Raw genomic sequence first — 61,163 nt, 5'->3', positions numbered from 1 at the left:
GTCAGGCTCTGAGCCATCAGCCCAGAGCCCGACGCGGGGCTCGAACTCACGGACCGCGAGATCGTGAGCTGGCTGAAGTTGGACGCTTAACCGACTGCGCCACCCAGGCGCCCCACATGTGTCCATTTTTAATATAAACGGCATCACACATTCACATTTTGTAAAATTACTGAAAATCTCTCCACGTTGCCCCCCCCGCCCCCGGATGAGCCTGACTCTGCTCAATGGTGGGCACTTCCCTGTGGTATGAATCCATCAATGTTCACTTGACCAGCGCCCTTTTGATAGGCATGAGATTATTCCAGCATTAGATTATTCCAGTGTTTAGGTTTACAAACACTGTTGTGCTGAACAACTGGAGGACACATCCTTTTGTACCCGTGTCAACGTGTCGCTGATGGCATTTGCTGGTCAGAATCACACAGCAAGATTACAAGGAAGTTGATGTTTATCCAAAGATTCTGAAGTACCAGGCACCGACACAGGCATCTGCAAAACAAACTTGGGCTACGTATGATCCTTCCCATTTCATAGATGGGAAACTGAGGTTTCAAGAGGTAAAGTGAGTCCAAATTTGAAATCCCGCTAATGTTCTCCCTCCCACCCGCCCCTCGTGTTGAGTATTTTCCCTTCAACTCTGCTGTGCGTTTTGTGGCCGCAGGAATTAGCCACACATTTCCTTTCATTCTCCAATATGTCCTGAGTGCCCAGGAAATCTCAGGAAAACCTGATTGAGTATTTGGAAGACAAATTAGCACTATCATCTTAACTAGTAGGATATTTTATTTAGGTGTTTTAGCAACAATAAGAAGACGCTAGCATCATAGAGGAGCTGGTTAAAATATTATTAGAAGTTAATTCATATTTTAGCAGATAATTCCTAATTAATTTGCTGTAGTTATCTTGTTAAACGTCAATTAAATCTCTCCACATCCCTTACAGGTTTCTGCTGTTCATAAAATGTAATTATACAGCTATTGCCCATGTATTCTTTATTGCTTATATAATCTACCAGTTAAATGCAAGTCAAAAAGATTTATCTTCCAAGTTCTTAATAACATCGCTAAGTGTTCTAATTAATAATCAATAGCCCATTTGCATAATTAATTGGAGAAAGGATCCTAATGAGACGGGGCCTGGCAGCTAGCCACTCTGAGGCCAAAACTTCATCTCCTGTAGCAAATCGTCGCTCGGAGTGCAAGAGATTGGTGAGCAACTCAGCTCCTTGAGTGCTCCAGGAGCACTGTGCTCAGCACTCATGAGCGGGGGCTCACGTGATTCTACCGGCAAGTCCTTATTTACATCGTTCCTCAACAATATGGAATAGAAACCGTTGGATACGAATTTTCACGGGCACAGGCTCAGGCGAACAAAAATAAATTTCTTCATTTTCCTAAAAACCAATTTAATTCTCTGAATCCGAGCCCTTATTCCACTGGATGCACAAACGCAATCTAGTCACTTTCAAGCAAACTCAGTCCTACGAGGTATCTTCGCAGGCACATACGGTTATAATTCCTTCACATTCTAGATCTGAAAAAAAACAACAAACAACCAAAACCTTCTCCCTTTCAGCTTTTTGCTTCTCCCTCTTCCTTGGCCCTGATGTTTGAGCGGGAGGAGGGCGGTTCTACCACGGTCCACTGTCAAGCGTCATCTGGGCGGGGGATGTCCACGTCCCGGCTTCCACCCATTTGGGTCCTGGCTGACGTCCTTCGAAACATGATGTGAATGATCGGTCCTCGGGGGAACCCCTTTGCAACGGGTCCCACTGCCAGGTAGGTGTTCGGCCATCTATCTCTCATTCACCAAAGTAGTTTTGGTTTTACCATAGCCTTCAGCTCCCCAGCTCCATAAGGATTCCCTGCATTTCCTTGTTCCCATCTCCTGGTTCCTGTGCATCCATCCGCCTGCTTCCCAGCCCTTCTCATGAGCTTGGGGACCACTTGTAAGTCACTTTTTGATGACGGGAACACTAAAGGGGTGTAGGAGTCTTCACTCTGCCCTACTGACTCCCTTACAGCCCGGCTGCCTTATTTTTCACACACCCCAAGGCACAAGGGTTCCTGGAAGGATGCCAAAGACTGTAACTCCAGGTGGGACCAGTAAGACGTTGATCTTTCTTTGACCCCAGAAAATCAGGTTTTTGTGCTACTCCCCTCTTCCAAATTATCGGGGGGTGGTGGGCAGGATTCAGAGATTCAAACTCATCTCTGCTTTCTAGAAGTTCTCTAGTCCTTTTCTCTCTCTCCCATACATGCAATGGAGGGCGAGGCAGAAACAGTTCTACCCACGAGCACTTTGTTTCTTTTTTTTTTTAATTTTTAAAAATTTATTTATTTTGAGAGACAGAGAGAACGGAGGAGGGTCAGAGGGAGAGGGAGAGAGAGAATCTCAGGCAGGCTCCCCGCCATCAGCGCGGAGCCCGATGCGGGGCTTGAACTCATGAACTGTGAGATCGTGACCTGAGCTGAAACCAAGAGTCGGATGCTCAATCGACTGAGCCACCCAGGCACCCCATAAGCACTTCGTTTCTTACACTTTCTGCTTACGCCAGAAAGCTCAGCATTTTGGGGCGCCTGCGTGGCTCAGTCACTTCAGGGTCTGACTTCAGCTCAGGTCATGATCTCACGGTCTGTGGATTCGAGCCCCGCATCAGGCTCTGGGCCGACAGCTCAGAGCCTGGAGCCTGCTTCGGATTCTGTGTCTCCCTCTCTGTGTGCCCTTCCCCTGCTCTCTCTCGCTCTCTCACACTGTCCCCCCAAAAATAAATACACATTAAAAAAAAAAGAAAAATCTCAGCATTTTATGTTGGAGGCTGACAATGTGGCATCTTTGTTCTCGGCGGTAAAAGCAGCCCCTTGTCATCCGCAGGAATAGGAGTGGTCACAAGGGAGTAGAGAAAGTAACTTGGCAGCAACATGGCAACATGTGACTCTGCCACCCGTTTATCGTGTCGGAGACAAGGACGGGAACGCTGGAATGTAGAGCCTCACGAGCGTTCCCAAAGAGGACCGGCTTGAACCCACAACATAGAGGCAAGGAAGCAGTGCAAAGTTTCTGAGGGCTCTATGGTGGGATTCAGTTAGTTCGTCTTGCCTAAAGTCAGAGGGATGGATGTGGGGACCCCTCAAAGGGACTTTCAGTCTCAGGCAAGTTTCCTATAAAGCAGAGACAAAATGTTCCTCTGATTTTTTTTTTTTTTTAAATCCCAAATCTCTGGCTTCACTTTATTTATTATTTTTTTTTCAACGTTTATTTATTTTTGGGACAGAGAGAGACAGAACATGAACGGGGGAGGGGCAGAGAGAGAGGGAGACACAGAATCGGAAATAGGCTCCAGGCTCCGAGCCATCAGCCCAGAGCCTGACGCGGGGCTCGAACTCCCGGACCGCGAGATCGTGACCTGGCTGAAGTCGGACGCTTAACCGACTGCGCCACCCAGGCGCCCCTCTGGCTTCACTTTAAAAATAAGGCTGAGAGTTGCACATTCTAAGAGTTTTCAGAGAACCAAACCCCCCCCCAAAAAAAAAGATTTAAAATAAAATGCCGTCACTGTTCATCGAACTACAAATTGCGATTGGTGAAAGAGAATACTATTTTGACTTGGACGGAGAAAACCCCTTCACCCGAGCGTGTCGTGAACCTCGTGATGCAGTTGCCCCTCTTCAGACAACACTGCCAGAGCAGCCACACATCAGATCAGCCACAAGTATTATCACCTTATTGAAAAGACTCTTGCTTGTCATTTTTTTATGAAGCGTCTGCCCCTTTCAGTTATCAACAACAAAGAGCCTCACCCCTTCCTTCCTGCTTATCCTTCCTCCCGGCTCTTATCACAAAGGAATTGCATTTTCACACTGGCCCTTCTCACAGCGAAGAGCTGCTTCCTCTGTCCATAATAACAGAAATAAGAGGAAACAGAATGAGTCTATCTCACAAGGCTCCAAATGGGCTGTCAATCAGCTTAGCGCCAGAGCAGAGGAGGCCAGCATGGGAAGCGCCATCTGAAGGTCATCTCGTCCCTCTTCTGTCTTCTGGCAAGATGGCTTTCAACTCAACCAAAAGAAGTCTCACCTTGAAAAGCTCCAAGGAAGGACCCTCCTTGGCTTCTTGCTATCACACCCATGTCTCCCGTCTAGGAGTGCGCTGAGTCTGATGAAAATCTTTCTCGCCATTTTTCGTTTTCCTTCCTCCTCATGAGATTTACCCCTGAAAAACGGATGAAGTCGGTAATGGCTGTTTTGGGTGCCTTCTTTTCCCTCCTCCCCCATTGCCATGCGTCTTTTGCTCTCTCCATCTCCTGGGTTTTTCCGGGTCTTAATTGTCATAGAGGAAAGTAGATGGATGCACTTTTTTTAAAAAAAAAAAAAAAGAAAAAGATATTGCAAAATGAGTCCAGCAAGAAAAGAGCAATGCTTAATACAAAGTGTTGAATTATTAATGATGACATTTCGGGCACTTCCGAAAGGGAGACTGGGGTCAGGGCGAACTTTGCTCACATCCTTCAAATAATGTCATGCTTGTAAGATCAATCATGACTATTGAGTCAAGGCAGCCGGCTATGAACTTCAGGGCACTTGCACCTGGCTCTCCTTCGTAGGCTTGGTCACTTCAACCAACTTATCAAATGTCGCTCAGCTTTATTTTCCCTACCTGTAAAATGGGGGTAATCAGCCTACAACATGGGTTATTGTGAGACTCAAATGAGATGATGGGGGGAATGCCCTTTCTGCCATGCCTACCAGGCACGTTGTGTTCTCATACAGATTGGCCACCACCGTCATAATCCACGGTGAGTTTTAACGGATACAATCAAAAGATTTTTCAGACAGGCTAGTGGAGTACTAAGAAGCTGCCAGTGGGGAGTAGTTGCTCCTTCTACTGATATATTTGATAAATATTACTATCTAATCAACAAGTATCGTTCTCTGTCCCCAGGATAACATAGTCGTGGCAGGTAGTGAAGGAATAGAGGCACCGGGAAGTGAGAGGCCCTCCCGGATAGGAGTGGATGGTCAGGTGGGCTTGAGGAAGGATGCTCCTTCCTGTGTCCTCTGCCTGCCCGAAATATTTTGTGATTCTCATTAACCAGTGTGAATGTCAGCAAGGGCCGGGAGTTAGGTTGAGCCCAACATCTTCGTATTTTATATTTCCCAGGACTGACCCATATACAGCCTCTTTCACTGTAAGATAGAGGTCCGCCTGGCATACAGTCGAGCAGACAGACAAGTCGTGATTTGGCGAAACCTGAAAGAATTATGAACTGTAGCAAAAATAGCCAACTAAGGGATAGCTAAGGCATCTTTTCCCTTCCCCTAGACATCTGTGGAAATGTACATCTTCAAGCATCACGGAAATAATCACCTACTCTCTATATTCCCCCCCCCCACTTTTTATGGTTTTTATTGGTATACAACATTATTCAGACTAGGCTCTTCCGTCTCCCAAGCCAATTTCTTTTGCAACTGTGTTTATATTGATGGGATTCAAACAATGATCCTCTGCCTCCCCTGTCAGTTTCCATTGTGCATTTCACATATTAGGAACTTATTTAAACAAAAATCATCCTCTCCGGGTACATTTCTTTCCCATCTGTTTTCCCCCTGCCCCATACTACCAATTCTCATTTCAAAGCAACATTGTAATATCATTTATTGTTATTCTCTCTTGTTTTCCTGAGCTGCTCCTGTAACGTTCAGAGGGGGAGAGGTGGGGGAGAAATATACAGTTTTATTGATTTATACTCAAGAAGGTGTTTCTTACTCAAAATGTTTCTGAAGGCTTCATATCATTTTTTTAGAGCAATGAGACCTCAGTAATGACGACACTTTATATTGGTAGGGTGCTTACAGATAGTTTTTAATGTATTTTCACTAGTGTCATTTTAGAGAGTTGAGAGAAAGAAAAAAGGAAAAATACAGCTGGCTATCCAAGTCACTCAAAATATCCAGATTTTTGGCAACACTGTAGACTGGCATGCAGATGTTTGACTGAATGATTCACCCTTCTTCTAGATGCTCGGTGTTGTGGAAATACAGCTAGTTGTCTATTAGGATCAACGTGGGGTGGTGGTGTAGCGGGTGGGAGTTGTTTTTATTTTATGAAATCATGTAAACATGGAGAGGCAAATCTGTCTCTGAATACATTTTTAGCTTAATAATGATTTTTTTAGTTTCCGTTTGCTCAGTAGTGTTCCATTTCCCAGGCTCAGAAAGACCTGCTATAAATATCCTAATCCTTTCTAAGTCTTAGGTGTTTGTGTACCTACTCCCATGTAGACATGTTAGGGCCATGAGAGACGGTTTATTCTCATAATCTTCCAACCAAAGATGGATGTTCTCCCTGCCTTGTGCTAGCCTTGCCCAGAGCCTAGTGCAAGCTCCCGAGGCCAGCTGGGGGAGCTTGGGTCAAATTTTTTAAGAGAAGTAAGCCTTTTCCAGGTTTGAAGAAGTACCTGCAGAATCCACACTCAGAAGGACAATTTCTAGAGGTTACCGAATCCTGCGTGTGGTTTAATGATTCAGAGGCCTTTTTCAAGAGTTCCCGAGCTTTGTTAAGACTATCGCATGCAGGACAAACAGCAGTAAGGTGGTCATCTTTGGTCTGGCTCCATCCTTCCTGCTGTCTTGAAGCCCTGTGCTCCTGAGTTGGACCTCAAAGCCTAGTGTATATTGGAGACCATCTGCTTCACTTTCTCTGGGCTAAAGGAAACAAGAAAGCAAGGTGTTTCAACCGCTCTTTGTCTGTGATGGTTTTACAAGTGGGGAAGAGTCTATTCATCTCTTTTACAGTTCATTACACCTGAGGAACCTTATTTAGTTGGAGGAAATTGCCCTCGGGGGAATGGTTAGAATTAGCAAGGAGTCAAAGCTTTTGGGGTGGAACACACTCTCCACACATCACAGAAAACAAAACCCAACTCCCAAACCTGCTCCATGATATAATCTCCCAATGGTGAACAAAAGGTCTTTCCTTTTCCCGACTCTTGTGTGGGTTTTATAGCAATTTGGTTTCTGCTCCTCTGCTCTTGTTTTCTGTTTTCTTTGGGTGGGTGAGGTCTGGTTTCGGTTCCACACAAGGATGAGCTTTCTAGAAGTGGGAAGATCCAAACATAAGATGTGTCATCTTGAGTAGTCACATAGGCACTGGAAATTCCGATGGGGGCTGTCGGAAGAGTTGAGTGAGGGAAGTCACGCCTCAGAAGGGGCGTTGGACCACGTGTCTTTTTAAAACATTTTTTCCATGTTTGTTTATTTATTTTGAAAGAAAGAGAGATAGAGCACAAGCAGAGGAGGGGCAGAGAGAGAGAGAGAGAGAGAGAGAGAATCCCAAACAGGCTCTGTGCTGTCAGTGCAGAGCCAGACATGAGACTCGAGCTCACAAACTGTGAGATCATGACCTGAGCCAAAATCAAGAGGTGACACTTAACAGGCTGAGCAACCCAGGCACCTCTAGACCAGGTGTTTTTAAGTACGCCCTTCTCAACATGATAGACTAGCCTCCTGGTATTTATAAGTAGTTCGTTTTTCACAAAGTCATCATGACCATGGCCTTGGTCATGTCATCGCTGCCATGATCTTTGTTTCCAAAATCTCCTTCTACTTCTGTAGTTCTCCTTGGCCTCTTTGGGCTCGAAAAGGCTCCTTTCAGAGCCTTCGAGGTCTATAATCTTTACTTCTTTAGCTAGGCAGCTTACGTTGTTTCCTTTTCCAGTATTGATTATTTTCTGGCAGCCGCTTTCCACTGTCCTGACCAAATATGCTTATGCAGTTGAAGGTGAAGGAATTTCTGAATTCAAGAAGCTCAGAGATTTAGGTCCAATGTGACATACTGAACCACGGGCATAGGACCAGGAGATAGAAGGCTCCTGTCAAGTCTCCCAGCACTCAGTGGACAGTTACGCTTTCTGCCTGACATCTCCGTGTCAGGTCTAAGTAATATTTGACTGAGCATGTGGGCTTGTGATGAACTGTAACTTGAAGAATGTCTGAAAGATGTTGCTCTGCTTTTAGGCACCAGTTTCAACAGTTGCTTTGCGTAAGGGGACTCCTGATTTAGGTCCTTCTTTCCTAAACTCATTCGGAAGTGAAGGGGGCGTGTCCTCGTTTTAGAGTCAAGAAGCTTGTGTTAGAACGGACCCTCTTCTGCTGCCCAGGAGTGTGTGATGTTCAGTAAGCCATGCGGTGGCCCTGGGCTGATTCCACATCTGGGAAATGAAGGTGGACCTAGGTGATCACCAAGGAGGCTAATTGCTGGGCAGGTATAGCATTTCATGTGGATTGTCCCAAGATCAGAAGTTCGTACACTCTGCTGGGCTTCACAAGCATCAGGGCGATTTTTTTAAAGGATAGATTTCCGGACTCACTCCAACAGGTCTTTTTTTTTAGCGGCTTTTGAGGGGGCAGAAGCAGTCCCGCAGACTCCGTGCCTAATCAGTGCGCTAGGTGATTCTGACACTCAGGGTCTTCAGATCATGCTTTGAGAAGCACTACTTTGGGAGGTAGAACTGCAGAGTCACAGAGAACCTCTCCTCCCCAACTCCTCATTAACACTTGAAAGGTCCTTCTTGGGGTACCAAGGGAAGACTTCTCATGGAGCTTAAAGCCCACACGTCTTAGATAAAAATGCAATCATACCAGAGAATAAGTGACAAGCGAGTCCTTTCTAGAAGCAGGTTTTGATGGGCGAGAGGGGGAAGCTTGAAGGCACCAAAAGACTAAAGGGGACAAGAATGGGGAAATGGCCCAACTGATCGGCAGAACAACTGAAAGGCGAACCTCCCTGACTGTAAGATTTTGCTACAAGTGGTCCTCAGAGATATAGACAAGGAGTTGATGAGAGGTGGGGAAATGTAGAAAGGGGTTAGGAAGCATGGCTGGAATAATGCATCCAGAAAGTAAGTGCCCGAAGGTGTTTTCTGAGGGACGCACAGGTGAGAAGATGGCTCGTTTTGGCAGGGAGCCTGTGGTACCTGGCTGCATCCTAGAGACACAGGCAGAGCCATTTGACGATGTGACATCTGTGGGGGTGATGATAACCATTAGTTTGAAGTAGAGACAGAGCGTGTGTGCTGGGGCAGGTGCATCCGTGTGGGGAGGAGTCCCGTGTAAGAAGTCAGGACAGAGGGGAGCCAAGCAGTTCAATAACCCTGACTTAATTTCAGCTCCATTGGTGCAAGGGCAAGGCACCCAAATGAGCCTTCTACCCAGTTTATTTGTTGTTATCTAAATCCCAATTTATTTTATTTTATTTTATTTTTGTCAAGCTGGTCTATTTGCATGCGAGGTGCATAGCTCTAATCTACTCTGATAATGATTTGGGTAAGCAGGTTGGAAATTTCTTTCTCTTCCCTGGAGGCTCACCATGTGGGAAGGAAGAAGTATAAAGCAACCTTTTCGTGATTCAACAAGGAAGGAAATTATGTCTTGTTTTTATTCTTCTCATTTTCTTTTTCCATCTCTTACCACTTTGGATGCTGAACTAGGCTTGGCAGGGATACGGACTTGAGATTGGGTTACTTGTTTCTTGGAATTCAAACATCTCTTCATCATAAAATCTTAGTAATGCCATCCAGCCAATTTCTGCATTAAACAAATACAAAGTGAATGAGAGGGACATTATTTCATTTCTACGTGGCCAACACCCATTAATAACTTAGATTTTCCTGAACCTAAATGTTCCAGACAGATTATTCATCTTTTTTCTTTAAATGTTTGATTCTTCTCTCAGATTTATTCTTACATGGCTGAAATGCTGTATTCTCCAGGTAAAAATTCAACAACACCCCTTTCAATTCCAATCCATTTCATTTGGTTGTGTTCCATTTTGTCCCGTTCTCCTTTTATTTTAGTTTTTAGAAGTTCATATATTTATTTTGAGGGGAGGGGATAGAGTAAAAGAGAGAGAGAGAGAGAGAGCGAGTACTAGCAGGGGAGGGTCAGAGAAAGAGGGAGAGAGAGAGAGAGAGAGAGAACCTGTCAGTGCGGGACCGATATGGGGCTCAGACCCACGAACTGTGAGATCATGACCTGAGCTGAAACCAAGAGTCAGGCACTCACTGACTGAGCCACCCAGGCCCCATTTGGCATTCTTGTCCCATTCTCCCTCTTGTTCCATTCCAGAAATCACTGGAGTCAGACCTGGAACTCAACTCCCGTTTTGGATGCCTCGTTCGGTTACCAAGGCTCCATTGCAATGGTGGGGTTGAACCTTCGTAAAGGTTTAATTTCTCCATCCTGTCACCAACCCCTTCCCCCAGCCCTGCCAGACACTGAACACGGGAATGGAGCACAGAGTAAATGGAGATGCATTTACTTAAGAGGCTGGGATCTGGGTGAGTGGCCAGATAGCGCTGGGGCATCACTGAAAACCAATTAATAGGAAGGAGAGTCAGGGCACCCGGCTGTCTCAGTCGGTAGAGCATGGAATTCTTGATCCCGGGATTGTAAGTTCGAGCCCCACATTGGGTGTAGAAGTTACTTTAAAATACTTTTTTAAAGTGATATTGAAAAAAAAGAAAGAATGAAAGGGAGAATCCTTCCAAGGGAAGATTTGAACTAGGTGAAATTTATTTAAATGTATTCAATTTCTTTTTCTTTCTTTTTCTTCCCTTGTGGGGCCCCTATTCACTTCTCCCTTCTCTTTTCTAGCCCCAGAGCACTCATGCTACCCTTCTGCATCCTGGGCACTCCTCTCTGGCACCATATCGGATGCCTGATCCTTTCTTCCCATCCAAACCCCAGCTCTACTTTCCTAGGTGAATGCTAGTTAACTGATAGGCTAAATTATACTGAAGAATAAAAGGTTAATGTGTTATCCTCTCCTATGGAGTTTTGGATTTTGAAAGGAGGCTTTAGAAATTATTTAATCCAAATGACAAGGATGTGAGGAAATGGGAAACCTTGTGCACTGCTGATGTGAATGCAAATCGGTACAGCCCCCTTGGAAAACAGTACAGAGGTTCCTCAGAAGATCCTAGATAGAGCTACCATAGGGTCCGATAATTCCATGCCTGAGTCTTATCTGAAGAAAAGGAAAACACTAATTTGAAAAGATATATGCATCCCCATGTTTATGCATCATTACTTAAAATAGCCAAGATATGGAAACAGCCTAGGGATCCTTCAACAGATGAGTGAATAAAGATATGATGTATATGGACAATGGAATATTATTCAGCCATATAAAAGAAGGAAATCCTGCCTTTTGTGACATCATGGATGAACCTTCAGGGCGTTATGCTAAGTGAAATAAATCAAAGAAAGAAAATTACTGTATGTGTGGAATTCATGTATGTGTGGAATCTAAAAAGGCTAAATGCATGGAAACAGAGAGTAAAATGAGTGGTTGTCAGGAGCCTAGGGGTGGGGGAAATAGGGAGATGTGGTTAAAAGGTACAGATGTGCAGTCGTGAGACAAATGGGTTCTGGGGATCTAATGTATTGCACGGAGACTACATTAATAATACTGTACTATACACTTAAAAGCTGCCAAGGCAGTAGATCTTAAATGTTTTCAGTACAAAAAAGAAACGGTAATTATGTGATGTGAAGGAGATGTTAGCTAATGCTACAGTGGTAATCATTTTGCAATATATAAGTGTATCAAATCAGCACATTGCCCCCTTTACGCCCTAAACCTGCACAATGTTGCATGTCAATTACATCTCAATAACGCTGGAAAAAAATTAAAGTGCTGTTTGTTTGCTTTAGAAAATAGGTGATTTAACCCAAAGGAATGAATCTCTTTGGTGGAATTCTAGGCATTTTGGTAGAAAATTTTTGAGCTGAGTGTCTGGGCCTGTTCAAATGCCACCATATATGTAGCTTTCTACTTTCTCCCTTCTTTAAGTCAGTTCTACCGCCTGCGATCAAAGGGTAACTTTTAACTAAGAAGACTCACTGCGTAAATCACTCACTTCGTTCATTTGCACGGACACGTGACAATCTATTTATTCAACAGATATATTTTTAAAAAGTTTATTTATTTTAGAGAAAGAGAGAGAGAGAGAGACAACCGGAGAGGGAGGGGCGGGGGGTGTGTGTGCAGAGCATCTGAAGCGGGCTCTGTGCTGACAGCAGAGAGCTTGATGCAGGGCTCTAATTTACCAACCATGGGATCATGACCTGAACCAAAGTCAGAGGCTTAACCGATGGAGCCACCCAAGTGCCTCTCATTCAACACATACTTACTGAGCACTTACTATATTCCAGGCCCTGTGAAGTGCATTTGGTAGAAATGATGAACAAGGCAGTCGTCCAGGTAGTGAAATCTCAACAACCAGAGTTCACTTCCTGACATCCTCTAGGCTAGGGATACTTGCCATACCCATCCCATCCATCAAGAGAGAGAATGGGAAAAAAAGAAGGATGGAGAAGAGATAGCACACACTTGAACTTAATTCTCTCTGCTCTTGTATTATGGCTCAAGAAGAAAGGGTTTGGAAAAGCAAGATAAATACTTCAGTCAGAGCAAGCTGGCTGCTGAAGCATATTTAAAAATCAAATTACCATTTTAATAGTAGGCATCGTTTCCATATCAAATGATGACATTATTGGCAAAGCCTAGAAGGTGACACAATTTTGAGTGCTTAAACTGTACCAACAATAGATGAAGCTATCTTATAGGGACTACAAAGCCTTCTGCCATCTGGCACCCTCTCCCCATCCTGGTGGGAATGGAGGAAAGCACGCTTCTAAGTGGTAAAATGAAATTGGCTGCTGCTTCGAGAATACACGTTGAGGAGGGTCTGTTCGCCCATCTGACATTTTTCCTCACTGTGGCTGCACAAAGGGTTGACTTCCTAAACAGCAGCCATATAAACACACAGTTTCTTTTATTATTGCAAATATAGGGCATGTTTACCGTAGAAAACACAGCAGAGCACCAAGCAAAAAATAGAAACCATTCACAAAACCTGGAGATAGCTAATATTGATATTTCTGTGTGTATCTTTTGGATCTTTTAAACACGTCTGTGTATTCATGTGAGTGTATATGTGTGCGAGCACGCTTGCCTGTGTTTGGAAGTATGTGTGTGTGTGGGGGGGGGGTTGGTTTTCAAAGCAAAACTGAGATCAGACTGTAATTTTTCCACTTAGTGCTGGGCTAACTTCACGAGTGTGTGGCCTGTGGTTGGTTCCATGCTCTGCTGTTGCCATCGTGAAATTCTTAAGAAGTTTCTCTTTGAACTTGCTTTGTTTGTAAGTGAAGCTCCCCAGGACGTATTTGTGAGCACAGGACATCTGTGCAACAGAGATGACTTTTGTTCCTGCTGCCCCATTTGCAGGTAGCGGTCACAGTGCTCCATGAGCACAGGATTGTGGGTCCACGATGCATGGGTCTTTCTTGGTACTGAGGGCGAGTGCCAGGTAAGGGTGTTGCATTTTGACTGAGCGAGTGGGAATGCTGATAGTCGCGGGAAGCCATCCTTTCCATTTGGACCAGAACTTTTTTCTATGGGAGGAAGACCGCAGGTGCCCGAGAAACCTTGCCACATCCTTCCCCGCTCATACCCCTTCCCTCTAGGAGCCAGTCACTTGTGCCAAAAATGATAAAATGGAAGGAAAGGGAAAAAAATCGGGCACCCCTTCTTCTTTTTTATTTCAGTCCTTCCCTACTCATCAGCCAGCTAAAAGTAGAGAGTGTTGTAGATTATGCACATCTCAAGAAGTGAAATAAAAACAGTGGGTTCATTTCGTGCAGCGTTTCCACACTTTTGGCAAGAAAGAAGTATATGTGTGTACGAACTTCGAAATATGAATTGTATAATTTCGGTAATCCTGCTATCGAGCTGAGTGGTTTTATTATTTGCATTTTAAACTTGCATTGCACATTGGAAAGATGAATGGTAAAATTCATGTAATAATTTACATTTTTAATTTTTCTTTACTTAGAACCACATTAAACAGCAAAAAGATGCCACGTGAAGTCAATTGAGAGATCATTGAAGAAAGGCAAGTTACTTTTATTCTGATTATTGACCCCGCATTTTCATTTTCTACCGGCTATGCAAATCGTGTAGCCAGCGCTGACTACCCCTTATATTGTGACCATTTTTCAAGTCGTTAAATATGAGTTTAAAAGATTATTACTAACAGCTGCATAGTAAGTGGTTTTCATTGATGAATTTATTCAACTCAAGCCCTATTATTTTTTGAGACATTTAGATGGTTTTCAATATGCTCACAATGAGTTGATTATCATGGTATGATGAAAACTTTTATACATAAATATTTGCATACATTCATGGTTATTTCCTTACGTAAATTCCAAGAAGTAGGATTGCTAAATCAAATGATATGTACATTTTTAAGGGTTTTAAGATATCCGTGACACATTGCTCTTCAGAAAGTTTGTAGTAATATACAATTTTCACCTCAATAGGGCAACCTCAGTCAGTTCTTCAGTTATGGTTTTTACCTATGTGGTCTGTCTTTGGCATTTGCTCCTTAGTTTAATTCCTTCGTCAACAAAGCCAACCATGTGCCAGGCAGTGTATTAGGAACATACTGGGGCTAATGGTGAGCAAGACACGACTTACCTTCATGACACTTACTGGCCAAGGGGAAGGGTCAGGTGTTAAACAATCACACGAATACATACGTGTTTACAAACCGTGAAGAGCCTGTGAAGGAAAAGAAAGACGTTTCTAGAGCATTTAGCTGGCGACTTGACTTAGCTGGAAAGTCCAGAAGAGCCACCCTGAAGAAGTGATTTCTAGCTGAGGTTGGAAGGAAGAGGGTAAAGTTGGTAAAGAAGGAAGGGGAAAGAGATGAGCAGCATTGCAGATGGAGGAAGGGCCAAGTCCTGTGGGAGAAGAGGGCTCAGCCATGTTTTGGATCAGGTCAGTGCAGGCAACGGAGGGGAGAGTGGAGACAGATGAAGCTGGGGTGACCATTTTTTTTTTTTTTTCAAATTTAAAAATTAGTCATTTTTTTGCTTTAAAAAAAATTTTTTTTTATTTAAATCCAAGCTGGTTAACAGTGTGGTAATAGTTTCAGGAATAGAATTTAGTGATTCATCACTTACATGTAACACCCAGTGCTCATCCAAGAAGTGCCCTCCTTAATCCCATTTAGCCCATCCCCCCCCCACCTCCCCTCCAGCAACCCTCAGTTTGTTCTCTGTATTTAAGAGTCTCTTATGGCTTGCGTCCCTCTCTGTTTTTATCTTATTTTTCCTTCCCCTTTTTCATCTGTTTTGTTTCTTAAATTCCACATATAAGAAAAATCGTATGGTATTCAGCTTTCTATGACTGACTTATTTCACTTAGCATAATACATTCCAGTTCCATCTATCTTGTTGCAAATGGTAAGATGTCATTCTTTTTGATGGTCAAGTGATATTCCATTGTACACATGTATCACATCTTTTTTTTTTATTTTATTTTATTTATTTTGAGAGAGAGAGCAGGGGAAAGGTAGAGAGAGAGGGGTGAGAGAATCCCTAGCAGGTTCCACACTGTCAGTGCACAGCCCGACGTGGGGCTTGAACCCACAAACTGTGAGATCGTGACCTGAGCTGAAACCAAGAATTAGAGGCTTAACCGACTGAGCCACCCGGGCACCTTATAACACAGCTTCTTTATCCATTTGTCAGTCGATGGGCATTTGGGGTGATAGTGCTGCTATAAACATTGAGGTGCATGTACCTCTTTAAATCAACAGTTTTGTATCCTTTGGATAAATACCTAGTACTGGGGCGCCTGGGTGGCACAGTCAGTTAAGCGTCCGACTTCAGCCAGGTCACGATCTCGCGGTCCGTGAGTTCGAGCCCCGCGTCGGGCTCTGGGCTGATGGCTCAGAGCCTGGAGCCTGTTTCCGATTCTGTGTCTCCCTCTCTCTCTGCCCCTCCCCCGTTCATGCTCTGTCTCTCTCTGTCCCCAAAAAATAAATAAACGTTAAAAAAAAAATTTAAAAAAAAATACCTAGTACTACAATTGTTAGGTCGTAGGGTAGAGTGGTCATTTTGGACGAGGCCAGGGGTCAGCCAACTGTGGCCTGCCTGCCAAATCCAAATCCCACCAGATGTTTATGTTTGTAAATAAAATTTTTTTGAACGTTTATTTATTTTTGACACCGAGTGAGCACAAGTGAGGGAAGGGCAGAGAGAGAGACGGGGAGACACAGAATGTAAAGCAGGCGCCAGATTCTGAGCGCTCAGCACAGAGCCTGATGCGGGACTCGAACCCACGAATGGTGAGATCATGACCTGAGCCAACGTCGGACGCTTAACCCACTGAACCGCCCAGGCGCCCCTGTAGATAAAGTTTTTTTGAAACACAGATGTGCTTGTTTTGGCTTGTTTTTCCACATCGTCTATGGCTGCTTTCTTGTTACAACAGCAGAGTTGAGTCGTTTCCACAGATACTGCATGGTCTGCAAAGCCTCAAATATTTCGTATGACTGCTCTGTAGAAAAGAAAAGCTTGCAGAGTGCTGGATGAGGCCATTCGCGGCCTTGAAATCTGGAGATATTTCAGTCTTTACCTCAGGGCAATGGGAAATGGTTAAAAGGCAACGTGAGGAGCCTTGGACTTTGGGGTAGGTTGGAGGGGGCCGAGGGAGACCCAGGGAGCCCTGGGCAGGCTGTCACAGCATTCCAGGAGAGAAATAATGGCCCCTTGGAACAGGGTGGTGGCTCTACAGATGGAGAAGAAAAGACATTTGGGAAATAAAACCGAGGGACATAAAATGATGGACGTGGGAGAGAGGTATCCAAAGTTACCCCAGCTGTCTGTCTCACAGAATCCTATGGACCACAATACCCTTCACAGAAAGAGGGACAACTGGAAATTTGGAGTGCTCTGGGCGATATTAATGAGTTCAATGTGAGGTCCCTTTAGGATTATCCGAGAGGATTTTCAGCAGGCAGGCGGATAAAGATTTCTATAGCTCAGAAAAGTGGCCCATACTTCTCATTATCATTTGCCCAAAACCATGCTTCGTATCTCAATACGTACTTTTTGCCGGGTTTATATTTGCCACTGACTTTTCAAACACAAAGAGCATCTATGTAGTGTCTCTGATGTGCTAAGCATTTGTGACTTACTCCACAAGAATTGGGCCAAAAAAAAAAAAAAAAATGCTATGCCACCGAATAGCAAACACAAAAACGAAGGGAGATGGGGACGAGTAATTAGTTTTGTGAGGGGTGAGGAATCTACAAAGGAGACATCGGACCTTTAAAGGATTAATGGGGTCTCTGAGGGTAAAGAGGAGTGAAGTGCACGGACACACGAGCGAGAGGAAAAGCGTGAGCTGAGCAGTGGGGCTGAAACAAGAGAGCAGCTATCTGTAGGCAGTGGTTTCTTTTCTCGTTCTTACCATACCCAGCCCCCAGCCCCACCCTTGCCCTTGGGTTCAGAATAACGCTTGGCACCCTAATGCTGCTTTAGTTGACTCTAATCTCTATTTCCTGTGAGCATGTAGTGTTTCATCACCCATACTATAGATAAGAGATCTTATCTGACCGATCCCTTACTCCCACTGCAGAAATAGTTAATTGCTTTCTTTTCTGCACTGTTATATTGCTTTATCTTTTATGCTAAAATTGCCCTTGTCATGGGCCATTGGGGTTAAAGGCACAGACGTCCCCCTATGTGTTGGGACATGAACTTCTTAAGAATTTCTACTCTGTCTCCTATACCTCTTGGCCCCAGGTGCCCAGAACGGTGCATGGTAACAATAACAGCAACAACAACAGAGGGCAGCTGAATCGAATTGGACAGAGGCCAATAACTTCTGGCTCCAGTGCTGGCAGTTTGAGTGATCTGATGAAAAGTCCCAGACTGCGTGCTGGTGAGGACTGGGAGCAAGAGAAGAAATTGGATTTGAATAATTGAATTTTAAGAAGGAGGCATATGCTTCTGCTGTAACCTCCCCACACCAGACAGCAGAGCCCAGATGCAAGTCAAAATGCATTATGTATTTAATGTGTCTCATGGGGTTGGCGTTTGAGATAATAGGAGGAGAAGGCAAGGATTATAATCAAAGTGGCAACATCTGAAGACATTTAGCTGTGTGAAAGGTCAGGGCATATCTTTAGATATTTAGTCAACCTTGTGCCAGAGAAGAGTGGATATGATTGAGGGCTGGTGTGTGTGTGTGTGTGTGTGTGTGTGTGTGTGTGTGTGCATGTGTGTGCACGCGCGTGCGGACAGTTTAGAGACAGAAGACTCTAAGTAGCAGGTTCAAGATTCCTAGAACAATTGCTTTTGGGGCTGTAGGAGCTGGGTGCCAGTTTTTACAGTGGAGGTTGAAGTCAGCGTCGGTGCTGAGACTTGAACCTGGGGAAAACAGAAGTCTTTTGCATATAGGGGTGGGAGAGGCAGAGGGAAGGTGAGGTCTGGGGGAGGTAGGACGCCCAAGCCAGCACTCTGGAAATCCCACTGCACGGGTGGCTGCACAGCTCTTCGAGAGACCCAGGGCTGAGTGCTGTCCCCAGCATGGGCGCCCAACGGCATCGCGCATGTAGCATTATTCACGTCATTTGGCTGTCACTCAGACGTGAACCGTGTGATCGAATGGTGGCTGGATAAGCGTGATGTCTACTTCTGTTGTCTCCACTCAGGAAAAACTACTCAGAAAAGAGGAAGCATGAGACAGGGGGGGAAAAAAAGAAGTCACCCCAGAGAAACCAGACTCCTCTGGGAACACATCAATGCCATCTTGTCACTGGTCAAAGATGGAGCGATTGAGAGATCCGGAGATGAGTGGCTGGTCATCTGTTTTCTTGGTCCAGGAGGAAGAAAACGGGCTGAGGCATCACACCGGAACCCCTTAGGTGTCAGGGCTTGAAAGGAGCACGCTTCCCGGATCACACGGAGCGCCTCGGCATTTCTCGCCGTCTCCAATGTGTTGTTCCGTTGACAATTCTGAAGCCTTGCCACAGCAACCAGCTGTCTCTGTCAACCCCAGCATTTTTCTGTCTCTCATGCTCACTGGCTTTCCATTGCACAAAAGAGTTCTGTTAACTAGAAGCCTTTGCAGCAAGGCAGTGAGGTCGTGGGGGTTGGAACCCCCATTGGCCAAAGCTGCCGGTGGCTGTCTGGGGCTCCAGACATTTTTAAGATCAAAATCAGGGGAAAAATATCAAACCCTTTTTGAAGCCGCTGCTCCAGCTTCCTTTGGAGTGTCAGGTCTCCTCCCCCTCCCACAGCCCCAGGCACTGTCTGACCCAGCCTTTTATATACTTATGCTCTAGAACATTTCCAAAAATAGATGTGCACTTTCGCAAAAAGTCATCCTAGCTGCTGTTGCCCTGATGGCAAGAGTCTGTATGTGGGCTCCCAGCCCTCCTGCTTGGAGGAGAGGAATGTGGGAGAAGGCGCAGGTTGGGAGGGCAAGCAGCCGCCTCGTGCGTTTCGCTTCTCTCCCAATCCTCCCTCTGGCAAAACCCTTCCAGCCGCAGAGTGCAAAGAGGGCCCCGGGATTTGCAGGCAACGGACAGCTCCCAATCCTGGTGCCCTCCCTTCACTGCAGAGATGACTTTGGAAAAGTTACTTACCTTTTCTGAGCCTCAGCTTCCTCATCTGTCCACAGAGACTAATCACAGCCCTCTTACTGGCTATACGGGCGTGACGTTGGCAACATATGCTTAGAGTCTAATACAGCGAGCGCGAGGTTGATCTTCAAATGCACTAGCTGTGATGCCTGCTATTCCTATGACTGTGCCACGACTATGTCCTTTCATATCCAGAGCTTCCCCCTCGTTGGGGATGCTATGCCTCGCCCAGGTTTGCATGCAGTAAGCTATGAATGCACACATAAGAGCAATGAAAACATCTCGAGAGGTGCCGATCGCGGCTCCGGGAGTCGCCTGCTCCACGAGCCACAGACGTAACTGCTGCCAGGCTGGCAGGAAGGTGACCCAAGGCTTCGGGCCCTAGAAGGACTCGATGCCTCCTCAGTCTGCCTGGCGGATGCCTGAACTCCCACCATTACGGACTCCTTTCTTTGATGTATCAGCCACGAGCTCGGTCAGAAAATTCCCCAGACGGGGGATGTGGTTACGCGGCATTTGCCCCTGCATGTGACTCGGGATGAGGCTAAGACAATGCCATTTTTGTATGCACTTTAACCCTCTAGGATTGTGACAAACATCCAAATACCAACAGTATAAATGGAGGTTCAGCCTTTTGTTAGGAATATCCTTAGGTCACTTTGACACTTGAGAACGGGGTCCCAGGGTGGCGTCACTTCCTTTCGTATCCAGCTCCTTGTTTTGCACCACTGGCTGGCCCACGCACGCTCCCTGAAATGGCCCTGACCGCGAGCTGCTCCTCAGAGCGATAGCATTTTCTGCCAAGCAGGTACTTCCTCCCGTGCATGCTGACGTGGCAATGCCAGAAAATGCCCTGCCTGTGTCGCTAGGAGGGTCAGAGATCCCTGTCCCTTCCTCACCCTTCCCTATGTCTTCCCTGCCAGAAACTCAAGAGGAGCTGGATGAGGCCAGGGTAGATGTAAGAGAATCGTTCGAAACGGTCTACCGAACGCAGATGCCCTGAACCCGGCACTTAGAGGACCGAGGGACTTGGAAAAGTCACCAGGAGCTGGCCGCAGGAATTAGCAAGGGAGAGAGGTCAACAGCACACCGGTATTTGTTGAGCGCCTGCTGCGTACCCAGAGCGGTGCTGGTTACGAGGTGGGGGTGCAAGTGTGGTTGTCCTGGGATGTGTCGCGAGAGTGCAGTGGAGGAGGGTTTTAAAAGACGATTGAAGAAGAGACTGGAATCATCCCCGACTTCAGGGAAGCTTCACAGTAGCAGGGGGAACACGATTTGACCGGCAGGTGAAAGAGCGAGAGAACACGAGTAAACCGAGGCAATGGACACCATGGCAGGCCACCGGGAACCTGCCCCGAGACGGGCGTCGCCAGAGGGCTTCTTACGGGAAGTGGACCGGCCTGTGGCAGCACGGACCCTCATTAAGGGCCTTTGCAGGTCACTGAAAGCGTAAATAGAATTAAGATGGATAAAGATGGGGGCGGGAGGAAGGGGGCAAGTGTGGAGGACACAAGGATGGGAGGGGTCACTCTGCCCAAGCTCAGAAACATCCTGGCCTCCGCCAGATGCAATGAGGTGTCCGAAGCCCTGGATTAGAGGGATTCTCTCCAGAGCCGTGAGTCTCGAGGCGGCTGAGTTCAGAGGTGCCTGGATTCCAAGTGGGGTAAGTGAGACCTGACATATTACATACAGGGTAAAAAAAAAAAAAAATGTGCCTCATTGTTCAATAACAGTCTATTACATATGTACTCGGGGTGGAGCACGGTCCTGACCGTGAGGATAAAGGGGATTCAGAATGTCAGCGAACTGGGAGAGCGTACATCGGGTGGGCTGGGTCTTATCTACACAGGAGGCTGGGGAACCCTGCAGGATGCTTCTGAGGCGGAAGACTGGACCCATCTGGTGACAACAAGATAAAGAGGAAGAAGAGAGATGGAGTGATGTCCGTTTCCCCAGAGGATGAATCAACAGGTGTCAGCGGCACACTGGTGGACTGATTCGCCACGACCATCATTCCCCTGGGCTGAGAAGCAACAACAACGACAACAACAACAACAACAACAACAATCCCTAGCTGAAAAGTAGAGGTTCCAAGCCACTGAACCTGTTATTTTATGCTGTGGCTGCTCCCTGTACAACAGCCTCGTGTGACCCTGGGAAGCTGAGAGAGGCACTTGGTAGTCCCCACTGGAACCCGAGAAGCAATTCAGAGGCTTAGCGCCCCCGCCCTGGTGGTGATGTGCTGTGGAAGCCCTGCCCATGCATGCCTGGGAGAACAAACAGGGAAAGAATCCAAGATCAAGTTGTCCTTCATCCATTCAACCAGTGCTTACGAAGGATCAGCTCTGGGCAAAGCACGAGCAAGCGTATGGACATAAACTCTAAGCATCTAGGTCTCTAGACGCTGGAAGACTTTGGGGGACGTTTCCCCTCATCTGCAAACGCCTTGTGCCTCGGCCGCATTTGCATCCCGAATAGCATAAGAGGATTTGGTCTGGGCTTCACGAATGGACGTGCGCGCGAAGGAAGGAATACTTGAAGGGGCCACCGAGGGAGGCTGGAGGACTCAGAGACACCTCCTGGAGAAGATGAGGTGGGGCAGATGAGGCCTGAGATGGACAGGCTGAGCAGAACCACGCAGTGGAGGGTTGAAGATGAACAGCCCACAGCCTCCGTCTGTCGGGGGCGGGGGGAAGGCGGGGGAGCTGCTGCTGATTCCCTCTCTATGACTCATAGACTCGGCCAATGTGGTGTCTTACGTGATCTTCTTGACAAGCCCCGGCCCTCTGAATGGCGACAGAGAGATTACTGTTAGCTCTACCGTGGATTCAACAGGCTTCATTTTGTTAAACATTCCCTGAAGGCAATGCTCGGAATCTGGGGACAATTACTCAGTCTCCCCATTGCCTCCTGCTCTTTTTTAAGACGGTGAGGGGTGTGTGGTGTGCAGAGGGAGGGGTTCACTCGGCTTTGGGGAAGAAGCATTTATATCGTCCTTGAGTCCTCCCGTGTCTGGGTGCTCTGCTGGCCTCAATTCTGACGCTCTCCACTTGGAGACAGCTCGGATTCCACAGGGTGAGGGCTCAGCCCTACAAGACCACCCCCTCGCCCCTCACCCTCAGGCACATCCAGGTTGTCCCCTGTTCTCCTGACCAACTGACTGTAGATTGGCGGTTCCCGTGACCTTCTCAGGTTCTGTTAACTGGCTCCTAGAACGCAGAGAAACATTTGAGTCATAGATCACCAGTGTATCACAAAAGGACACAACTCAGGAACGTCCAGATGGAAGGGAAGAGACGCACAAGGTGTGGTATGTGGGAAGGGCGGGGAACCTCCATGCCCCCTCCAGGTGCACTCCCCCCCATCTCCACGTGATCTCCAGCCTGGAAACTCTCCAAACTCCGTCCTTTTGGGGTTTTGTGGAGGCTTCATTACATACCCAGAGTGGATTAAATCATTGCTTGTCGCTGACTGATTCGACCTCCAGCCTCTCTCCCCCTCTCTCCCCTCCCTGGAAGTCTGGTGGTGTGTGAGGCGGGGGGTGGGGTGGGGTGGGGGGGTGGGAAGGGGGGGTGGGACTGAACATTCCAACCCTCCAATCACATGGGCCACCAGCCCCCTTCCTTAGGTGACCCAGAGGCTTTCCCAAAGTCACTTCATGAACGCAATAAAAGACATCTTTATCACTCTTATCACAGGAAATCCCAATGGTTTGAGGAGCTGGGAACCTGAAACCAGCAGGCAGACCAAATACATATCTCTTATTATAAATCACAATATTACGCCCCCTCTCTCCTCTTGTCACAGTGAGCTCCTGGCCATCTTACTGGATTTCAACTCAGCTGCCTTCCCTCCCACACTGGTGCCGCTGTGGATGGGGTGCTTCTGGGTCCCACCTACGTCACTGGAAGTCAAGGAGGCCCAAGAAAGCTAAGCTGCAAGGGAGAGAGAGAGAGCGTGCACAGGGGAGAGGCAGAGAGAGAAGAGGAGAGGGAGGGTTCCCAAGCAGGCTCTGCACTGTCAGTGTGGAGCCTGAGGAAGGGGGACGGGCTCAGGAACTAAGAGTCAGATGCTTACGCGACTGAGCCACGCAGGTGCCCCAGCAAGGGAGCGCTTGTGCCTGCCCACACTGCATTACCAGGTCTCTGCTGCTGTGGCTGTGACCGCAGGGCATCCTGGGAGTGCACCTTCCAGAGCCAAGCCCCTACAGGTAAGTGAGCAAAACAATGAGGGCAATTTCAGACAACGCTTCCCAGCCAAGGCTTCCCTCTCCTACCTCTCTACCTCTCGCCGCCTTGTTTTTGTCACCATTTCCTGTACCTGTTGCAAAATAACCCTGGTCCCCCTGAGCAGAGTCTCATGGCTTGGCTGCCTTGGAACAAGGGGACCATGAGGTGAGTCTCCTGGGGTGCATTCATGCTGGACCAAAAAGGACCTTAAGAAATGTTTAAAAATCACACCCCAAGTCAATAACCCCATTCGTCTGGATGCAAATTCCTGCTTCTGACTCTTTTCTCTCTCTTTCTTTGCCTTCTTTATATTAAAAACAAATCCTCATCTTCCCCCCGGAGCAAACAGATTCCTTAGACCCCTGGAAAAGTTAAAAAAAAAAAAAAAAAGAAGAAGAAGAAGAGCTCATTGAGACTCATTATAGGTGTTTCACAAATTTCCATCTTTAAAGGAGCCCCGCACCTTTCTGCAGGTGAAACCCAGACAACACCAGCTCAGGGCTCTGAGTCCCTAGGAACAGAACCAGAATCGAGGGCTGGGTCTTTACATCCAGGTGTCCGGCCCCCACATCCCAGGACATCTCCAGCAGGGACTGCCACCCCAGGGGCCCAGGGAAACGAGAGGGGGAGGGAGGAGCAGGGCTGGACCCCAGGCAGAGAAACAGGATGGATTCAGGGAGAGAGAAGGGGGGTTGGTGGAAGGTTTCTAGGCAAGAGGAATGCGGGGTAGAAGCAATGTTTAAGGTGGTTCGCTGGGGAGGGGGCTGCAGGAGGCTGCTTTCCATTACCCCTGGGGGAGACAGCTTTCCTCCCAGTGGGAGCGTTCTGAGCGCTCTCCCCTCCTGGGTCTCCTCCGACAGATCCCCTGCAAAGAGCCACACTGGCAAACCCGCAGGCTTCTCCAAGCCTGGGTCTCGGCCTCACTGGGGGCTCTTGCTGAGACCCTCCTGTCGTCGCGGGATCCCTCCCGTTCCTGCACCCTGGCTGCTCTTCTGATCCCCCGCCCGCGATGACCCATCCACCGGGTTCCTCACTTGCACTAGACGCTGCGGAGGAGACAAGCACTATATAAATGCTAAACAGACGGGCCTCGCCTGTCCCCGGATAAATAGACCGCCAGCTCCCGCTGTCAATCCTACACCTTTCCTGAACACAGACAGATCTCCCGAGAAGGGGGGAAATGTTGGTGTGGCTTCTCCATTTAATTCTGCGTTTTACCCTCAATCTTGACACCAGAATGTTGTGCTTTTCGTTTTGTTTCTCTCTCTCTCTCTCTGTCTTTTTTTTTTTTTGGTATTGATTTCTTTTTCTTGTCTTTCTTTCTTCTTCTTTTTTTTTCTTCCCAGAAAGATTTTATGGTTTCTTATGTTAATTTCCTGGACTCGTATGCAGAAAATGGGATGCTTTTCTTCTGATTGCTCTTCCAAAATAATAATGATAACTATCATATGTATAGGGCTTTCACGTGCATGATCTCATACAAATTCATTAGACAGGAGTCAGAGGAAAAGGATTCTGGTCTTGATTCCATCTCCCACCCCCTGTGTGACCTTGGGCACATGACCTGACCTCTCTGAGTCCTGCTTGTTTTATTTGTACAACGGGCACAGGGACAGACCTGTTCTTCCTAGCACAAGGGCTTATGCGAGGAATAAATAGGATAATTTATATGAAAACTTGAGGTAGGTATTGATTTTTAGATGAGAAATTTGAGGCACAGAGAACCTAAGTGGTTTGCTCTGAGGGCTATAGCTTATAAGCAGCAAAGGCTGTACATAAACCCGGCTCTTCTGACAACGAGTGATCTATCCACAAACCACAACTCTGAGTGATGGCTGGCACTTGGGCAGATGGACGTAAAAGCCAATATTACAAAACACTCCAATAGTTAGCATTTATGAACACTGACTACGGGCCGGCCACTCTTCCAAGAGCTTTGCTGTATTAACTCATTCAGTCCTTATAATAACGCTGTAAGTCTATTATTGGTGTGTTTATTTTATAGAGATTAATTTCTCAAAGGTCACAAAGCTGAGTCTGAGCACCGACTGGAAGGCCTGTCCTTAGCCACTAGCCTATCCTGCCTCCGAGCCCACGCGTTTACCAACTGGACCTTTAAAAGAAGAGGGAGGAGGAGGAGGGACCAGGTTTCAGGAGCTCGGGGCCACTGACCTCTGTAAACACACTGCCAGGTTTATCTTGGTGGCTTAATGACCAGGCCAGTGGTTCTCAACCTTGAGCATTGCATCAGAACCTCCTGGAGGGCTCCTTCTCTCTCCTGATTTTCGCTTTCTTGTGCAGGGCTGGGACTTGAGAATTTGCATTCCTAACAAGTTCCTAGGTAGTGTGGACGGTGCCAATCTGGGTACCACGTTCGGAGCAACCCAGCCCTAGAAAGTAGAAAGTAGAAGATGAGACACCACAGGACAGCCGGATCCCGGGTCCAGCCGGATAAGGACTCGCCCTTCTCTTAGTAAAGAAGACTTGGTCTGGACCCAGTCAGCGGGTCTCTAGAAAAATGTTCCCGGCGGTAGAGGGGTAGGGGCTGTCCTCCCTGGGGGTCGGAGCTCCTCCACCAGCTCCTGCCAGGGCTGGCTGAGGGCTGAGGGCTGAGGGCCTAGGGCAATGTGTTCTGCATTATGGATGAGCGCGCTCAAAAGCCCCCGCTGCAGATTAAGTAAACAAACAGCCTCTGCAGCCACAGGAAAGGCTGTGACCAAGCCCCCTAACCCTCCCAGACAGAACCTTTCCTTCAGCTGTTGTTGTTTTGTTCTGCTGCTGCCTTCTCATCGCCTTGTACTGACAATAGCCGTAAATAACCGCAGTGCTGTAGAGAAATCATTTTAACAGCAGAGAGTCAAATAAATACATTAGACCTGACAGCTTAACTACGCGGAGTCCATTCGTATGTGGTGGCCAGCTGCTTCCCGAGACGTGCGCTGAACGGAGCGGCCGCGAGAGGGCGCGCCGAGCTCGCGTTGAACAAGGCCAGCCGCGGCGTCCCCAGACCAAGCCCTGCCCCGGCCTGGTGCCCGCGACTCACCACTCGGCTCTCTCTCTGGGGTCTCCGCTAAAATAGAGCTCTCAGATTCCAATTAGTGCAGAAAAATCATGCAGACTCCCGCCCGCACCCCTCACCCTTCCGCAGGGGGAGGATTTTGTTTTCTGCTCATGTCAGACTTTAGGGTTAGGGTTGAGGCGTTAGGGTGCCGAGATCGGTGGCTCCGGAACTGTGTTGCCCCCAGGGCTGGCAGAGTCACCAGGTCACCCAGTGAGGGCCATCACATCGTCATGCGTGCGTGCCACCCACACGCACCCTAGTCCCATCCGGATGCTTGGGATTTTCTGTTCTCGGCCCTGGCTTTCAGTGGACGTGGCCCCTCGTGGCCCTTCTAAGGCCGCGACCCTGATTCCCAGGAGGAATGATCTGCCGCTTTCCCTTCCCACGGCGTCCTGGTTTTCAGGCCGCGCATCCTTTCAGGAAGTGCTGAGGGTCAGTGGAGGGCAATGCAGATTCAGGGTACCATCCTCCTCTGGGCAAAGACATCGAGGGAGTCTGCTGGATCCTGCTTCACCAGCAGCCCTCTCTCTGCTTCCCCGTGTGCAGGGACCCCCAGGCCTGGAGCTAAAAAGAGCTTCCCGAAATAACCGTGAGTGGAGAGGAGCGCTCCGTTCAAGCTGACCACCTTTCGTCCAAACCCTCAACTAGCGTGGAGATGGGCAGGGAGGGCGTGTGAGTTCCGCCCAAATGGAGGCACCCAAATGCTCTCGTGCTGGTTGGTCAGGGGTTGTTTTTTCTTTGCTGTCTTCCTAGATGCCACACTTCAAACTCCCCGTGAGCCTTGACTGGATCTTACTCTCCGCAGGATGCTTGTTACTGACAGTCAGTTGATTATAGGGGACAGATTATGAGAACACTTAGTAGCCGTCTTTGAGCCTGTGGTCATGGGATGAATATTTTATGTTCTCTCAAGGCAATTTAGAGTATAGCCAGTTAGATAGAAGGAAGCACTTCCTGGCAGTGAAGTTATTAGATGCTGTAGTGAATTCCAAATGGGGTTGTCTATCTCTTTGGGGGCAGACTGGGTCAGACCGTGTTGTGCCTCCTCAAAACTGGCACCGTTCTTGTGGTTTGAGAGCTGAGTCATTGTGGATTGGGCCCCCCGAGGAGCTGTCTGCTTGGTACCACCTTCCCCCTCCCCCTCAAGGATCTCTCCCTGTCTCCATCCACAGCAGAGGCAGCCATGTTAAAACAACCCTGCCCTCATGCCCCAGTTACGTGATATTGGTTGAGGGATTGGTATCTGACCCCACCTGGTCGAAACATTGTGATGCCTCATGGCCTTAGAGGATTGTCCCACAGTGCCTGCCCGACGTGACCCTGGTCAATCCAAATTCTAACCTGGGAATAGTGACACTGAAATAGAACAAAAGAAGTTCACCTTTGTGGGAGGTTTGTAGATGGTAAGATGGAAAACGGAGTGTTCTTGCCTCCGTGTTTCTCATCGCCATGCCAACTGCCAACGTTCTCCATCCAGATTTATCATCTCCACAAAGAGACTGCAACTTTCTGCTATTGTGTTAGGTACACGTCCTTCTCTCTGCCTAGAATCCTACAGCATCCCTTCAGTTCTTCAGTCTTTTGTAAGAAAACTGTCCCCTCTCCTCCGAAGCTGTTCCAGACAGACTGGGCAGATTTATTCGTTCCCATAGCACTTTGTTCAACCTTCTTAGGATGCGTTCTTCTGTACTGGGGTTAGAGAACCGTGTTCTTCACAAGCCTATGACCTCCTTAAGGATGGGAACGTGCGCCATCAGCCCCATTTCCATAATGCCTGACACATTGGAAATACTGAGGGTGACAATATACAGTAACAATGAGGCTGGTGATCCTGCCCACAAGCAGCAAAGGAGGTCCTGAAAAGGTCCCTGTGGCCAGTAATGCCCAGAGGATGCAATGATAGAGAAAACAGGATACACGAATAGAGGAAACACAGGGATACAGTAAGGACCTCTGCCCTTTCCCCTTCTTTCTTTCTTTTTTTTTTTTTAATTTTATTTATTTGGGGAGAGAGAGAGTAAGAGTGTGTGTAGTAGAGGGGCAGAGAGAGAGAGAGTGAGAGAGAATCCCAAGCAAGCTTCCTGCTGTCAGTCCAGAGCCCTACACGGGGCTCGATCCCATGAACCTTGAGATCATAACCTGAGCCAAAATCAAGAATTGGATGCTTACCAAGTGAGCCACCCAGGCGCCCCCCCTTTCCTTCTTTCTTATCCCCATTTAACTCACTCCAACACACAGACGCACACACACACACACACACACACACACACACACACACACCCCAAGACTGTTCCTTGCTGCCCTAGCCCCCACCCAGTGTTTAGAACTGACTCACACCTATCTTCTCAGCTATTACATTCAGAGCCTTCTTCAAGCTCGGATTGCCAGAGGGAACCTTCCAACTCAAAGGCAGAAGAGAAAAGAAAAAGAAAAAGGGAGAGAAGAAGGAGAGAGGAGGTGAGAGAGAAAGTAATATCCAATTTCAACATTTTGTTCTTTGCTCTTTAAACTTCCGGAGGCGGCAACTGTACAATTTGTATGTTTTGTATCATGTCTGCTTCCTTGTGGGAGTTTCATAAATTGATGATGATAACACAGCACACTGCTTTTAAGTCCTTGGACATTCGGTCTTTATTGCTTTATAAAGTCTGCTCGGGGCACAGCAGATGAAATGAAGCTGGGGAGATTTTGCGCTGTCCATTCTGCAAGTTCCATCACGGAATTTGCACCTGCTACGCAACTGGCCTTCAGAAGTAGCAAGTCATGTCGCCAAAGGCCAGCGGAGGCCAGCGCTGGGAGCCTCAGGATAGTGGGTGACCCAGAGAGATTGAACAGTGTCAGCTCAGTGGCTGCCTGGAGAGGAAGCCACTTGATTAAAGATCAGTCTAGGGAAACAGCTACGGCTTTCTGTAACCTGCACCTGCAACAAAGGTTTTTTTGAAAACTATGCAAAATTCATTTCCCTCCAGCCTTATAATAAAATATATGCAATATGTAAATAGCAGCATTCCTAATGTGGAAGCCATTACAGTCACCTGCTGTATTTAATTATTGGAATACAATGATTTTTTTTTTTACCCACAGCTAAGTAGCTGCACTAATAAAAACATCAGATTGATGGACAAACTCACTCCCCAAGCCGATATGTTTTTTTGGCTTTTATGCTGATGTCATGAACAAATGTGTGGCATTTGTAGTTCGCACCAGAAAACAATGAGTTCTGCAATATATCATTACCTACCTATGCAGAGTCAGTGTGATGCTGAACTTCAGCCTGGGAGAAAAAGCTTCGTCTGTTAATAAAAGGAATCAGACTTTTTCAGACCAAGGTATAAAACTGAGCAGATGAAAATAATCTCACACAAGTAGATTTCCATCCTCTTACCCACTCTCAACCCCTCGGAATAACACCCCCCCCCACGCGCGCACACACACACACACACACGCACGCACACACACAGGATTTGTTTCCTTCTTGAATGAACTAATTTATTCCTGAAGAGCAAGGGTGACTTAACTCATGCTGGCTATATGCAAATGACAAGCTGTAGCTGGTTCCTTTCTGTGAGGAGAGAACAGACCACCCCCCCACCCCACCACGTCCGGGCATGGCATTACTAGGACAAACTGGGAAATGCTGTACCCAAAGTACCTAGTCTGGTAAACTTGGCCTTTCAGCTGCCAGCCTAGTGGGTGGGCCAGCTTCAGGTCCCAGAGAGACTGAGCTAAAGTAATGGCTGTCACTTGCCCAGTACCTTCCACTCCTGCCATGTGTTCTAAGACCTTGTGTAGCCACTGTGTCCTTATCAAGCAGATGTGAAGGGATCAGCGGGACACTGCACGTGCGTTGTGGGTCAATATAATGAAGTTGCATTGTGGCCAGCCCCACTGGATGTACCTTCGCTTGTCAAATAAGATGCGGCATGCAAAAGAGCCCTGCCGGTCCTATGGTGCCTTGTAACCCATAAAACCCACAGTCACGGGGGTTTGCTGTTATCAGGGTTGTGATTATGAATCCCTGAAGGGCAGCGCATTACAGCAGGCCGACTCGGGGTACCCGCAGAGGTGGAGCAAGTTGGGCTTGAAATCAGAAATGAGCTTGAGATTTGCTGATTTTTTAAAAGGAGTAAACGCTTGGAGACGGAGGGGGATCCTTTACGACTGCCGTTAATACCATCCTTGGAAAAGGCACGTCGCGTTGCCTGCCATCTAGTGGCAGAAGGGGTAAGTTTGCAATTCCCTTAAGTCCCTGGGAAATGACTTACAGATTGTCTCTGAGAAGGGCTGGCAGACGGACCAGGAGCTGTGGGTGGAAGGTGACCCCGCGGTGAGCGAAAGAGAGTGACTGTCTTCGCTGCCTCCGCCAGCCCAGGAGCCTGACCTCCAGCACTGCCACAGCTTTAACTGGCATCTCCGCTGTGTAAACCCCGAGAGCCCCGTGGGTCTTTCAGACATTAAGTAAGAATAACAACAGAAATGATCCGGATGATGATGATAATATTAAGAAGCATAAACAATTATAATCATAACACCAGATTGCTTCCGCTGTTCCTTTCTAGGCTCTGATGAGTCAACATACAAAAGGCTGAAGCAGGGGATAGAGGACTCCCAGGAAGCTGCAAACAGAATGTAAAATCCTCCCTTCCTTCAACTCCTCGCTCCAGGAGAGTTTGCTGAATTAAACAGTTGGCCTTTGGACCGCCTGGAGCTTTTGAAGACAGGGGCCCCACGTCAGCAGTGTCTCCATTTATTCCCGAGAGTTGTTGGATTTCAGGAGGCCCCGCCCTGCCGGCCATGGCCAGGGGGCAGTGCCTTCACTTGTTTGCGGTGGACCCAGCAAGCCCAGCTTCTAAAGGAACTTCCAGAAAACAGTCGGGGTGATCATTGGAAGAAACCAACAAAGATGAATAGATACAGCACTTGCTTAAATTAAAAACACACGTATGCACGCACGCACACAAAACGTTTCAAGTCACTGATAAGAACTATTGTGCACTAGGTGCCCTACATGCACGATGCCAGCTAAATCTCCCAGTCATCGTATAAGGTCAGTAGAGCTACTGCCCCCATTTTACAGATGGAGAAATAGAGGATCCGAGAGGTTAAGTAGTTCGGCATTGGTCACACAGTAAGTCATGAAACCAAGACCCAAAACCTGTTTGCACGTGCCCCACTCTTTGCACCTGTGACCTTTCGGTACCTTATCCCAGCCACCGGACTCTGAGAACCTTAGTGTGGAAAAGAACTTGCTCATCCCAAGATGCAAGTTTCTTTTGTAATGGTGGTTTAGAGACTCTGACAGGTTTTGATTGATTGTGTGAAAATCATTAAAAAGCCTCAACAAACCAGCGAAACCAAAAAGCACATTCCAGGTTCCAGAGACCACCTCCCTCCCCCCCCCCCGCCCCCCCCCCCCCCCCCCCCCCCCCCCAGCGCCTTTCCTTGCCCCTCACATTCTGATTTGGCTGCTTTGCACTGAAATCTGGAGATTCCTCCTAAAAGGCTTCTTAAGCGTTCCTCCAGCCCAGCCAGGGCGGAAGCCTCTGCCCTGCAGCATCCCTCCAGCACCCTGGAGAAGGGGCAGAGGACGAAAAGGCTTGGGGCCGGCAGACCAGGGGGCTGGCTTAAATTATCTAGAGGCACGGAGGTTCTCTCCCGCAGACAAACGGGCCAAAGTTAAATAAAACCTTAACAGATCAGAGCTTTGGGCTTCCATTTGTAATTGGTGGCAGGGAAGGCGCTCTCCGTGCGCCCTTGACTCACTTGCCCGTCTCCGGGGCCCCGGGAGTTGCTGCTGCATCTTGGAGAGAGTGTTTGAAAAATACAGGCGGCTGCGGGAAATGCCCACGCTGGGGATGACTCTCGGGGTGCAGTCGGGAGCCCACACGCTTGGCGCCCCGGAAATGGCCAGCAGCGATGGGGTGCCTTAGGGCTGAGGGTCACTAACTCCCATGGTCTGTGAGTGGCGGCTGCGGGCCCAGTGACTCCCAGATGGCACCTCCCCGTGGTTGTGAACCGGCTCTGGCTCCCTGTTTGGCCTTTGGCTTTCTAGAGGTGAACTGGTGATTATTTGAAGACTTGGGTGTCTGTATGTAGCTAGAGTCTTCGCTTCCCATTAAAGCGAAAACATTTATCTGGCCAAATGAAGTCACCCTAGACTATTCGAAAAGCAAATGTCCTTTAGCTATTTTGTGTCTGATGTTTGTCTTCCTGTGTATTCTCTCTTATCTGGGGACTTTGTGGATTTCCTAAAAAATCAATATAAGAGTCCTGAAAGGAAGTTCACACGAGCTCCCCGTAAGAGATGCATTGAGAGAGAGAGAGAGAGAAAGAGAGAGAGGAGAGGTAAAAAGGAAGAGTCCCTCAGCCAGTGAGCGTCTGTGTGCCTAGTCCTTCGTTTGCGACTATGCGAACCAAGGCAAGTTCAACTCTCAACTCTCAGTGGCTCTCACAGATATTCGAGGACATGACATGGAAAGGAAGCTAAAAGAAAGGATTCTAATCAAAGGTTTTGGGTTTTGACGAGATCTGATATAAGCGGCGTGACAAAATGGTTCTGAGCGTGGGCTCTGAATTTGAGTTCGTGAAACTGAAAACATCTCAAATGGAGGATGTGAGTGGGGGGCACATAATGAATAAATAGGACATCACTATATGCCAGGAGTAAAATCACAGTGAGGTGTGGTAAAGAGTGCGAGGCAGGCAGGAAGTCTCTGCAGGAAAGACACCTGTTGGACTTCGTTCGACCCCGTGTTTCCCTAATTTCTTTGGCCGTAGAATAATTGGATTTCATTTAATATTTTTATTTATTTACTTTTTTCATCTTCTACTCTCACCCATGGAACTTGAGCCCTGGCAAATTCATTTTGGGCAACTCCTGTCTGGATGAATATGCCCTTGTTCTATAGATGAGGAAACAGGCCCAGAGAGGCAGAGTGGCTTGACCGAAGTCTCCTGTAGCTGGCTGGTGCTGAGAAACCCCACCTGTGTCTCGAAGTCCTCATCCACCCCTCTCTCTAATATGCCAGGACTAACTGAGGCACTGCTAACTTATTCCAGGTTCATTCACGTGTGGCAGCAGTCAGAGAGACCTTTGCAACAAACCCCGGGGTACTTGGCTGTGCTTTATAGGTGGCATGGGTTTTATTCCTTAGTAGCCGGTCAGTACAGAGCATTCCTTTCTCCACCTGGTAAGAGCTTTTCCTTTTAAATTAAAAAAATTTTTTTTCTTAATATTTATGTATTTTTAAGAGACAGACAGAGGCACGAGCAGGGGAGAGGCAGAGAGAGAGGGAGACACAGATTCTGCAGTGGGCTCCAGGCTCTGAGCTGTCAGCACAGAGCCTGAAGCAGACCTTGACCTCAGGGACCATGAGATCATGACCTGGGGCGAAGTCAGATGCTTAACCGACTGAGCCACCCGGGCGCACTGGGGACCTTTTCCTTTTAAAGCCTCTTTTCCTTCAACTCCTCTCTTTCCTCGATTTGAATTCCAGGCCACGTGAGCACCAGTGTTTTCTGAAATGCGGAATCAAGTCGGAAGAACACTGGATACCATCTTAAGGACTAAAGGATTTATTTGCTTCCCAACTAATGGGTTCCACCAAACGATGAATGTATCTGTTAAGGAGGGAGTGTTATGTTTGTGTCTAAAATTAGTGTCTGTGTTTTGTTTTGGGTGGATGTGTGATGGGGTGGAAAGCCGAAGTACAGGCCAGTGTTCACAGAAGGCTCAATTCATTCACCGTTAAAAGGACGCGTGTGGAAATGATGCCCTAGGCTCTCCAGGTTTTTGAGATGGTGACATTTTAAAACCATTTGCCTTAGCTTAAATTTTGCCTGAGATAAGATGCCTGTGGAGTGAATTCTCCTCACAACTGTTTGCTTCTCGTTGAAGGGGCGGACTTTAAGCCCCTCGTATTACGTGTAGATAAACTTGTTGATGGGAACAGTGATTTCCTTGACTTGATTTTGTAAATTGGCTCCTTTGCATTGACCAACCCAACCAGCTGTTCTGGATTCCTGTGGACTCAGGGTCAAAGTGCTGATGCAGCTGAAGAATTGTAGGAATTAATTCCGAGAAATGGCGGCAGAAGGAGTAAGAACCTAAGCCTGAATCCGTGCTTGGTAGGCTAAAACTGATCAATTTCCTGGTCCCTAATTAAAACAAGCCACCAAACACGACAATGGCATAAAGTCCAGGGCTTTGCCTGGTGATGAATGCGACCAGCCTGCAAATTTCTCCTTGCTGGGAACAGAGATATCGTGTGCTACAGCAGTTAAACAGGAAGCTTGCTGGCAATTCATGTTTGATAATATGTGTGTATCTACTCACTGCCCCGACCCTGCCCCTACCCTACCTTCATCCCGACATAGGCGACCACTGAAATTAAGCCAATAAAATGAAAGAGGACGTTTCCTTCTTTCACATGTGTGTCTTTGAAGGGTGTCCATTCCTGGATATTGAAGGGGTAAACAAATATGGCAGGGTATCTAAATCTTTTATATTACTTGAGTTGTGAAAATTTGCATGTGAACCATCTGCTTTTCAATTGAATCCAAGCTTTCCATCAATTAGCACTATAATTTCAGACGTAATGTAGGTTAACTTCTGATTGATCTTCAATTCACACTAGTTCTTAACCATTTACTTTATTTCAAATTCACTTTTCCCCCTCCCAGATACATCAGGAAGATGTAGAAAGACATTTCTGCTTTTGAAATGCTGATAGCTCTTTAGGATGAAAGAACCCACATCTCTCCCACCCTCCTTTTATTCCTGGGTTGGGAGAGCCCAGGTAATGTAACCTTTCCAAAACAGCACCAAGGAAATAGTTAAGAAGACTTTGTTTCATGCAAATACGTGTGTTGTTGTTGTTTTCGCTTTGCTTATTTAGAGTAGGGAATTTTCACAAAATAAGTCATAAAACCATTCCAGGAAGGCCTGAAATAGCATTTCTAAAACTTAAGGTTTGCTGATTATGTAAATCTTAAGGAATTTGGAGATTTGGCTCCTTTCCTGGGACAGACTTTCAGGGTTTGGAGAGACCTCAGAGGCGCCCCAGCCTTTTACCCGCTGAGGGCAGGCGCGCCCCCCCCAGAGCATCCCTGCCAGATGGTCAAGCAGCTTTTCCTTGTTGCCACCATTGGACAAAAGGCAGAAACTTACTGATGAGGTTGTTACGGAGAACTTCTGGCTGCTGAGCAATATTTATCGACATAATTCAGATATTTCTTTTGCAATCTAGAATCATGAGCAATGTTATGGATAGTTTCTCTATGGCTTATGATAGTACATCATTGTGATGTGTTAGTCAACTTTTCTCTTGTAAGTTTGATTCGTAAAAGATTTGTTGTATCTTTGCACTTGTAATTTTATCACCTAGGGGACCGTTTTTTTTTTTTTTTGTTTTTTTGTTTTTTTGTTTTTTTTGTTTGTTTAAAGCTTATGTATTTATTTTGACAGAGACAGAGTACGAGTAGGCGAGGGGTAGAGGGAGAGGGAGAGAGAGAATCCCCAGCAGGCTCCACGCCACCCGTGCAGAGCCCCACGAAGGACTGGAACCCACGAAACCGTGAGACCGTGACCCAAGCTGAAACCGACTTGGACGCGCTTACCTGACTGAGCCACCCAGGCGCTCCACGGACAAGTTGTTTTAATGAAAGAGATTTGTGACTTTCTCCTCTGTGATATCTTCCTTTGGTATGATATGCATCACTGTGTCTCTTAGCAGCGTGTCCCGTTGAAAATGAACAAGGGGCGGGGCGCCTGGGTGGCGCAGTCGGTTGAGCGTCCGACTTCAGCCAGGTCACGATCTCGCGGTCCGTGAGTTCGAGCCCTGCATCAGGCTCTGGGCTGATGGCTCAGAGCCTGGAGCCTGTTTCCGATTCTGTGTCTCCCTCTCTCTCTGCCCCTCCCCTGTTCATGCTCTGTCTCTCTCTGTCCCAGAAATAAATAAATGTTGAACAAAAAATTAAAAAAAAAAAAAGAAAATGAACAAGGGTCACCGTACCAGTTAGGCCTGGTAGTATTTGCTGCTGTTGTTAACCAACCCCAAACCTCAGTGGCTTTTCTACAGGATAAGTTCACTTCTCACTCGTGCCAAGGTCCAATGTCCATGTTCTTCCATGGATGGTGTTTCCTGTACTTCCGCCTTGCTTCTCCACTCAGCTGGGAAATGGAAAACGGAAAATAGAATGAAAGATCAAGCGTGGGAGTTTTTAGGGCCCTACGTCCACTGTTTCTCATGCATTCCAGGAGCTAGAACTCAGTCGCTGGCCAATCCCCACTGCAGGCTGGAAGGGAGAAGCGTCGGGAGCCGTGACCAGTTTCTGCTGCCTGTGCTGTTAGCATTTGTTTTACTTCTCTATCCTGGGGACTTGTATGTCTAGGAGAGCTTCTAGAATTTCTATTGCAGGTGTACTCTCGGACTTCACTGGAAATAAATGAAGAGGGATAGGCTTTTTTTTAGGTGGCCTGAATTCCTGGGTATATACATTGAAATATGGGGCATCGGGGCGCCTGGGTGGCTCAGTCGGTTAAGCGGCCGTCTTCGGCTCAGGTCGTGATCTCGCGGTCCGTGAGTTCGAGCCCCGCTTCGGGCTCTGTGCTGACAGCTCAGAGCCTGGAGCCTGTTTCAGATTCTGTGTCTCCCTCTCTCTGACCCTCCCCTGTTCATGCTCTGTCTCTCCCTGTATCAAAAATGAATAAAACGTTAAAAAAAAAAAAAAGAAATATGGGACATCAAGGGTTCCACTTTGCAGTGATCTCTGAGAGTGCTCTTTGAATCAGGGAGTCCAATAAAGAAAATGGCTGGAGGTTACACCTTCAGCAGAGTCAGGTTTATTTACCATTTCCCCTCAAAGATCTGCCCAAGACCACAGCTGCCACTAAAGGGCACAGCAGATGCCTTATAGAAAATCACCCTTCTGTGTGCCAGGGACTTAGTAGCAATTGGTAGTATTATTATGATAGGAAAAGATAGGATTCAGTAGGCAGAGAAGGAAAAGTTAGGACCTGAGGTCCCCGGATGGGGAAAAACACATATTTTGTAACAATGCTGGGAGCGTCTGACCACAGCAAACCCCTACAAGCATAAGGTTCCTCTTAAGAACATAACAGACACGGGGGCGCTTGGGTGGCTCAGTCGGTTAAGCATCCAACTCCTGATTTCAGCTTGGGTCATGATCTCGTGGTTTCATGGGGCTCTGTGTGGGTGGTTCAGAGCCTACTTGGGATTCTCTCTCTTTCTCTCTCTGCCCCTTCCCCACTTGCGCTGTCTCTGTCTCTCTCAAAAGAAAGAAAGAAAGAAAGGAAGAAAGAAAGAAAGAAAGAAAGAAAGAAAGAAAGAAAGAAAGAAAACTTGAAGAAAAACCAGGATGTAACAGACAACACCTACTCCCGCTCAGGTTTCCCTTAGGAATTTGACAACAGACCTGGCTAAAAATAAGTAGGCCCAAAAACCTATGACCCACAAGGAAAGATTTGGCCATAGACCACCCCTCATACGATGTAAATGAGCCAATCAGAAATGGTCAACCCAGCACTTAGAGTTATTAAGCCAATAAGGGTAGGACCTGAGAAGGAATAAGGGGAAGGGGGGTGGGGGGTGCCAACCAGAACCTTATGAAACAAAGACCCTTACCTCTTGCCATGGGCATTCACTTCCAAATGCCCCCCTCAATTAAAAAAAAAAAAAAAAAAAAAACAAACAAACAAACAAACAAACAAAAACTTTCATACTATTCTTATTTTCTGATCTTATACTCCAATAAACTTTTGCCTGCTGCTCATTCTGTGACCACCTCTTCCTTCTTTGAAGCAGGGAGACAATGAATCTTGGGTACCGAGGTCAAAAAACCTTGCAACATTATAAATGGGGGCAAAGACATGGGGTTCCTGGCAGCCTTGTCATTCTGGGCAAGACTGGTATCATGGGAAAGAGGAAACAACAGCCTTCTTAAAAGAAGACTTGAAGGCCCATGGACTCAGTTTGGAAATCCCACTCAGCCTCAACCCTACAGTACAGAATGTGACCCGGGAAACAGGACCTTGAAGTGAAGGATTGTCTTAATAGGGTAGATAACTTGTCGCCTTGGCTACCTTCCTAAACTATGGAGACACCTTTCCTGATTGGTAGTTTTTCATTCCCAACCTATGTGAGGGGCTAGAAGGGTAGGGGTGGCGTTAAGGCTTGTTCCTGTTTTACTTATGTCTTGTCAATCTGTAGGGACTTCGGTGTGAATCTATGTGATGCCCCCATCTGCTTAAAGGAAAATCCTCACTCTTTGTTCTTCGTTAACATTTGGATATTAATCTTTAACGGGACTAAAGTAAAGTGTCACTTACTCAGTGACCCCAGCTTATTAAAATGTAGTCCAGATGGGGCGCCTGGGTGGCGCAGTCGGTTAAGCGTCCGACTTCATCCAGGTCACGATCTCGCGGTCCGTGAGTTCGAGCCCCGCGTCAGGCTCTGGGCTGATGGCTCAGAGCCTGGAGCCTGTTTCCGATTCTGTGTCTTCCTCTCTCTCTGCCCCTCCCCTGTTCATGCTCTGTCTCTCTGTGTCCCAAAAATAAATAAACGTTGAAAAAAAAAATGTAGTCCAGAATAAGGAAGCAAGTGAAGGAGACCCTCAGTAACCCCTCGGGAAGAGAAGCCACTAACTGAATCCAACAGTTAGAAAAGAGAGATTACACAGGCAAAGCACCGATCTCTACAGAGGAGGCCTTGCGGTCTCACGAAGGTTTAGGACCCCCTTCCCTTGTCATGGGCAGTTGAGAGTTGTTTCTGCTCACTTCTTGAGGGTGACAGGGATGAAAGGAGGCAGGGAGAGGGAGGTGATTCCACGACCAAAACCATGTTGCCTTTCTGTGTTCATTTACTGAAATCAGTGCCTTTAACTCTCTGCTCAAAACTGTCTGATTGTCCTTTGGATTCCTTACTTTAGAGGTCAGTATTATCAAAATCCGCTGTGTTTGCTCTTCTTCCATTACATGATTCATTTAAAGTTTATTTATTTTTGAGAGAGAGAGAGAGAGAGAGAGAGAGAGAGGGAGGGAGACACAGAATCCGAAGCAGGCTCCAAGTGCTGAGCTGTCAGCACAGAGCCTGATGTGGGGCTCGAACCTTCGGACCCACGAGATCATGACCTGAGCTGAAGTCAGACGCTTAACCGACTGAACCACCCAGGCACCCCTAAATCTCTCTCTTTTTTATTCTTCCCTCACCTATGAATGGAAGCCGCTATCTTACTTTTTTGATCGTCCCCTTTACCAGTGAGTGTCTGTGTGTCCACTTTCCCAGTCTGACTTGAAATGGTTGACTTTATGTCCCCTTTTCCAAGAGGCAGCCAAAGTTTGGGGTAGAAACTAATTCATTGGGGCTTAGCCTTGACACTTGGGGGAAGTGGGTTAGGATATCTAGATGTAAATACTCCGCAGTGGGGAGCTCTCCTTAAATAATGACTGGGATGAGTCTCTGTTACCTGGAGGGCATCACAGGCAGATGGGGAGGTGAAAGTCTCACAGACCTTGTGAAGGGTTTGGCCTTTATCATGAAAGTGGCTGTCCTTGATCTCTGGGACTTGGGGACGGGAGACCCAGAATGCTGAGATGTAATTTATCCCCTGCTGGGCCTATCCCGGCGCCTTATCCACGATGGACGCCCGATTCACGGTTTTCTGAGTGTGCAGATGAAAACAAGCCTTCAGGCGTGCCAGCAGAAGGAAGGAGAACTTACAAAGGGGGGCGGGGGGGGCAGAAAGAATGGTTTTTCTATTTGGGAACCCGGTGAAATGCTCGCGGGGCAGAGGTCAGTGCATTTTGATCTCTGAGGAGATGAAACACCCTGAGTTGGTGAGGAGGAGAAACCCCAGAGAAGCACAGTTAACCTCTGAGTCTGCAAAGGACTTTTCAAGAGTGTGTGAGGATATCAAGTGCAGAAGTTGTGTCTCCTTCAAATCCTATTAGTGGAGAAAGAGATTTTCACAGCCACATTTTTAAAAAGTGAATGGCAAGAAACAGGATTTTTCTTTTCCTCTGCCCTCCTCTCCCCCCTCCCTTCCCCCCCCCACCCCCACTGGGGCTGAGGGAGGGGCCCTGGGCCATCTATTCAGAATAATGGCGGGAGAGCAATAATGAGACCTTTCTCAAGGACTGATTTGTCTGCAGAAAGGAGAAGTCATCAGGTATCCATTGTGAGAAGACTCGCCTTCTCTTAACAATGGCTCTGATGAAGCTGCTAGAAGGTTCTTGTCGGGAAGAAAAGACTCCCAGCAGCAGGAAAAGGGGACAAAATGAAAGGCTACAAACCCCCCAAATCATCCTCCAGGCTCAGTGCAGTGGAGAGGGTGAGGGAGGCACACTTCCTGAATGCCAAGTGACATTGGCTGGTCAGTCCAAATGAGCCTCTAAAGAGAGATATTAAAAAAGATGAGGGGGAGGGGGGCAGCTTTCCTGCAGGCAGGCTTTTAGCAGGGAGTGTGAGGTTGGCTGATTTAAGCTGTGCAATCCTCCCGTTTCTCAGGCGGCAGGAAATAGCTAGAGGTCATACAAGCTTATCCTTTGGCCTCTACCTAGAGATTTTCTAGACCCGGGTCACAGGGCCACCCCTTCTTCAGCTGGATTCTGGGAAGGAAGAAGAAATTCATAGCCAGCCGAGAGTCTTGACAAGACTCCAGGCCCATTTTTTCCCGGGTAACAGGCCCTCGGATTCAGAAACAATAGATTTTCTGGGTGCTTAGAAAAGGGAGAAGAGAACTGGAATTAATTCTGCACCTGTTAACTTCTGTTAGGGGCTTTACTAATTTGACTCAATTAATCCCCACCACCTCCCCGAGAGGTGACTCTGTTCAAACTCCAATCACACTGCCTTCTGTTCCTAACGCTTCAAGGGCTCTTTGGATTTAAATTGAGCGAAACTCTGGCCTTCGTCCACACCCAGAGCAGAAAGCTTCCGTGATGTGGCCACCACCCACCTCTCCTGCTTTTTCTCCCACTACTTATGCATCGGGCTCTCCTGCTTTAGTGCTCGGCAACCGTTGACTCTTAGATGTTTCCCAGTCAGGCTCTCAGCGCCCCTCTTCGCTGCCTTGGTTGAGGCTATGCCTCCCTCTGCCTGGCATGTTCCCTGGACACCTTTTTGGGCTCCATTCACTTGTTGAAATCCCACCGATCTTTCAAAGTCATGTGAATTTTCCTTCTCTGTGCAATCTTTATCAAAACTGAAGTCACTTCGCCCTCCCTGGAACTCCCAGAGTTCTCTTAGATTTCTCCTATTGCGTCTTTTTATGATTATTTATGGTCTTCTCAAACCCTCTCTATTGAACCTTGAGTTCTTCAAAGTCGGGGACTGAGTCCTGCTTATTATCTTTCTCTTTCAGTGCCTAGAGCATAGTGGGTGATCCTGAAATAGTGATTGAACAGGATTTGCGTTAACATTTGGACGTCTAATTCTGAAGTGGCGTGAACTTTGTCTTGCCACTTCTAAGTTGGGTTGGAAGGCAAGTTCACGGGAAACATCTGGATCTGTGGAAGGAACATTCAAGCTCTAAATTCAATAGCAAGTGGAAGAGCCGTTCCTGACCAGCATCCTTCTTCGGGACCCTCTGTTTAAATGGATTTGGATTTTGTCCCTTTTCGCGTCTTTTCCTTCTCCTCCAAAGAGAATGGGACAGAACAATACAAAGTGGAATTTGTTGCGCACTTAGCCTGTGCCTCGCACTTGTCAACCTGAAACTTATGAACCTATTCTGAAAAACGAGCAGCCAAGAAACATATGCACCCTTCTAATTTCTGTAAGGTTTTTGTACACAGCTCTCAATTTTTGGAGCTCACAGCAAATTTTGCTTTTCTACTGTTACATGAGAATATTCTGGACCCCAGGCTGCAGGCTTGCCTTTCCTTGTTAGAAAACGAAATTTTAAAAAGTCCCTTAAGGACGGAAGAGATGGGTAGCAGGAGGTAGCGGTGGGTCCTGAACCTGTTGATCGTCACAACGCCGGAGACCGTCCTAGTTATCACATCTGGGAGCCACTGGTCTGGCAGGGAGAATATGGGCATTACAGTCAGATAACTGTGGTTCAGAGCCCATCTCTGCCATTGACCAGTCAAGGGAAATTTGAGTAAGTTATGTAAACTTTGCAGGCTCAGTATTGTCATCTGTAGGATGGAGAGCATAATAACCTCCGGAAGGGTTGTAAGGATTCAAAGAAAGGACTACATGTAGTTAAATGACCACGGAAGAGTCGAAATTGCCACCACGATGGTTGAGCCACAATTAATTAGAACAGCCTTTAAAAATGTCTTTTTTTTGGGGGGGGGTATGTGTTCTCTTATATTTCCTAGATGTGACCAACTCCATGTGATACAATGTTTTATTTTAGTGCGTTTCTACCTCTGTGCAGGATGCTTTCCCACCTCAATCCTAGACTCAGCGGTTGCCCTTTCAGGGTGCTCCTGAACTCACCTCTGCTCACATCTCTCTCTGTCCGCCTTCACGCTACACAAATGATCTGTAGACGAAGCTTCTCAAGATGGTGCTTGGGCAGAGAACAGAGCAGGAGAGGCAACAGGGTCCCCATTTAAGAACACCAGAGTGTTTAGTGCTCACTTCTGCAGCACATACGATGCCGAGAACACTAGCACAGCACGTGTGCAAGGGTGACATGCAAATTTGTGAAGCGTCCCATATTAAAAAAAACAAAAAAAGAACACCAAAGCGTTTAATGGCTTGCCTGAGACCATGTGGTTAGTCTGTAGCAGAACTTAGGAATCCGATCCTGGGACTTGTCACTGCAGCGGGAAACAGCAACTTGGAAGAGAACTTGTCCCGGTCCAGGAAAGAGGTGACAGTCTAGAGGTAGATGAGATTAGTTTTTCTCCTTGCCTCTAATTTCCTTTGATTTCCCTACCCTGGCTACATGCTAATGGCTTGGCAGAAACTTCAAAATTAAACTTGTAAGAGCAATCACCGTTATTGGACCTCTAGGCAATTATAGTAGCTGTCAAAGGTTTTAAAGCCAACAGCCAGCCTGACCCTTTCCAAATGACTCAAAAGTGGCATTTTAATGAGAAACGAAAGCAGAAAAGGTGTTTAAAAAAAATTTTTTTTTTTAAATAAGAGGTTTCTTTCTTTCTCTTTTAAATGAACAAACTGACATTGAATTTCACCGCTTATCCAAAGGGTACGGGTAGGATTGTGAGACTGGGCAGCAGATCCCAGGGCAGATGACTTTTGTTTGTAACCACGGCTGCCTTACTTCTCCCACTGGAGCCTATTATGAGAAGCCCCACAGAGGGGTGCTGAGGGATTATCCCCCAGTAAGACTTCCTGCTCATGAATGCATTTGGGATAGTGGAATACCAGTGCGGGCCAATCTCCATTTTCTTCTTTATCTCTGGGTCTGGTCAACGCTAATCTACTAGGTGTCAAGATTGAGCTATTTTTTAATATCTATGTATTTATCTATGTGTCTATCAATCATCTATCATCTGTTTATCTATTATCTATCTATACCTATCTATCTATCTATCTATCTATCTATCTATCATTTATCACCTATTATCTAGCTTCCAGCTTTATTGACATGTCATTAACATACAACATGGTATAAGTTTGAGCTGTACAAAGTGATGATTTGATACATGTATATAATGCAAAATTATTAACCACAGTAAAGTTATTTAATACCTCCATCGCCCCACATAATTACCATGTTTTTGGTAGTGGGAACATTCAAGATCTACTCTTTTAGCAACTGTCGAGTAGTCTAAAATATAGTACTGTTAACTACAGTCACCACGCTGTATGCGAGATCCCCGCAAATATTCATCTGATAGTATTTAGCACATCTCAAAAAATTATTTTTGAGCTACTTTTTTGAAAGACAACATTCACACACCGTAAATGCCACCCCATTAATGTGTACAATTCAGGAGGTTTTAGTGCAATGATCACCACTAATTCCAGGACATTTTGTCACTCCAGAAATAACCCTGTCCCCATTAGCAGTCACCTACCATTCCCTCTTCCTCAGGTGCCAGGGTGAGCTGCTGGGCCTAGGGTTATGGGGGCCTGTAGGGAGCCAACTAGGTCTGTGGAAGTCAACCTGGGGCAAGTTGGCTCTGGGGTCCCCATGAAGTCAGGCCTTCACTTTGCTCTCCTTTCAAGGGGGAGGTGCTTCTCTGCACTGGGCTGCCTGGGCTTGGGAGAAGGGACAGGGGTCATGTAAATTTATCTTTCCTACCTCCTCAATCTGTCTTTTCATATTTCTGTGCTTCACGTGGGCGCTGTAATCCCTCACCTGAATTCCGCGGATCTTGTGAAGGCATTTTCCTGTGTTGATAGTTGTTTAAACTGATGTTTCTGGAGAGGAACAAGTGTTAGAAATTTTTATGCTGCTGCTTTGCTGATGTCACTCCCCTTCGTTACAGTTTTAATTCTATTTCCCTAATGACTCATGGCGCTGAGCACATTTTTAAGTGCATATTGGTCATTTGTGTATCTTTGGAGAAATGTCTATTTAGATCCTTTGCCCCTTTCAATATTGGATTATTTATCTTTTATTGTTGAGCTCTAAGAGTTCTCTACATATTCTAGATACAAATCCTTTATATTCTAGATACATGATTTGAAAATACTTTCTTTCAGTTTGTGGGATGTCTTTCACTTTCTTGACGGTTTTTGAAACACAAAAGTCTAACATTGTAATGCAATCCATATATCTATTTTAAAATTTTTCTTCCTTGTGTTTCGGTGTCCTATCTCAAAACCATTGCTTAATCCAAGGTCATGTTTTCTTCTAAGAGTCTTTATAATTTTGGCCTTTAAATTTAGGTCTTTGATCCATTTCGAATGAACTCTTGTCTGTGATAGAGGTAGGGGCCTCACTTCATTCCTGTGAAAGTAGGCGTCCAACTTTTGCATATGAATATCCAGTTGTCTCAGCACCATTTTTAAAAAGACTATTTTTTTTTTTCTCAATCGTCCCGGCATCCTTGTAAAAAATTTTGCTCTATAGTTTTGTTTATAGTTTTGAAACCAGAAAGTGTGAGCCTTCCACTTTTGTTTCTCTTTATCAGGATTGTTCTGCTTGTTCTGAATCTCTTGAAAAAGTTTAGGATCTGTCTGTCCATTTCTTCAAAAAAGCCAAGTGGGATTTCGGTAGGGATTGCATTGAATTTGTAGCTCAGTTAGGGGAGTATTACCATGTTAGCCATATTAAGTCTTTGATCCGTGAACATTGACTCTCTTTTTTATTTTTATTATTATTTTTTAATGTTTATTTATCTTTGAGAAATAGAGAGAGAGACAGAGTACAAGTGGGGGAGAGGTAGAGAGAGAGAGGGACACAGAATCCGAAGCAGGCTCCAGGCTCTGAGCTGTCAGCACAGAACCCGATGCGGGGCTCGAACTCGCGAACCGTGAGATCATGACCTGAGCTGAATTCAGACGCTTAACCGACTGAGCCACCCAGGTGCCCCAACATTGACTCTCTTTCAACTTACTTAGGTCTTCTTTAATTTTTCTCGATGGTGTTTTGTAGTTTCCATTATATGAAATCTGTATTTCTTTTCTAAAGTTTACTCCCATTTTATTCTTTTTGATGGTGGCCTAAAAATAATTGTTTTCTTTAATTTCATTTGTGGATTGTTCATTGCGAGTGTACAGGTTACATGATTGATTTTTGTATATTGATTTTGTGTTCTGTAACCTTGCTGAAGTTGTTTGTAAGTACTAGTTGTGTGTGTGTGTGTGTGTGTGTGTTTTATATTTTTATATGTAATCTAAGTAACTTTTATTCCTTTTTATTGCCTAATTTCTTTGGCTAACACATCCAATAGAGCAGACATCCTTGTCCTGTTCCTGAAAAAGCATTCAGTTTGTCACCATTAAATGTGATATTACTTGTGAGGGTTTCTTAGATGTCCATTATCAGATCAAGGAAATTCTCTTGTAAGATTGTGGAGTGTTTTTAGCATGCAAGGTTATTGGATTTTGTCAAATGCTTTTTCTGCAACTGTTGCGATGATCATGTTTTCTTCCCCTTCCACTAATACAGTGTATTACGTGGATTGATTTTCCTATGTTGAACTAACTTTGCACTTCTGGAATAAATCCCACTTGGTCATGTGTACACTCCTTGAGTTACTCTCCAGGTCTCCCTAAACCACGGGCTCCAAGCTCAGTGGCACAAGAAATGCTCTTTAAGGTCACTGAAGCAATTTGGTTTACCTGGTTTTTAAACATGAAAATGGCCTGGTTTCACCGTCAGGTTGTGTTCAAATTAAAATACTTCCATCTGAGCCTTATGAACACAGTACGTACTCGTCTCTGGGCCCAAGTACCGAACCCAGTCTGATGTGCCGCCGTAGGCGTGCAAGCAGCGCGAATGAATTTTCAACCAAACTCTGCCTCTTTGAGGGAACCTCTTTGAGGTTACCAGGTGCGGCTCTGGGGAAGGAAGTATGCCACACGTAGTCGGTTTTCAGTGAGCGCTCCTGATGAAATCCTACCTTTTGCTCCTACAGATTGGTTGGAGAGGTGAAAAAAAGCAGCTGAATTTACAAATCAGGGGTAGGTCCACCTTAGAGCAGGATCTCAGGCCCCTCCCCAGGCCTAACCAGGCAGAATCTGCATTTAGCAATGTTCTGAGGGGACTCCCATGCACGGGCAAGTTTAGAAACTGACCGAACAATGTGGCCAGATGCTTGCTCTGGAGCTGTTCCATTTTCAAATGAATCATGGTCTCTTTGGGTACAGTTCAATCTGAGATAAATGACAATCAGAGTGAAAGTGTTCGTCTCATGTTAATAAAATGAAATCAGCAGATAGGTTTTGAACCCGTATTGGACAGGACAGTTGTCATTTCTTTTTCTCTTTTTTTTATTTTTATTTTTATTTTTTACATTATTTATTTTTGAGAGACAGAGACAGAGCACAAGCTGCGGGGGGGTGGGGGGGGGCGGGCAGAGAGAGGAGACACAGAATCCAAAGCGGGTTCCAGGCTCTGAGCTGTCAGCACAGATCCCGACGCGGGGCCCGAACATCATAAACCGTGAGGCCATGACCTGATCCGAAGTCAGACGCCCAACCGACTGAGCCACCCAGGCGCCCCAACAGTCGTCATTTCTTTGCATGCTGTGAAGCGAGAAGTCAGTATAGTTGCTCCTTAAGAAAAATACTTCAGTAGTGCCCTCCAGGGACCTCCAAATTATCTGAGTCATTCTTTTGGATTCAATTCTTTTTCGCATCAGTTGGGACAATGAAACCAACTGTTGTGTGACTTACATCAGCCTCTGTAAGAAAAATGGATGTTGAATAGACGAAAGTTCAATTTTGAGCGGGGAGGAAGCAAGAAGAAAAAAGCCCTAGAAGGCTGAGACAGTGAAAAAGGTAGGGTCTGTGGGGGTCTGGAGGGACAGCGCCAGACGCTGGGGTGGCTAACCCGAGAAAGGATGCTCTGCAGGGGGATGTGAGAAAGAACTCAAGATACACCTCACATACTTCACGGGCTTGTATCCACCTGGGCTTGGCTACCAAGCAATGCAACTTGACTTTTCTAACTCAGGCTTGATTTTCCTTGAATAAGAACCACCCCAAGGATTCTCGTTATGGGACAGTAGCAACAATGGAATGAGACATGCTTTCTTCTCCAATTTCTTTGGAGAGAGAAAGATTGATGGAAAACAATGCAAACGCCTTCCTGGCACAGATGGGCAAAGCATTTTGCTCAGGGCAGATCAGTCCTAGCACATTGAAGACAGTTCCAAGCACCACATCAGAAGTGTTTCAGGGGATAAAGGAGTTGGCTGGGAAAGGAATAGCACAGGAGCTAAATATGGACTGGCTGGCTAATCACCTCTGAAGGGGGAACCAAGCAGTATGGTGATGATCTTGTGGGCAAATGCTATGGGAATTTGCCTGGGCTGTGTGGCATAATTGAAGTAAATGTAAGGTGAAGGACGATCCAGGAAGAATACCTTGCACTGATGGATTTACAGGGGACTCTCTCTCTCTTCTTCCCCCCCTTCCCCCCGCCCCGCTCCGGTGTTAGATGTTTCTCATCTTTGTTGTGTGTGCCTTTGCAGTGTAAGAAATCTGAAAAGACAACTTGAAAATTGCCTGAAGAGAGACCACATGGTGTGTGCTAAGCTGAGCAGGTAATGTGCATAGCAACACCCTTGATAGGTGGATTCCACTTGGAGAAAGTCTTGTGCACAAAGTGCTGGAGTCCGCTGGGGACCAAGAGCAGGGCATCCCGAGATGGGCCACTTTAGAATGAAGATGATTTGGAGTTAAAAAGCCAATCAAAACCCAGTAGAATCAGGAAAGGCTCTTTACTTCCCCTACAACTGCCCAAAAGAACTTAGAGGACCTGTTCCAGGAAGAGAGCCATCACCACGGGTAACTGCATTATGGTGTGAATGACATATGGTAGACAGGGAGGAACCTAGCAAGGTCTGTCTGGAAAGAAACAGCAGGTCAGGGAGAAACATGGCAAAGTCCTCTCTTTGTCCCATTGTTTCCGAGTAGCCCAAGAAACATTTATCGTTTACCTTTTTTCATTCTTCCTGAAGACTGCATTCCTTCCCTTTGAAGACCCAGGCCCCTACCCTCTTCTTCTTAGTTCAGAATGACATCTGTACCTCATTTCACCTGACTATTTCTGGAACTTTCATGTCTGTGTGGTTTCCACCGTATATATACACCATTAAACTTGGTTTTCTTCTACTGATCTCTCTCATGTCAATGTGATTCTGAGTCCAACGAGAAGGATCTTGGAGGGGACTGAATATTCTTGCTCCCCAACAACAGAAGGGCCATGTCTCTTTCCTTATTTCTTTTTTCTTGCTCTCAGGGTGGAGAAAATATTTCCTTCTTACTCTTCTTGGTTCTTGGCTAGGGCTCTGTAACAAAAGACAGACTAACAAGAGAGCAGCACACAAATTTGCTTACTATAAGTTTTACATGATAAAACAGCCTTCATAAGGAAATAAAGATCGAGGGGCTCCTGGCTGGCTCAGTTAGCAGAGCACGTAGCTCTTGATGTTGGGGTTTTGAGTTTGAGCTCCACATTGGGTACAGAGGTTACTGAAAAATAAACTCTTTAAAGAGAAGGGAAAAATGACTGAAAGCAGTCAAATTTTAGTATTTTTTGTTATTTATTTATTTATTCATTTATTTAAAGATGACTCAGTGCTCATCACAATAAGTGTGGCCTCACTTCCTTTCACCGATTTCACCCATACCCCCACTTACCTCCCCTCTGGTAACCGCCGATTTTTATAGTATTTTTATAGTAGATTTGGTGAAGAGTGGACAGTAGTGAGAAAGCGCAACCACAAAGGGATATGAGCTGAGAGCAATGAACAAGGAGACGCTCCACAAGGCCCATTTATTTGGATTTTTCTTAGAGTCACTCCGTCCTGGAGATTGGATGCTTCCTTCCTCCAGATGTAGGGAAGGCACTTCCCACACAAGGATCATATGACCTGCTTCAGGGGAAGGTCAGAAAGTCCTCCCTGCAATCCTGTTCCTTAAATTCCTTCAGCTTAAAATATTCAACACACAAAGGCACCATGTTTTGGGGCAGTTTGTTCTAAACCCTGTCGTTGCTGGAAGAATGATAAAGTGCGGAGGGTTTTTAACTTTATTTCTTAAAATCCATGGAGCAGTTTGGCAGGTGAACAGAGAACTCAGTGGCTCTTTTATATGGAAAAGGAGCCATTGTCATAGTGATATTTTTAAGTTATTCTTATAACTTATTTTTCTTATTTTTAAAAAATAGATTCAAGTTGACTCTAGAAAATGTCCTTTAAAAAAAAAAAAAAAAAAGCTCTGTGATCTTGCCCAAAGATTCATGAGACAGTTTGGGCAACATTCTTAGAATACTGTCATGGGCAGTGGTCAAGGGCGAGTACTGGATCTGTTGCAAATATCCAGGAATTAACTTCTGCTTTCAACATTTTTGTTTTTAAAGTTCCACATAACTGGAACTGAGGCTCCCCTGTTCATCTGGCTTTTTTTAAAAAGTGATGCGTTGTCAATTACACATGTGACCTAGGCGGTACCTTCTGGGGAACAAGTGGCTTAGATCTTCAGCTTTTGGGGGAGGGAATGGAAATTGAGATGCAAGCCAAAGGGGAGAAAACTGGAAAGCTAGGAGCTGAACTAAAGCCATAAACCTTCCTGGCAGTGGCCCTGATGCTTAAGGACTGCTCAGCTTTCAAAGGGAACGTGGAAGCCTGAGCAGCATTATTTATGGGGAGCACCCCTGGAGCCTGGTCCTGAAGAAATAGCCCTGTCCTGTGAGTCTGTAGAAATGGCTGTAAACATTTACGCATCCTGAGCACTTCCAGCCCGCAGCTGGCAGGGGTTTCCAAAGCAGATTGCTCGCTTGCCCAGCACATCGCAGGCCACTCGTCCACACTGCCTCCTTGGAAAACACGCCAACTTCTGTCTCATTTCCCTCCATCTCCCTTTGACTTTAGGAACTGGAGTTTCAACGCCTCCTTCCAGGGCTGGTAGGACACCGCGAGGTGGGAAGGCTGCCCCTCTGGGGTAAGTTTTCCGCAGGCAGCCCCATTTTATGGTGAGGGCCTCCATCTCGTGTGCAGGGAGCCTTCATGGCACTGTGAAAGAAAGCCAGTTAGTCATGAGGTAACCCAAGTCCTCTGGAGTAGGAAACAGGAAGCCGAATGACACGCATCCAGCCACAGATGTACTAATTCAATTTCATGCCTCAACGTCAGCTGCTCCTCTCCTCTTAAAAGGAGCATTTGAATCCATCTGTCATCATCTCCCCCTTTCATTTTCAAATCTCTTTGCTCTTCTTTCCTTCCCTTTACCTCCTCTCCGCGCCCCCCCCCCCCAACAACTTGATGAAATAATGGGACACATTTAAAATCCAAACTCAGGCAATTCAAATTCTGAACTGATGTGATTTTGTTCCATTCTGAGTCACCCTGGAAGAGCGTCTGGGGAGTAGAAATCAAGGGGCCAAACGAAAAAAGCAAGTGAGAGACAGAAGATTTTGAATGCAAATCAGCCTCCTCTACCCATTTGAAACAACCTGCTGTGAACTGGGCTCCAAAGCCTGGCCCATTAGCACCTTGTTAGGCTGTCAGAGTCTGAGCCGCTGAACCGGGTGATAATGGGGGAGAAATGGCTTGAGAACTTTTCCATCCCAGCCCCAGCTCTTCTCCCCCCACTGACTCTGGGACCCCAGGAGCGGGTCTGCTAAGAGTAGCGTGGAAGAAAAGGAAGGGGGAGAGAGAACAACCTCCTGAAACACATCGTCACAATTGCTACATGCACCTTCCTAGCAGAAAGGAATACAGAGGTCAATTTTAGTTTTCTTGGAGTAGGGAGCAATTAATTTTTGTGTGTGGGAATCTTTGTGTGCTTGCTCTGTCCCGCTTCATTCAATATTGAGATTTGGTCGAAAAAATAGAAAGATGTTGAAGACTACATGATAAAATCTTAGCGATTAAGTCTTAATCCTCATAAGACAAATCCTCATATATAAGATGTATGGTTGGCACACCTATCAGTAAACAGTATTTGCACATGCTTTTAAGAATACAATACTTGCTTTATTTGGAGCAAGGATTCAGAGAGGGAAAGGCTTGCTAGGAAGTCCTCTATCCTATTCTCTTCCAATGCTTGGGTGGAGAGCATCTTTAGGGGTGTAGACTGTAGGAAGGCCATAGCTCTTGCTGATGAGAATATTTACTTCTAGATATCGAAGATACTAGATATTCCATTGCTAGGCAATAGGAATATTTTTTTTCCGTCCTAAAAATGCACAACTTGTCAGGTTTAGTATGAAATATGCCTTACTGACTTTGATGAGCCATTGGAAATGACAGTGGGGAAATACAATCTGAGGTTTTTGCCAAAAGGTTTAAGTGGGATGATGATGCCTTTAAGGTCAGGCTTAATGAGCATGGTCTAATTTAGGGTCAATGACCGTATAAACTTAGGACTTATACCCAGAGGGGGAAGAAACAGTAACCACATGAGTTAATGTGGAGAAAGTCCGGAAAGAACAGTTACTAGAACAGTTCCCAGATGAACTCTACCATTTCCACGCCAAACTTCTTTGAAAGTATTTTGAAGTGATTCTGTTGTCATTACCAGGATGGTTTGTAAGGGGTTTTGCTTGGAGTAAGGGGATAGATTTCATAACCTTCCAAGGTCACCAGAATATTTCTGTGTTCTGAGGCTATGCTAAATACCAATAAGAGATAAATAGCCCAAGGGTATTTGTTTTAGTGTTCATTTTGGAAAGGCGGTGGGGATTGGGATTCACAACACTAGGGCGATTCTTTTGTCTCTCTGTCAGAATAAAAAATGAGTAATACATAGCCACATTACACTTAATTTTATAAAAGTGCAAAGTAAGTGCAAAATTTTGCAAATTTTTAAATAGAGCAATGTAAGTGCTAACCGCTAATAGTCCTTTGCTTTCATTCCTAAGGGAGCTTTCTCCCACTTTTTTCTATAGGCAGGATCCCTGAGGCTAACTCAACATCCTGCTATTCTTAAGGGATATGGAAATGTCTCCGGGACAGCTGTACTCCCCTGGCTGAAGAGCCCACAAGGTTAATGAACACCCACAAAGACTGAGGGGGAGAGCGAGCGTCCTTCCCTGGATGATTAGCATGCGGGCATTCTTTCCTTTGTGGTGATGATGGTCAAGAAGGTGCCTGGCGATAGAGGGGAAAATGGAGAGTTTCTGCTGCTTCTGCCTCCAACGCTTATTAAAATTCATTTCCATTCAAATGGCCATCGTCTGATTTTCATCATCAAATAAGCACACGCCGTACATATTTAACAGGCAGGAGACCTGTGCCGAGTTCATGTCTTTTTGAAGTGAAGGCCTGTTCTCTTAATGACTGTCCATGCTTATCTCTGCATGTAAATTTCTCCCCTTCCTCTTTTTTACCCCCTCCACTTTGCTGCTACCCTGGTTCTGGGATCTTTGATAGGCAGCCTAGATGCCTATTATCATGATAATTCATTTGGAGCGGAAAGGAATCTCCTCCACTAGTCTAGCTCATTATAAAGGTGAAGCCCTTGGGAGGGCAGGCTGGGAATGAACAGGTTTACAGAGGTTTTTTTTTTTTTTTTTTTTTCTTTCTCCTCTACAAGAGGCAGAGACAGGATGGGGGAGGGAGGTTTCCTTACTTCTCTGCTTCGGGTTTTTCTCCCTTTGGAGCTGGCCTCCATTCCCAGACATGGTGATTGTCCTTCAGTGCTTCTGGGGACCATCGTCAGCTGGAAGGCATTTCAGCTCAGGCCGTTCTATATGGAACAGCTGCTGGGAACAGCTGGGCCTGCCCTACTGTCGTCTGGGCGACACCAAGTGGCAAATGTGAGTGTGTTGGGCTTCCTTAAAGGCTCCATGTGATCTGATAATTCAGCACAACACAAAGATGCTGGCCTCTCTTGGGGTGTGCCAGGTGGACCTGGGTAAGGCTTATTTTATTTTATTTTTTTGTAAGCATAAGGGCCATCAAAAAATCTCTTTGAAAGGTTTGTGCATCTCCAAACTCCTTCAAAAAGAGTATCAAGAAAGCAATCCTATCAGCGTTGAGAGTTTTATTAACAAAAGTCATGACAAGATAGAATTTTCTTACGTGATTCAATTTGTAAAGTATCTCATTATAATTACAGTCCAATCAGGACCGGGGAACAGATAACTTCCTTTTCTTTTCTTTTTATTTTGTTTTCACCTGCCTTAAAAAAAATCCACTTTAGGTCTAAAATAATCTAACTCAGGCTCATGGGTTGGAAAATCATCTCTACATCTGCAGAGTCCTGGTGTAGAGGATGGGGGGAAGAAATTAGTTTTACAAAGCATATGCTGCACCAAAATATAAGATAAGTGAGATTTGGGATAAAGCAAAGAAAAATATTTCTTGCTCAGGGTCTGATTCCTGTGATTTCTTTTTTTCTGTTGAAACATATTGTGTCTCCTAATTTTAGAAACTTGATTATTCATAGGAAGTTCATTCTGATGAAGCAGTTCTCCTGTTTTTCAACAAAGAAATTGGACAAGTTCAGAAAGTTTGTCCAAGCTCCTCATTTGAGTGTCTGGAAAGAACATTTGGTGGCAGTAATTGCCAGGAGCCCATTTCTAGCCTTCAGGAGCCTCCAAGAGTTGCCTGGTCCAGCCTAATTTAAACCCCAAATGACCTGATGATACCTGACTCTTTATTGCTTTGGCCACATTGTTTTTCACTTAGGGAAAGCCACCACTCGTGGCTGGTAGAACAATAAGAAGAAAGTTGTATAGATGCAGAATTATGAGAGTAGCTGTTTCAGTCTCAATACCAAGGTTGGCAAACATTCCCCTTTCTTATCTGCAGCAAAACACAGCCAAGGCAATGTGAAGGATTCCAGAAGGGGCAATATGGATGGAACGATTTATTAGATTTACAAGGACTGAAGGGAAGTGCTAAAGCTATCCATCTCCTATATTTTATTGAGAACAGGACCAATGATTCAGACTATCAGGACAGTATCTTCAAGGCAGAATTGAAATCCCAAAGTAAGCTGAGAATAAGTGCATGCATTTTAGGGGAATAAGGATCAAAGGCCAGAGTAAAAAGCACATGTAAGCCTTCAAATACATTGAATACAAATCTGTCTGTAGCAGCTATGCAGCCACATAACTTTGTAAATAGAGACCTCATTTCAGAGGGTCTGAAAGGTTTCTTTCCCCTTAGTTCTTTCTTACATTGGAAAGTAAATTCCAAATATCCGGTGACCGTGGGCAAAATTATTATTTGGGTCATGTGAAATGCATGTGTGTAAATAAATAAAACTAAGAATGATATAAACAAAAAATACAATTTAATTGAGACAGATACCCAGTTAGATCTTTTCTTTTGGCATGATGGCATTATCAGAATAAGTCAAATTGGCTGAATACGTTTAAAAGTGTCCTGTGTATCTATGGGTTTGGAAATTGAGTAAATCGAAAGACATTTGATTTAGAATCTTGACAATATAACACGCTAACATGTTTGTCTAAGGGCACGGGTTTCCTTTTTAAGTTAGACATTGATTTAAAAATGCTTTTTTTTTTTTTTTTTTTTTTTGCCTTTGTTCCATCAGAGAAAACTGGTTTCAGCCCCTAAAAATGGCTGGTTTGGTAATTACGATCTATGTGATCTGGGGCAAGTTTCATTTGTCTCTGCTCAGGCTTAGTTTTGTCAGTTGTAAAATGGGGATAATAACAGTGCTTGGTGCCAAGATGAAACTTGATAATAAAATTAAAACAGCTCACGGCTCAATAGTAAATGCTAGCTGTGATGATGATGCCGAAAAAGTGGGTGGTAGAGCCTAGGACCCTTTTAGAAGAGAGCTCTGAAGCAAGGAGAGGGCATGCACCAGGAATTCGCTGGTTATTGCCGGGGATTTAGGCTAAAATATTAATTCCCGTGAAAAAGTATTCACTGAGTATCCACTAGGTTCAGGTTACACATTCTGCTTTCTTGTAGACTGTGTCCACATAAAGGTTATAAGAAGCCCAAACAGCTTAACTGTGTCTCAAGTCAGAACAATGCAGGTGCAACAGAAGAGGCCCATCCATGGAACTATGGGAGAGACATGTCACCCTCAGCAGGGAGGGAAGTGGTAAGAGAAAGTGTAGAGAAAGGAGTGAAGATGCATCCTTTAAGAATGAGTATAAATTTGAAAGGCAGAAATGCTCACTCATTTAACAAATATGTATTGAATATCTGCCAGGTACTCTTTCACGTGCTAGAGATTCAGCAGTGAGCAAAGCAGCCGGATTGCTTTGCTTGGTGGAACCAGGGAGGAACATTGGAATGAATGTTCTTTGGATTTGGAATAATAATAATAATAATAAAAAAAGCCCACTAAACTTTATGATGACAAGTAACAGTGATTTCCACATAAATATCTTAAAGCCACAATACCTCACTTATCTCTATCCAACAAGCATAAAATTGGGATCCATTTCTCAGAATTAGAAGATGATTAGAGACAAAATTTTATAGATAGACGTAAAGAGATAAAATCCTAAAGCGGAACGTGTACTCTTCACTCTGTTTCCTTGACTCATCCTCATATCCATTAAGTTTTTCTATTTGACATAAAGATAATAATTTTCTCAATATATCCATATCTATATTTATATCTTTTCCATCTCTCAATATAAATTTCCTTTTGAGAACTGCATATCTAAGTTCTTTTATAACTAAGAGTCTTCATTTTATTTTCCAACTTGCCCACTTGGCACATTTCAGCTCCTGTCCCTTTAATTCTACTTCTCCTTTACAACATGGCACTCCCTAAATATCTTTCCATAGTACCCAAAACAGCTTACTGAAGGAAACAAACAAATCCAGTTGGAAAATAAGACTCAATGATGCCAGCCCGAGCTCTATCAATCTCCCCAAGGGAACAAAGTAGAAATCTAATGTTGTTGGATCCTGGCACTCCTCTCCTAAAATGCAAGATTACTGAATTAAATATAACATTAATATTAGCAAATTTGGTGACATAATTAAAAAAAATACTTTGTCTATTGGACAGGCACAGTTACCCTTGGTCTGCCTAAAGAGTTCAACATCTTGGCCAATATCGATCTTCATGAGTTTTAAAATCCCAGAAGCTCATACAAACCAGATGGCCCCCCCAAATTAAGATGAATGCGTGTAATTGTCATTCAAGACTCTCAACCTTAGATGTTGCCGTATGAGTGAAGTTGGCCTCCTGTCTGTGTCCCTGTCCATGGTACTAAAGAGCCCACCATGACTGGTGGGAAGGCTATTAGTGAAGACAGGAGTAAATAGTAGAAAAACGTGTTTGAAAGCAAGACTCTGGTGGTGCTATTTCTTAGAGATCCACACATTTCATTTAAAACTTTCACAGGGCTGATTTACTAACAGTGTCTTTTTAATTATCATCCCCTCTCTTTGGTGATTGACTGACCTTGGGCCATGGGAAGAAAATGTCAGAGTTTGCAGGGGCCTGAGCCTTTTTAGAACAGGTATAGGGATTTCTCTAAAGGAACATGTATTTACTAAAGGCAGATGGTTGAACAGAGCTGGGATTTGTCACTTCCTATTACAAAAACTTATTTTCCAAGATTTTACAACCCAGCCATAAAAAATTATATTGTCGGATAAAACTTAGAAAAGAAAAGACTCTTTCAAGGCTAACTAATTAGGAGAAAGTCCCATAACCTGCAAGTTATGCTCATGGAAGTTAAGGCAATGTTGGACCTCAAGTGCCTAACTATCCACCATTTTTTGTGTGAGGCCATGTAATTTAAAAATCGAAAACCAGGTAGTGTATTTAAAACTTCAGACCCTAGAGTCGTACAGTGCTAACCAGTTGGAATTAGTCTTAGAGGGAAAACGTTCATAGTGGTGCCAAGAAATGGTGGAGATGCTGACGTTCGTGAGCCAGCTGTTCTGCATCGGTTGTACTTTCTACTGATACATTGTGAAGAAGAGGGTGAGTGAGTCGGCAAGAAAACCTAACACTTGATGCTTTTGAAATCATTAAATAAGATGGCATTACCTCAGCTTATATCAGGGCCACCCGAGCCTTTTTAGAACAGGTATAGGGATTTCTCTAAATAATGGATTTTAAAAGTAAAAAACAGCAGTTTCAAATTTAAGATTCCTAGTCTTGTACTATAAATTGGTTCATATATCTTTTCCTCAACAGAAAAAAGAAAAAAGACAGCAAAACAGCCTTTTCTTCCTGGAGTGGCTGAAAAAGTAAAACCTATAATTACAACATAAAAAATGTTTGAAACTTGCATTTCAGATCCCTACAACCATTAATATGTTTGTCTAAAAAAATAAATTACAGATATTTGATTGTATGGGGAATTCTTCACAGCTGTGACTATCTAGATAAAAGAAAATAGAAATGATAATTGTAAGAAAGTGCTGCATTAATTCTGGTGAATGAGTTAATTTATTAAATGATTTACACTGAGTACTTAGAACAATGAATGGTACACAGGAAGTCCTTCTACTATAAATATGCTTTGTTGTTGCTGATGATGTGTTTTTTATTGTTGTCATTAAACAGATAGGGTAAAAAAAAACTTCTACTCTCTGGCCTCAAACCCACATTACCAGTTAAATATAACCACCAGAGGTGCTTGGCCAACTTTCTTCCCTCTTCTTTCCTTTCTTCATCCCCATCCCATTATGTACCTCTCAATATGTGCTTTCTTGTCCTGATAATCTTGGGTAAAAGTATCATAGCTTAAAAAAAGTTAATTGTGAAAGGCAAAAGGTCTCTGTGGGCCATCTAATAGTGATAAAATGGTCCTTAATTCAAATTAAATATATATATATATATATATATATATATATATATATATATATAAAATAGTCAACAGTTTAGTCTGGAATCCAAAGAATAAAATAATTGGGGTGACTGGGTGGCTCAGTCAGCTGAATGTCCAACTCTTGGCTTTAGGCTCAGGTCACGGTCTCAGGATTCGTGGTTTCGAGCCTTGCACTGATGGTGCATGGCCTGCTTGGGATTCTCTCTCACTCCCTCTCTCTCTGCCCCTCCCCAGCTCGCACTCGTGTTCTCTCTCTCTTTCTCTCTCTTTCAAAATAAAGAAATAAACTTAAGAAAACCCAAAGAATAAAATAATGGCCTCAGTTTCCTCATATGGAAAATGAAACTAGTAAGACCTTTCTCATAGAATGTAATGGAGATTAAATTAAGTATCTCCAAAGTACCTAGACCAGTGGTTGGCGCTTGGTGCCTAAGTGTCTGTAAACAATTTTTTAAAAATAAAATAAACAAATCTTTGTTATTGTTCTTGTTTTTCTTTTTCTCACCAGAACCAGAATGCATATGAAGAGCTCACAGAGTCTGAGACTGTTCTGGGCAGGAGCCAGAGAGTAAGGCACTGCTTCAGAAACTATCCTATAAATAACACAGCAAAATTAACTCAGTCTCTAAGGCTCCAAGAGTTCTCATGTCAGGCCCCACATTGTCTTTGTATAAATTTTCCCTTTTATATCTCTCTGATGCTTTCCTCCTAAACAGAGAATATACTTAAGGCCCTACTCGGTCAATGGTGGGGCATATGAAGCTACTTTGCTCATCTTAGGGCTGAAGGTCATACCTGATAGTAATTTATAGATGTCAGGAGTCATTGAATCCAAAAAGACTCTGCTGAAGGCAATGTTCAGGATTTCGGGGTAGCCTCTATGTATATCCCCTACCTCTTCCTTAACTTTGATCTCTGTTCCAGACCAGAGGCTACCTCTTTCTATTTCCAAGAGGATGGAGACAGATAGCATGTCTATTTCTGGCTGGATTCTCCAAGAATTATACGTAATCCACGCAGCCTTCAACATCAGATGGTCCTTGTGCCTTTGGTTTCCCACTGCTAACCAACTTCTTAAATTTATTTCATTTTCTCCAAGTCATAAATTCTGTGACCATCCCTTTGTTTCGGGTCCTTCCTGGGTGGGTGTCTCCCTGTAACTCTCAAATTTGTATACTGGCCTGATTTCCCTCCACATACAACTCTCTACCACCAACTGCTTTTTGTTTGTTTAATTTCACTTCCAGTCTTTGTTTTACCAAGTTGCACAAAAGTTACTGATCCCATACATAATGCGTTTACTTTTACATTTATGTTATTGTTACTTCTGCCAAAGTCAAGCAGGCATAAAAAATTAGCGGTGTTTGTACCACAACTCAACTGAACTGATGGAAATACTCATCACTCAGGTGACTGGAACTAGTATTTTCATCTAGACAAAGCATTTGGCCATTTCCCCCCCCCCCCCCCCCCGTAAACATTTTTTTTTTAATGCTGGTTTGGGTGCACTGATTCCATATTCTATGGTTGCCTATCAAAAGATGCTGTACAAATTCATTTTACCGCTTGAAGTATGAAGTGCAAACTTTGTTTTGGTAATTGTTGGTTTGTTTTCGGTAGGGCAATTTGATCTGCCCATAGAGTCAGGAAGACATAGCGGAGGGGTAAAATGGGGAAGAAGAGTAATTTTCCTAGACAGCAGTTACAAGAAGTATAAATCTTTCTGGAGTGGAGAAGGGTGAGCTGTCATCTGAGCCCTCACGTCCTCTGGGTTTGAGTTCCTGAGATAACTCAGCGGGGTAGTCATGTGTACACAGATGAGAAATCATCTTTTATTCTTTAGAACCTTCTCTAGGACTTGCTTATGGAATGGGGAGGGCGCAAACCCTGTTTGTTTTGCTATGGCAGAAATTCACTTGTACTGCTAAGTTGCTTTGAATAGTCAACTGTTGAATCTTTGGCTACCCCTGTGTGTAGAGCAAGGAGATAATTGCTCTGATCCCAGGGTGAG

At 45.4% G+C, this 61,163-nt stretch overlaps 4 long non-coding RNA genes across 4 annotated transcripts; 3 read left to right on the top strand and 1 right to left on the bottom strand.

The window, feature by feature from the left end:
* Positions 1-6,035: 6,035 nt before the first annotated feature.
* LOC121011714 (uncharacterized) lies at positions 6,036-25,969 on the bottom strand. Its single transcript, XR_005781719.1, has 3 exons — positions 25,909-25,969; positions 14,545-14,628; positions 6,036-6,704 (listed from the first exon to the last, which is right to left on the bottom strand). It is a non-coding gene; the product is annotated as an uncharacterized LOC121011714 (long non-coding RNA).
* On the top strand, positions 20,340-22,147 carry LOC121011713 (uncharacterized). The gene is made up of 3 exons (XR_005781718.1): positions 20,340-20,599; positions 21,073-21,170; positions 21,357-22,147. It is a non-coding gene; the product is annotated as an uncharacterized LOC121011713 (long non-coding RNA).
* LOC121011715 (uncharacterized) lies at positions 22,183-23,784 on the top strand. The gene is made up of 2 exons (XR_005781720.1): positions 22,183-22,817; positions 23,206-23,784. It is a non-coding gene; the product is annotated as an uncharacterized LOC121011715 (long non-coding RNA).
* LOC121011716 (uncharacterized) lies at positions 23,841-26,624 on the top strand. Its single transcript, XR_005781721.1, has 2 exons — positions 23,841-24,209; positions 24,597-26,624. It is a non-coding gene; the product is annotated as an uncharacterized LOC121011716 (long non-coding RNA).
* Positions 26,625-61,163: the final 34,539 nt, after the last annotated feature.

Source organism: Herpailurus yagouaroundi, unplaced genomic scaffold (assembly GCF_014898765.1).
Source record: "Herpailurus yagouaroundi ecotype Mexico unplaced genomic scaffold, PumYag 195, whole genome shotgun sequence".
In the NCBI taxonomy this organism is placed as follows: Eukaryota; Metazoa; Chordata; class Mammalia; order Carnivora; family Felidae; genus Herpailurus; species Herpailurus yagouaroundi.
This window is presented reverse-complemented; position numbering and strand designations above follow the sequence as displayed.